The sequence below is a fragment of the Paramormyrops kingsleyae genome, chromosome 12 (genome assembly GCF_048594095.1).
Source record: "Paramormyrops kingsleyae isolate MSU_618 chromosome 12, PKINGS_0.4, whole genome shotgun sequence".
NCBI lineage: Eukaryota > Metazoa > Chordata > Actinopteri > Osteoglossiformes > Mormyridae > Paramormyrops > Paramormyrops kingsleyae.
This window is the reverse complement of record NC_132808.1, coordinates 3,266,409-3,338,497: the sequence shown is the minus strand read 5'-3', so window position 1 is coordinate 3,338,497 and position 72,089 is coordinate 3,266,409. Positions and strand designations below refer to the sequence as shown.

At 42.2% G+C, this 72,089-nt stretch overlaps 1 long non-coding RNA gene across 1 annotated transcript; it reads left to right on the top strand.

The window, feature by feature from the left end:
• Positions 1-24,762: 24,762 nt before the first annotated feature.
• Positions 24,763-55,343, top strand: LOC140593600 (uncharacterized). Its single transcript, XR_011994006.1, has 3 exons — positions 24,763-24,920; positions 26,851-26,938; positions 54,728-55,343. It is a non-coding gene; the product is annotated as an uncharacterized lncRNA (long non-coding RNA).
• The last annotated feature ends 16,746 nt before the right edge of the window (positions 55,344-72,089 follow it).

Here is a 72,089-nt window from a genome sequence, read left to right as displayed (position 1 = left end):
AACCAAGTGGCAGTCATAAATAAAAGAAAATACACGTGTATAAACATCCAAAGACAAGGAGGTTATTCGTCTGGGGAAAATAACATTTATTTATTGGTCACAAAACACCAATAAACCGAGCTCAAACATTGTGATGCCTTTCTGTCAATTATATTGAAGTTAGTTAGTGAGGTGCAGTTGCACCGACCGGCCACATGTAAAGAAGGGCGCTATTTTGGAAAGCCTGTGTGTTGCGAGACTGAGTAAGCACTCTCGCTATGATTTTCTTTGGTGTTTTCTCGGGGAGCTTCTGATCGGGTTTTCAGCAGAGGTGGGTGAGGGATCAGCTCATGTTCGTGTTAGGTGGACTTTGCGCGCCGATGCCTTGGGAAACTTTTGTCTTTTTACAAAAAATAAAATAATAAGGCATTTATAAATATCTTCTCTGAAATCAAGAAAGCAAGCCTTGAGGGGAGACCTTTTTATTTTTGTTCGCTGGCTGTCTAGTTGCACATAGTTACGTGTCGTGAGGACAGCACAGTAAAAAGACAACTACTCGGCGGGTACCAGCATAAAGAGCTACGTTAAAGCGACATGAGTTTACGCTCAGGAAGAAATTACCTCAAAGCATACGCTGCTGAACAGCAAGATGAAGCAACTAGTGGTGAACAACAAACAGATCTTACCACTCAACCAGCTATAATGCAGCAAGGGTCACAACCATTTGACACCAGTGGCCTGTACTACGAAGCGGGGTAACTGGCTTATCGGGGTAACTTTGCGAGTAACTTGATGACGTGTGGTGTAACTTCGCGATTAACCCGTACTACGAAAGGTGGGTAGGTTTTAGTCGAGACATGTTGCTATGGCAATTTACCCTAAGTCTCAAAACTGCTCCGAGCAGTTTTTGTTCTTGTTTAAGTCGAGGTTTCTGCGTAAGCCAGCCCTATATGAGCACCGCCCCTCCCACTACAATTTCTCCGAAAACAATGCCGGCGTACCTGGATGATCCATACCACATTGGCGCGCGAATCGTGAGGGGCTCTCTCTGTTAATATGTATGAAATGGAGCAATGGCATATAATATGCATTCAATGTATTCATTAATAACTGTTACAGAGAAAGTTATTCTGAAAACCCAAGGGGTGTGCATTGTTCCCTGTTGTCCACTGATCAAAGCACACTTCACTAGATGTGCCTGTCTTGTCTAGTTTTAAAGTTATTAACCCATTCATGTATTGTCGACTGCACAGTATACGGATACAAAAATTAATTAAAATTTGCATGTAAAGCAATCTGGGAAACAAAGGGGTGTGCAACAGTCGCCATGAGCCCAAAATACTAAACCACCATATATCATTACAGCTGAAAGGACCTATATTATATTAGTGATTAACATGATTTGGCACAAATCACAAAATGTTTTGAAGCAGAAAAATAATCGGTGGGCATCGATGTCTGTGTACTGGACATCACAATTCTGTCATTAAAAACGGCCACCTTACTTAATTCCGTAAAGATATTAAAGCCAGAAAACTGAATATCGAATATGAGGCTAACTTAACCGCGGTGACAGGTTCCAAGTCGTTTTCTCACTACACACATGCTTCTTTTTTTCGTTTTGTCCTGTTGTAAATCATTTAATTGTTTGTTAAACAGTGGCTCACCTTCTATTAAGTGTCATATTAACAGACACCTTTTATTATTAGCTGTAAAACATAGAAACACGCTATTAGTGGAGGCTAGACACAACAAATCTTTCATAATGAGTAGAAATATAAATACATAGCCCTACCACTTGACATGATGTTTCTATATTTCATCTTGACTTGCTGCGACGAACGCTTTCCACTACTATTGCATTTGAAATCGGATCAGTTATTGTTAACATTAGGTTTCATTATGAGTAACATATAGTAATGGAACTTCAGGGAGCATTATATTACTTAGCAGCATATAATAGGTGACTTCTGAATTGTGTCGCATCTGTTAGCCTCTGTACGTATTTATTAACAGTATTTCAATTCTTTTCAGAAAACACTACAATACATTGTCTAATACTCGGTCGTGGGATATTTTAGACCACGTTTTATGACCGTGAAAATGTACGTATGCATTTTCTTCGTCGTCAATACGTTGCCAACAAGCCTGCCTGCTTTTGTTACCTGCAGTGGTATTGGACTTTCTTTAAAGGGTTGATTTAAACTCCTCATAACGCTGCATAATTAGCATGCAGTCTTCCTCCGTGAAACATATGGAGATCGCGCTATGAGTCAAACGGTGCCTTGCCTTGCCGAATGTGCTCCATATATGTGAACGCGCACAAACTCCAATGCAGTTAACACCGATTTAACAAATCAACTTCTTAACTGGCTTCGTAGTACTGATTAGCCCCGATTGATTCAACCTGATTTTGTTAACCTCGCGTTCGCAAATTACCTCGGGGTTAAGTCTGATTTGGTTAAACCCCCTTCGTAGTACAGGCCACTGGTCACAAGTATCCAGAGCACCCACAAGGCGGTCTCAACGGTCATCCTCGTCATCAATAGCCTCTGCAGCCGCAAGGGCCTATGCTAAGGCTGAAGCAGCACGGGTTTGACTGGCCTACGCCGAAAAAGAGGCCGACATGATGAAACAGAGGGCTGAACTGGATGCTCACCTACATGTCCTCCAGTGCCGAAAAGCCATAGCTGCAGCTGAAGCAGAAGCCTCAGCTTATGAAGAAGCAGAGTTTCAGAGCGGGGAGCTCCGCAGAGAGCTTTGTGTGTAGGCTGAGTCCATCAGTACAGAGCAGCGTACTAATGAGTATGTTCAACAACAATGTGAGTCACTTTTCCCAGACACTCAAACAAACCCACCACCAGTAAACAGAAGGGTGAAACGGGAGCAAACAGGGAACACGCGTGTAATTGACACGTACCTGCCCAACCCTCCAAAGCACACCCTTAATATCAACAACTACATGTCCGAACCAAACAATGCACAAGATTTTACAAGATACCTCATCCGCAAAGAACTAGTGAGCACAGGTCTTTTGCAATTCGATGATAAACCTGAAAACTATTGGGCATGGAAAACCTCATTCATTAGTGCAATTAAAGACCTAAATTTGTCTCCCAGAGAGGAACTAGACTTGGTAACAAGATGGCTGGGACCAAAGTCATCCGAACAGGCTAAACGCATTCATGCAGCACACATCCTCAAGCCTGCTGCAGGTGCCAAGATGGTCTGGCAATGCCTTGAAGAATGCTATGGCTCACCTGAGGTCATTGAAGACACACTCTTCAAAAAGGTAGAGGACTTTCCTAAACTAACAAATAAAGACAATGTTAAGTTGCAAGAGCTTAGTGACATCTTAATGGAGTTACAGTGTGCTAAACAAGATAGTGCTCTCCCAGGACTTGCATACTTGGACACAGCTAGAGGAGTCAGACAAATAGTTGAGAAACTTCCCTTCAACCTACAGGAAAGGTGGACAACTGTGGGGACGCAGTATAAAGAGACTCATAATGTGTCATTTCCTCCCTTCTCAGTTTTCACGCAATTTGTCCAGCAGCAGGCGAAAATGAGGAACGACCCAAGCTTCGCTATATCCAGTTCTAACAGTCAAGTCTCCTCCCACGCAGGAAAACTGAGACTTTGTAGTCACAAACCTGCGGTGTCAGCATACAAAACATACACTACAGCAGAGCCAAATAGTCTTAATCCAAAGAAAATGGAGGAACCGGATCGCCAGTGCCCGATCCACAAAAAACCACACCCACTCAAAAGGTGTAAACTTTTTACAAACCTATTGAAGAAAGGTGGGCCTATTTGAAAGAGCATCACATCTGCTACAGATGCTGTGGGTCTCTCCGGCATGTAGGAAAGGACTGTAAATCAGAGGTTAGGTGTATAGAGTGCGAAAGCTCTAAACACTTATCAGCGATGCACCCTGGTCCTGCTCCCGCCCCAAAAAGCACTACACCAAGAAACAATGACAGTAAAGAGCAAACTGAGAGCTCAACTTCAGTTGTGTCAAAGTGCACAGAGGTATGTGGCCAAAGCGATATGCCACGCTCATGTTCTAAGATCAGTTTAGTCAAAGTATATCCTGCAGGTCAAAAGGAGAGAGCTATAAAAGTGTAATTGATGAACAGTCCAATAGGTCGCTGGCTAAGTCAGAGTTTTTTAGCCTTTTTTGAAGCCAAAGCTAGGCCCAGTCCATATACTTTAAAGACTTGCTCAGGAAAAACACAAACCTCAGGTAGGAGAGCTGTAAACTTCTTCCTCGAGTCCATGGATGGAAAAGTTGACATCCAGCTACCCCCTTTAATCGAATGTGACTCTGTTCCGGATGATAGAACAGAAATACCCTCTCCAGAGATTGCCCAGCATTACCCACATCTGCGGCCAGTCGCAGGCAACATCCCACCTGTTGACCACTGCGCCCCAATCCTTTTACTCCTGGGAAGGGACATCCCTAGGGTCCATAAGGTACGGGAGCAAATTAACGGACCTAATGATGCACCTTACGCCCAAAGGCTAGACCTGGGTTGGGTTATTGTGGGGGAGGTGTGTTTAGGAAAAGTGCACAGTCAGTCAGAAGTTAACGTCTACAAAACGCACACCTTTGATAATGGTCGTGCATCTTATTTTGAGCCTTGCCCAAACATAATTCACGTTAAAGAGAATTATGGGCTCTCTATTGACACTACCTGTGACACAGACAGTTTAGGACATTCTGTATTTGTTAGAAATGAATGTGACGATAAACAAGCTAGGTCTATAGACGACCAAGCGTTCCTAACAATAATGGATAATGAAGTTTATCAAAACCAAGAGAACAGCTGGGTAGCACCTTTGCCCTTTCGCTGTCCGCGAAGAAGGCTCCCGGACAACAGAGAGCAAGCCCTGAAACGCCTCTACTCTCTCCAGAAAACTTTAGAGAAGAAACCAAAGATGAAAGATCATTATATTCAATTCATGCAAAAAATGTTGGACAATAATCAAGCCGAGCCTGCCCCACCCCTGCCAGAAAATAAAGAACATTGGTATTTGCCCACATTTGGTGTATATCACCCAAAGAAGCCAGAACAAATACGGGTCGTGTTTGATTCAAGTGCAGAATATGACGGAATTTCTCTCAACAAAGTGCTTCTCAGTGGACCCGATTTGAACAACTCCCTGTTAGGAGTGCTGTTGCGTTTTCGTAAAGAGCCCATAGCCCTGACAGCTGACGTGCAGCAAATGTTTTACTGCTTTGTTGTGCGTGAAGACCACAGGGATTATCTGCGTTATCTGTGGTATGAGGAAAATGACATTACAAAAGGCATAGCGGAGTTTAGAATGAAAGTCCACGTGTTTGGAAACAGCCTGTCACCCGCTGTTGCCATTTACTGCATGAGACGGGCAGCACAACAGAGTGAACGAGAACATGGATTTGAGGCGAGACAGTCGCCACACCAGAGGAAGCAATTGACCTGCTGGCAAAAACGCAGAACATGTTAGCAGAGTCTAACCTACGCCTTCACAAAGTAGCATCAAATAGCAGTCAAGTTATGGAGGCCTTCCCTACTGAGGATCGTGCAAAGGACTTGAAAGATTTAGATCTAGGAGTAGACCCTCTCCCAGTTCAGAGGAGTTTAGGACTCTGTTGGAACTTACAGTCTGACAGCTTCACTTACCATGTATCCAGTGAGACCAAACCATTCACACGTAGGGGAGTATTGTCAACAGTCAATAGCCTGTATGATCCTCTAGGCTTTGTCGCTCCCATAACAATACAGGGCAAAGCGCTACTCAGAGAACTTTCATCTGACGAGCGAGATTGAGACACACCCTTACCTCCTGAAAAACATGACATGTGGGTCTCATGGAAAGACTCTTTGCAAGCCCTTTAAAACCTCCAAATACCAAGGTGCTATGTATGGCCCAGGTACGTTGAGCACCATGAAGGTGCGAGAATTATGCATTTTCTCTGATGCCTCCACTGTGGCTGTAGGGGCAGTAGCTTATCTGCATATAGTTGACAGTGAAGGACAATGCCATACCGGGTTTGTAATGGGGAAGTCTAAACTCGCACCCCGCCCTGCGCACACAGTACCATGTCTAGAACTCTGTGCTGCTGTGCTCGCGGTAGAAATGTTTGAGCTCATTAGAGACGAGCTGGACATTAAAGTAGACAATGTGATGTTTTACACAGACAGTAGAATTGTGTTGGGGTACATACACAACACTTCCAGACGATTCTACATGTATGTTGCCAACAGGGTTATACGTATTAGAGCCTCCACACACCCTAGTCAATGGCATTATGTACCAACGGAGCTAAATCCAGCCGACCAAGCTACTAGATTTATTCGAGCAGCTGACCTGCAAAACAGTGCCTGGTTCTCAGGTCCACCCTTTCTGTACTCTGACACACACGCAGAATCGCACACTGGTCCTTTCACACTCATTGAACCTGAAAAGGACAAAGAGTTACGGCCGGAAATAAAAGTATTGAAAACTGCAGTGTCAGAGCCACAGCTAGGCTGTGAGCGTTTCGAGAGATACTCAAACTAGATCAGACTGTGCAGAGTTATAGCCAGACTCATTCATGTCGTCATGTCCTTTAAACGAAAGACAAGTGGACGAAGAGGATGGAAAAGTTTCAGTGAGATTCCAAGCATCCAAGAACACAAGCCAAAGCAGTTATCATTCACGCTGTCCAACAAGACGTTTACAAAAGGACACTCAAAAACCTCAAAGAAGGAAAACCAACAAAAGCGAAATTTGACACACTCAGAAAGCTCAATCCTGTAGTAGACGAAGATGGCCTCTTGCGAGTCGGTGGGCGTCTCTCCTCCGCCACCCTCACAGAGAACGAAAGGCACCCTCTGATAATTCCGTCTACCAGTCACATTGCCACACTACTTGTAAGTTGCTTTCACGAACATGTGGCCCATCAAGGGAGACACATAACTGAAGGGGCTATTCGTGGTGCTGGATACTGGGTAGTTGGAGGTAAGCGTCTTGTATCCTCTATCATTCATAAGTGTGTCAAATGTCGCAAGTTGCGAGGTAAAATGCAGGTCCAGAAAATGGCAGACTTGCCCACAGACCGAGTCACCCCTGAACCACCCTTTACTACCGTAGGCCTAGATGTGTTCGGGCCATGGACAATTGTAACACGTCGTACAAGAGGTGGTAGTGCCCAGAGCAAACGCTGGGCTGTGCTGTTCACGTGCATGTCAACTAGAGTGCATATTGAACTGATAGAAACTGTCTACTGATAGTTTTATCAACGCATTGAGAAGGTTCTTCTCTATTCGAGGCCCAACCAAGCTTCTGCGCTCAGACAGAGGCACTAATTTTGTAGGAGCTTGTAAGGAGCTAGGCCTGGACTCACAAAACACAGCAGTAGGGAAGTACCTGCAAGAAAGAGGGTGTGTTTGGACATTCAACCCCCCCCATGCATCTCACATGGGAGGCTTGTGGGAGCGCCTCATAGGGGTTGCCAGGCGTATTCTAGACGCAATGTTGTCACAGACAGAACAAACACGTCTCACTCATGAAGTGTTAAGCACGTTTATGGCCGAGGTAATGGCAATTATTAATGCGAGGCCTCTTGTTCCGGTATCCACGGACCCGGACAATCCTGCATTGCTCACCCCAACAATGTTACTAACACAGAAGATGAGTGCTGTTTCTGCTCCAGTTGGGAACTTTTCATCAGAACAGTTGTTTGGAAAACAATGGAAACATGTTCAACACCTTGCTGATACTTTTTGGAAAAGGTGGACAGGGGAATATTTGTCCACCCTGCAAAGTCGGGCAAAATGGATTGAAACTAGACCTAATATCAAAGAAGGAGATGTAGTCCTGCTAAAGGACTCCCAAGCCAGCAGGAACAAATGGCCCATGGGACTTGTAGTAAGAACATTGCCCAGCCGCGACAAGAAGGTGCGCAAGGTGGAATTACGGACTGTACAAAATGGGATTGTTAAGGTGTTCCTTAGACCAGTTTCAGAGATTGTTGTTTTGTTGGCAGAGACCGAGTGAATAAGTGATCTAATGTGTTTGAATATGTTGTGTTTATGTTTGAAATGATATAATGTGATATCAAGCGGGGAGTGTGATGCCTTTCTGTCAATTATATTGAAGTTAGTTAGTGAGGTGCAGTTGCACCGACCGGCCACATGTAAAGAAGGGCGCTATTTTGGAAAGCCTGTGTGTTGCGAGACTGAGTAAGCACTCTCGCTATGATTTTCTTTGGTGTTTTCTCGGGGAGCTTCTGATCGGGTTTTCAGCAGAGGTGGGTGAGGGATCAGCTCATGTTCGTGTTAGGTGGACTTTACGCGCTGATGCCTTGGGAAATTTTTGTCTTTTTACAAAAAATTAAATAATAAAAAGGCATTTATAAATATCTTCTCTGAAATCAAGAAAGCAAGCCTTGAGGGGAGACCTTTTTATTTTTGTTCGCTGGCTGTCTAGTTGCACATAGTCACGTGTCGTGAGGACAGCACAAACGTATAACAAACGCAAATCTCCTGCTCTATTGGTTCACCTTGATAGGAAAAATCCACCCATTTTGCCCATTTTACCACAATCTGTCTCGGCTTCTATACTTTAATTGAGATATGTACATAGATGTTGATTATAAGACATTGAATCACTGTCCACGTACACGCATGCGTGTTTAGAATTCACTACGAGTCGTGAACGTTGTCACTACCGAAAATGTTACACCTACCGAAAATGTAACTTCCGCTACTATGCATGCGCACGCTTGCGACTTCTGGAAGGAGGCGTGCTATTTTTACGGCATCGCGTCACATTTCATCATCTGTTGATTTTTTATGAGAATTAATGTCGACAGCGAGAGGAAAGAGAAGATTTAACTGGATAATGATGGAGTCCTTCGACTTTAAAAGATTTTATTTCGCACAGGCCATTAATGCCCAATGTGCTTCAGAAGGAGCGACGTAAAATCCAGGGTATGGCCATCAATTTTACAGTCAAAGGTGACATTACTTTAATGTTACCATTATGTACTACTCCCAGTTCGATGTGCTGTGAAGTTACTTAAACTAAGCCTGCTTCTTTTCTCCTTAGTCATTTCTTTTCTTAATTGTATCAGTGTAATTACCACACACTCATGTCAGTTATGGTAGCTGTGTCTTGTGGTGCTAAATGAAGCAAATTATATTTGTTTCTGACAGACGACCGATTGTTTTATCTTGGGCCAAACCACACAACATAAACATTGTTTATGTTGCGCAAATAATAGTTCTAAACTATTATTTTGGTGTGATTTTTTTTTTTAGAAAATGCTGTACATATATATCACAGACCCTTGATAAGCAATATGGGTACACAAGATTTATATATACCCTGATTTTATTACGTGCATGCACGAAAATGCATCTATTCAGCAATACCATTGGGAAAAACCTTATGTAATATTACAGTCAGGCACTAAAAGCAACCCGCACACAGATGCAAATATTACAATCGGAAAAGCAATATGGTTTAACACTAGAAGCGCCGCACTGGTTTGACCTACTTAAAGCGCGGTTGGGCGGTCAAATGACCGCTAAGTCTTTAGACAGGGACACTGTTACTGACACATAATGATCGCTAGATGGCGCCTCTAGCACTAAGAAAATAATTTGGTTATAAGATCAGAGTGCGTTCGGCCAGTGAGTCATTCATTTCTATGTTGATAGTCTCCGAGTCAAATGAGAAAATAATCTGAAAAAGACTAGTTCCATAGTATTTGTTTTTAGTCTTTATATATTTTATGTCTTGGATAATGTGAAGGTTTGTCAGAACTTTCTTTTGTATTCAGATTCACCCACTTCAGAGAACTTTAAGGAAATTGGATGAAGAAATTTATTTAGGCATTATACTGAATAATCTATATGATCTATAATATATGAAGGCTTTGCACTCTATTTGACGTTATGAGAAAATTACATCGATTCCTTCGTTCGTTCATACTGACAATGTTAAAGCATTAACATTAAACATTAAAACATTAAAAGCGCGGAAAGCAAGAAAGTGGTGCGTGCGGCTGCTCGATGAGAACAGGATCAAAAATTTCAGCGTGTTGTGATTTATTGTGTTATTTGTGAGATTTTATTTATGTATTTTTGCAACAAGCACTGACTGAGATATTGACGTTAGTTCACGCATTCAAAAATATTCAGTAATTGCGTTGCTTGAGATATTTGCGTAATGAATTTCCTAATAAACAGTTGCTTGTGATTGATAACTGATTGTTTTCCATTGAAGACCTCAGAGAATATGTAAAACATAGTCATTCTTTTTTTGGTTTATACATTCATAAGGTTTTCGATTTTTTAAAACAGTTCATAAGCTAACATGTTTAGCAGTGCATGGGTAGTTGGTGCCCTCGCAGCATAGCGTCATAATCACGGACGCGGAAAGTACAATCAAGGCTCAACACCTCAACACTAGCCTTCCACCATCTATATTATGAGTCTTATCTGAAACTAATTCCACAATGTAAACAAAAAATGTAGGCGCACATTGTTAATGAATGAATATGCATTGCATTTTATAAAAACGATGTATGCTGCGATGGATTTTTGTAAACAAAGCCGTGTGGAAGTGTACGCTTTTACAGTAAACAGCGTAGGAATTTTATTTTAACCAAGTGAATCACAGCTCGAAAAACACAAAACCTCTTTTTGGTAAATCAACAGCTGTATGGAGTCTGTATTTACAGTAAATTCGTCAGAAAATAAATATCCTGTGTGTCGAGATGCAGTTACACCTTTACACAGCCTGCCCAAGCAGGGAGTGTTGTGCCTCCGCCTCGCCGTTTTGTGTTTCCATTTTGTCTGGAGAGACATTCGACCGACAGTCCAGAACAACAGCCTAGGTGTGATCCCAACCCCCTCCTAACAAGGCAGCAATCCAAGCATAAGTTTGGTGTGGAAAGCAGGAAAGTGGTGTGTGTGGCTGCTCAAGGAAAACGGGACCAAAAATTTCAGTAGGCTAACTACATTGCTTGTGACACTTGCGTGGTGAATTTACTAATAAACAGCTGTTTGTGAGCTGTTTGTGAACGTCCGATTGTTTCCCACTGAAGAAAGTGAAGACTGTAAAACAGTAATTTTTTTTTAGTTTATACTTCCTTAATATTTCCTTAATTAGAATTTTAAAACAGTACATAAGGTAACATTTTGGTTTCCCAGTGCATGCGCAGTTGGTGCCCTTGTGGCACTCATGGACGGGGAAAGTACAATCAAGGCTCGACACTTAGTCTGCCGAATAGCCGACGTGTAACACCTCCCAACCCCCACTCTGTGACACAGTCTATTGTTAATTTGAATGACTCAGGAATGCAGAAGTTCCCTTCAACGTAGCCTGATGTTTTACAAGTGGCTTTATCCTCTTTCAAAGGCTTACTTTTTATTTGGTTTACATTTCTGGCAGATGTCATAAGTTTTGTTCCCTGACTATCTGCCGACTTGATACAGTGGAGAAGTACTTTCTTGCAGCTTGATTTGCTGACTAACGCCAGTCAAGTTCCCTTCAAAATAGTAAATTTTGCTCAGGGAGGTGCATTCTTGGAGCATTTGCCACAGACAAATCTCTTACATTTCTGGCAGATGTAACAAGTTTTGTTCCCTGAACATCTGCCAATTTGACACTGTCTCCTTCTCGCAGACGGGGAAGGAGTTTCAGGAAAAGCATACATTTTCTTTGGTTTTGCCTGGTATATTGTTAGTGTGACTTTTCCAGCCTTCAGCACCTTGGTGGAAAATCTTTCAGACTGTGCCTGTGTACATGGGAGCATTTCTCGTCTGTTATTCAACAGCTTCGCCCATGCTGTCATTATCACCTGCCCATTATCACCTGCCAATTGCCCTCAAATGATGTTAGAAAATGTTAGTTAGATATTAGAAATGACTTAGAAAATGTTTTTGAATGCGTGAAACTAACATCAATATATTTCTGTCAGTGCTTGTTGCACATGCTCGAAAATCATAGTCGGAATTTTTTATCTGTCCACTTAAAAATGCGTAAAATAAATTAATTAATTTAAAAATAACATCTCACAAATAACACAATAAGTCACAACATGCTACTTTATTTTTTCTCTCTCTCCGAAGGCAGATTTTCTGAAGTGCGCGACAACAACATAAATAACTCTGATTGTTTAAGTCAGACACACTTATGGAAAATATCATTACAAACCTTATTGTGTCTTTTTCAAAATATACCCGCTCTCACCAAACACAAACGTCCGCTTTTATATGAAATAATTAAAATAATCAGCTTATACGTTTCTTGATTGCGTTCTACCGATCGACACGCCCTCAAGCGCGACTCGCAATTGATGTGCCAATAAGAAATAATTAATAGCTCTCTATTTATTAAACTGAAAGGAATTTGTGAATGATTTTAATACATTTATATAGCCAACACTTGTGCCACTTGTGTCTGTGTACCAAAGTATCCTGGCTATTGACCAATTTGTGATTTTTTACATTATTCTAGCATGTTTTAAAAATACGTTTTTACAAAATGTGTTGCTGAAATATACAGAAAAGTAAGAGCATGTCAGGGTATCCTCAAAAATGCATGCTGAAATCAGCCCTGTTTTCAATTTTGGTGCATACAGGAAAACGAATGATTGGATACTGAGCTTACCATAGTCTACACACAAACTATCAGAATAATATTAGTTATGTACATGGGCGTGAAACATAAATGTGTATATTAATTATCCACTTTTCAAAACGTTAGCATTTACCATTGCTTCTGTATAATATTGGCATGTCATGACGTGATCGTAGTAATCATTTGCACACACACACAAAACACGTGTATAGATGATAGATAGATTTTTATTTTTTTTTGGGTCGTAGCGGTCAAATGACCGGCGCTCGGCGCTTCTAGTGTTAAATGACACAATAAAGTGATGGCTGAACTACAAATATAAACATCAATGACCCATCTCAGAATACATGACCAATGAATGATGATACACGACGTCCACGCCCTGAATCACGCAATCACGGTCTGCCGCAAAATGTGAAAACATGCGCAGTATTGGTCCTGTGGAAGTGTACATTACGCATGCATAATAAAGAAGTGCCGGAAATTGTGGTTTCGTGGACACATGCGTGATGAATGTGCGCATGCGTAGTAGCGGAAGTTACATTTTCGGTAGGTGTAACATTTTCGGTAGTGACAAACGTACGTAGCGCAGTGCATCGAGCCGCAGTCGCAAACAGTACTGTTTGCTACCAGTCGTAAAATACTCCGTGTACGCATGCTTTAACTCTGAGCACATGCGCAGTCTAACGCTGGGAAAGACACACGCAGGTGCACATGTGCATTATGCATGAACCGGATCCAGTAGGGTGTACGGATCGTGTAGCGACAGTGCGTGTCACTACACAATCTGTACACCCTACAGGATCCGTAGTTCCGGATCCAGTTCATGCATAGTTTACATGTGCGCCTGCGTATGTCACCAGCGTTTAGGACCAGAAGCCCTATGTAAGGCATCCTCCCTATCTATGATAACGCATGCGTAAGAACGCGTTTACGCTAAAAGTTTAGTCTAGTTATTGTTGTTTCAGCTTTTGATCCCTATGGAACAAATGTGGGAAACGTGTTTCTCAGTAAGTCACAACAATAAAAGAATCTTTTTTTAATTTAACATTGTACACATAATACAGTTTTATAGCAACCAAGCAGCAGTCATAAATAAAAGAAAATATACATGTATAAAAATCCAAAGACAAGGAGGTTATTCGTCTGAGGAAAATAACATTTATTTATTGGTCACAAAACACCAATAAACCGAGCTCAAACGTATAACAAACGCAATTCTCCTGCTCTATTGGTTCACCTTGGTAGCAAGGTAAAATCCACCCATTTTGTCCATTTTACCGCAATCTGTCTCGGCTTCTAGACTTTAACTGAGATATGTATATAGATGTTGATTATACGACATTGTATGCGCAGTCTAACACTGGGAAAGACACACGCAGGCGCACATGTACATTATGCATGAACCGGATCCGGAAGCTACGGATCCAGTAGGGTGTACGGATCGTGTAGCGACACCGCGTTCATTTTTCTCTCGGAACTTGGAAATTCCTAGTTGAGTGACATCAAAAATCTCCCGTTCGAGCTACCCACATCTCGTAACAAACATGGCTGCCTCCATGAACACGTTGCTGTGTGTTGTTGCTTTATATTTTAGCAGATTTGGAGTGAGTGGAGTTTTCCGAGAGACAAACAAGAAACACGAACTAGTCAAACCACATTAAAACCATTATAAAATATTTTAGTACATTCATAGCGATATTCTTTTTTCAAGAGGCAAACAAACTACAAACAAACCAAAGACACTAACAAGTCTGGTAAAAAACTCATATTGCATGCCTAGATACTTCTTATGGTCATGATATGGTATTCTCTGAATCGAACACGTGCAATTATAATAATTATAACTATTAATACATTTAACAAAATAAACATTTTTAAAGATTTATAAAATAGAATTACTGTTGAGTGTGTAAGCCGCCATGTTGAAAATACGTCACAGGGGCAACTCGGACAACAAAATTTTGTCCGACATCAACGTCATAAAAGAGGCGTGTTTCCGACGGGAAGAGATGTTTTTCGTGACATTTTCATCCGAGTTCCGACTTGGAGAGAAATAATCGAACCGAAGAGTTATGTCAGAGTTCACGGTTCGACTTCTGATATTCAGATTGAGTTGTAGGTCAAACTGGTTTGTTCGACTTTCAAGAAATTTGAGTTCTAGTGAGTTCGAGAACTGAGGTACCACTGTAATTGATCAATTTAATAAAGATACCAAGCATACCATATAGGCCTAATAATGATTTTAAACAATGGGTAAGAATAGATCCTCGCTTCATACTCACTGAAAACCCAGTTTCCCTCAGTGTAACAAGTCATATAATTAATGAATGTTACATAAAATATACCTAAAATGTCCAAAAAAAAAAAAAAAAAGTTAAAACTCAGCCTTCAGTTATTAAATTCTAATGTGTGTTTATAATATAAACTTTTGGGAGTCAAAACAAGATAAACTACAAATGATCTGACCACTCCATGACGCTTCAGGATTACATTATGATACAAACATTTTATGTAATATATAAATGGTTCCATTTTACTTCTGAGCTGAACAGTTCTTGCATCAAACAGGATATGAAATTTCAGCTGATTGTGTAATCACTATGTTTAAGTCAATTTTTCAATCACAAATCACGGAGTAGCCTAAAACTAGTCTTGGCAGCACTGTAAAATAAAATGGATTAGCAGAGTGGTAAGGCTGCATCGACCAGGGGTTAGCTAGTTAGTGAATTTTCAAAACTCAATACGACATAGCATGTCGGGAGTGCTAGTATCAGACCTAACATAGATTACCAACAACCTTAGCATATTCAAGGGGGGCGGCACATTTTCTGTCAACAGGATCAGAAGTGCCAGTGTGGCTTTAAAGCGCGGTACACACTTAGAACGCGATTCATTGTGGTGTTTACGCATGATGTCAGTGTTTACATTTTGTTTTGTTGTCCTATGCACCATATCTTATGATTGAGTTGGTGTTGTCATACAGTTTGCATACCTGTCATAGACAAGATTATTAGATCTGTATGGCACAGTGTGATCGGTAATGATTTTATAAGATTGCTAAAATCACAAAGTGTGTACCAGGCATTACGTTTTAGAAGCGTGGTGTGGCACGCTGAAGGTAGGCATGTCTTCCCTGCCTTGTTTAATATGACTGTTTGCAGTTACAGTAAGCTGCACTTACCTCTAGATGTTTCCTTAGGTTGGACATGGACTGTTTAGATGTCGACAACATCTTTGCAGCCGGTAAACACGCACTGCATTGCACAGTTAAATTTGTGCCTTTTTCCGTAATGTATCGGAAATGTTTTTTATATTTCCAGCAATGGGATGCATTCCTTTCCTTGTCTGCCATTTCCTGTAACAGAAACTCAGACCGCTCAGACAAGTTAATTAGCAGAATTGGCGCTGCAAATGTAGACGCGACAGGATAACCAATCAGAAGCATCGAATAGTTTCAAACTTTCGGCTATGGAGTGAAATAGCAAAGGAGGATGTTTTGCATAAGAAAAACACGAAAAGCAATAAAAATACTGTTATTAAAGAAATTAGCAAGGTTTTGCATACAATCTTATGATGTAACTAAAATTGTAATCATTAATATTTCCATAAGTAACGGTAATTTAATTATACTGTTTTCTCTAATAACTAACGGATTACAATTTTTTTTGCAATTAAATTACGTAACGCCGTTACATGTAACTTGTTACTTCCCAACACTGTTTAGCAGATGTATTTGTGCAAGGCAACTTCACAAATGAGGATCAGACAGCATCCCTGGAGCAACTGGGGTAAAGGGCCTTCCAGATAGGACCCAACAGTGATTTGACTATTTGGCCAGCCACGGGTTTGAACCTGCAACTTTCCATGATCTCCTGAGCAACAGATACTTAGACGCATCAGTCATTCTCCTCACAGCACTTTTTCTAATAACATCATCATGTGAGTGAAGTTAGTCATAATTGCCCTTGATGATTCCAACATCCCCTTAATGACAAAGAAGCTCCCCTAGGACCTTTGCAAAGATAAATGCTTCGCACTGTTGGTAACGTGAAAGACTGCCACTGGCTCCATATTCAATACCCATTGCCATGTGTGGCTTTTTCTAACCATATAGACAAGAGACGCATACACAGGACTTGTGAGGAATGCATCTCTATGCCTTTCTATAATTTATTTTACTCCATAGCTTCAAGCATTCAGTCATTGTTTGTTTTGAAATTGTTGTTTTATTACCTTGAAAACTCTTCTGGGAGGTTTATGAGAATTGTTGCTTAGCAACAGGGGAAAGTGTGATCAACTAAAGGAATTTACTGATACAGGTTATTAAAAAAGTGAAAAAGTTGGAAAAAAAGGTCTCACAAAGGACCATAAATGTGTCACACATGGTTATGAGAACAATAGAATGAACAGGTAACTACCAAAAAAATTAACAAATGAGTAGTAGTAGGCCTACTGAAATTGGGAGATTACGAACAAATGCTATTCTTCTAGTAGATCTGGCAATTAACATTCAACATCTTCACAAAACATTATAGAATCCCAGGCCTAAGGGCCCCAGAAAGGAAGCCTGAGGTGACAGTGATAAGGAATAACTCCCCCAGAGAGTAGGAGAAACCTCAGGAGAAACGAGACTCAAGCAGGAAACCCATCATCTTCTGGCCAGCACAAGTTCACATAATTTAATGCAAGGTAAATTAAGGCAGATGGAGAGACAGCACAGGTCGGCAGGTGCATTATGTGGTTCCTTTGTATCTGGACCACTGAGTGATTTACTGAGTGGGAGGGGATGCAGAAAGTGCAGGAGCATATGCAGAACAGAGCAGCAGTAATACAATTAAGACTGTAGATTTGGTTTCGCAAAGAAAAAAATCAGACTTGAACCCCCTCCACAAATATACATGCTAGACCCACAACATTGGTACGGACATATTGCTACTGTCCATACCCAAACCTATGTCCTTGCCTGCAAGACAACACTGTAAGAATGATGAAGAAGCTCTTGCAGCAGTAATTATAACAATGAGGTAGATGTAGGTGTGAACACAGGCATGAGGAATCCCACCACATCACTGCATGCAAATCAAGAGTGACAGCACTGCCAGTACAGTTCATACTGAGTTAATGAGCCCCACCTAGCCGCAGTGGGTGGCTCTCAATGGCCATGTGTGGTTCAGCAGGTGCCGGTGATTGGAAGGTCACCAGTTCTAATCCCTAGTTTAGCAGAATTATGTCATTGTTGGGCCCTCTAGCTTGGTCCTTAACTCCCAATAGCTCCAGAGACTGATCCTGCTTTCTCAATTGTACATCTGTTTTATTTGCTGAACAAAATAAATGTAATGTAGAATACTTTTCAGGCAAGCATAACCTTTTCCACTCAGTGAACTAATAAATAACCTCCTCCTTAAGTGCAAAGCAAATAAGGGAGATTGTATGCACCTAAAAGATTGTCCTATGGGGCAGGGAAACTCAAAGCTTTATTAGTAACAGTAGCTTAAAATCAATACGAAATTTAACAAGAAACCAGTGTAATGATGACAAAACATGACTAATATGACCACATTTCCTGATTCTAGAACATTTACATATCATTTATTGATTTAGCTGATACTTTTGTCCAAATCGACATACAAGTGAAGAAAAAAAGTGACTGCATTCTGAAAAAAAAGTAAGGCTGTTAAAGGACCAAAAAATACATCAAGGAAGTAAAGCATTACAGTAGTCTAGCCTTGAACTCAAAGACATGGATGAGTTTTCCGTATCAACGGATAACATATGCCTAAACTGTACATACACTCAGGATTATTAGGAACACCTGTTCAATTTGCCATTAATGCAATTATCTAATCAACCAATCACATGGCAGTTGCTTCAATGCATTTAGGGGTGTGGTCCTGGTCAAGACAATCTCCTGAACTCCAAACTGAATGTCAGAATGGGAAAGAAAGGTGATTTAAGCAATTTTGAGCGTGGCATGGTTGTTGGTGCCAGACGGGCCGGTCTGAGTATTTCACAATCTGCTCAGTTACTGGGATTTTCACGCACTACCATTTCTACGGTTTACAAAGAATGGTGTGCAAAGGGAAAAACATCCAGTATGCGGCAGTCCTGTGGGTGAAAATGCCTTGTTGATGCTAGAGGTCAGAGGAGAATGGGCCGACTGATTCAAGAAGATAGAAGAGCAACTTTGACTGAAATAACCACTCGTTACAACCGAGGTATGCAGCAAAGCATTTGTGAAGCCACAACACGCACAACCTTGAGGCGGATGGGCTACAACAGCAGAAGACCCCACCGGGTACCACTCATCTCCACTACAAATAAGAAAAAGAGGCTACAATTTGCACGAGCTCACCAAAATTGGACAGTTGAAGACTGGAAAAATGTTGCCTGGTCTGATGAGTCTCGATTTCTGTTGAGACATTCAAATGGTAGAGTCAAAATTTGGCGTAAACAGAATGAGAACATGGATCCATCATGCCTTGTTACCACTGTGCAGGCTGGTGGTGGTGGTGTAATGGTGTGGGGGATGTTTTCTTGGCACACTTTAGGCCCCTTAGTGCCAATTCGGCATCGTTTAAATGCCACGGCCTACCTGAGCATTGTTTCTGACCATGTCCATCCCTTTATGACCACCATGTACCCATCCTCTGATGGCTACTTCCAGCAGGATAATGCACCATGTCACAAAGCTCGAATCATTTCAAATTGGTTTCTTGAACATGACAATGAGTTCACTGTACTAAAATGGCTCCCACAGTCACCAGGGGCCTCATGTATAAACGGTGCTTACGCATGAAAATGTTGCGCACGCCCGTTTCCACGCTCACGTCGAGATGTATAAAAACTAAACTTGGCGTACCGCCACGCACATTCTCACGGCAACCCCAGACAAGGCGTACGCAAGTTTCTGCTCGATTTGGCAAAATGGAGGCACCTACTGGCAAAAGAGTGCTACTGCAGTTTCACTGTGCCAGACTCGCATTCATGACGCGGTCTGCATGAAATACACCGAAATTATTTGGCCATCGGTCACCTGATCGTAATCAATCTGTGACAATAAAACGGTGCAGGGAAAGACAAAAAATATTCCAACCATGGCTGCTCTTGCATTGTTAGAGGACATTGCAAATGGAAGGGTCAGAATAGAGCTCGTATTCAGGGATCATATACTGATTTCCTGGCCCATGATGATGACTGGCTTCTAAGTCGATTCAGATTTCCAAGAGCAATCCTTTTGGAGCTGTGTGCTAAACTGGGGCCAGCATTACAAAAGCAGACGATGAGGAATTGCGCTATAGGCTACCTGTTCCTTTACAAGTTCTGTCCACTCGCGGGTTCTTAGCCACAGGTGCTTTTCAGCGAGAACTTGCGGACTGATCGGGTATTTCTCAGTCAACACTGAGCCGCGCCATGTCGGTGTTGTATGGGACAGCAAAATCTGCTTGTCACCCAGATACATGGGCGTAATTTCCAGGGGGGTCATGACCACAATAATCATGTTTCCCCTGTCATGGGTGGAGACTTCCACCCCCCCCCCCTCCTCAATGTTCCAGCCAAAGTTACGCCCTTGCCCAGATATATAAAATTTCCTTACACTGTGGTTGAACAGGCAAATATTAAAGTGCAATTTGCAGCGATGTCCAGTTTTCCCAACGTAGACGAAGCTATCGACTGCGCGCACATTGCTATTAAGTCACCTTCAGAGAACGAATTTGCTTATGTAAATAGAAAGCACTTTCCCTCTAGTAATGTACTCTATTAATGCATTGGGGGCACCTCTTGTACTGTTGTCTGTAAGAATAAACAAACAGAATAAACGAAAGTAACACCGCATCTGCGCCCTACGTGTTATTCATAAACATGCAAGTAATTCAAAGAAGTATGGTACAAGAAAAACTCACCCGCGATGACATCAGCGTCCCCCTCACCCGATAAAAGTGTGTCCCCAATCAACGCAGCAACTAGTTGCTCAAAGGTTGTGAGACCGGGAATTCCGCTACCTCCGCCTGTGCTGTTAAGACTCTTACGGTGAGCGGCCGCTCGTTTTTTCACGTCGATTTTAATGTCCGACCACTTCTTTTTAATTTCGGCCACCGTGCGAATTTTGGAACCAACACTTTTAACTGACTCCGCCACGCTGTGCCACTCCGTCAACTTTCGTTTATTGCTGATGCCACTTATACCACCAAATAATAACACTTTTCTTTTCTCGATTTCTGTTAACATGACCTCCACTTCGCACTCGCAGAAATACTTCTTTTTCCCTCGTGGTTTGTCCATTGTTGTTTAAGAAAAACATAGAACAAAGCATTTATACAGATTTACATATGCAAATATACATAAATATGGGCGGGTCGGGTGAGTGGCTGTGGGCTCGTTCATGTACGTAAAATTTCACGCTCATTGGGATTTATAAAGGGAATGTGCGTAGATCTGTGCTTACGCACAGTTTTATGCATCTGGATTTTTTCTTGCTTACGCACATTCCTAGTTTTGTCCGTACGCCATGTTTTAGTGTGAATTCTACGCACGTTGTTATACATGAGGCCCCAGATCTCAACCCAATAGAGCATCTTTGGGATGTGGTGGAACGGGACCTTCGTGCCCTGGATGTGCATCCCACAAATCTCCATCAACTGCAAGATGCTATCCTATCAATATGGGCCAACATTTCTAAAGAATGCTTTCAGCACCTTGTTGAATCAATGCCATGTAGAATTAAGGCAGTTCTGAAGGCGAAAGGGGGTCATACACCGTATTAGTATGGTGTTCCTAATAATCCTTTAGGTGAGTGTATAGCGTATGTATACCCTTGGCATACTCAAATTATCATTAACACAAAAAAACTAACTAGAATTTCTGCTTTTCTCTAAAAAGTTATTGATATCTTGTTAGATGGCTAGAAGAACACTGCTTCTACTGTAGGAGTGGAGGTAGTAGGGAGAGGAGTGACCTAAGTCAGGTCTGGGTTGAAGTATCAACATTGATCCCAGATGGGGTTATCTAAACAAATTGACAAATGGATATATTCCTTGAGATCCACAATCTACACTCACCTAAAGGATTATTAGGAACACCATACTAATACGGCGTTTGACCCCCTTTCGCCTTCAGAACTGCCTTAATTCTACGTGGCATTGATTCAACAAGGTGCTGAAAGCATTCTTTAGAAATGTTGGCCCATATTGATAGGATAGCATCTTGCAGTTGATGGAGATTTGTGGGATGCACATCCAGGGCACGAAGCTCCCGTTCAACCACATCCCAAAGATGCTCTATTGGGTTGAGATCTGGTGACTGTGGGGGCCATTTTAGTACAGTGAACTCATTGTCATGTTCAAGAAACCAATTTGAAATGATTCGAGCTTTGTGACATGGTGCATTATCCTGCTGGAAGTAGCCATCACAGGATGGGTACATGGTGGTCATAAAGGGATGGACATGGTCAGAAACAATGCTCAGGTAGGCCGTGGCATTTAAACAATGCCCAATTGGCACTAAGGGGCCTAAAGTGTGCCAAGAAAACATCCCCCACACCATTACACCACCACCACCAGCCTGCACAGTGGTAACAAGGCATGATGGATCCATGTTCTCATTCTATTTGTAGTGGAGATGAGTGGTACCCGGTGGGGTCTTCTGCTGTTGTAGCCCATCCGCCTCAAGGTTGTGCGTGTTGTGGTTTCACAAATGCTTTGCTGCATACCTCGGTTGTAACGAGTGGTTATTTCAGTCAAAGTTGCTCTTCTATCAGCTTTGCACACCATTCTTTGTAAACCCTAGAAATGGTTGTGCGTGAAAATCCCAGTAACTGAGCAGATTGTGAAATACTCAGACCGGCCCATTTGGCACCAACAACCATGCCACGCTCAAAATTGCTTAAATCACCTTTCTTTCCCATTCTGACATTCAGTTTGGAGTTCAGGAGATTGTCTTGACCAGGACCACACCCCTAAATGCATTGAAGCAACTGCCATGTGATTGGTTGATTAGATAATTGCATTAATGAGAAATTGAACAGGTGTTCCTAATAATCCTTTAGGTGAGTGCATATTTGTAACTCAGGGCTTATGTCTCAGCTGTGAGGAGGGCTGGTTCGTTCACAGAGTTCCAGCAGAAGATTGACTCACTTAGATTAAAAACGTAGCAGATTTGTAACATAACATGGTAACACTTTACTTAAGGTTTTTATGTTTTTAGTAATTTACAAACACACTCATAATGTATTATAATGCATTCATAAAGCGTTATAAACATGGCTATGAACATTTATATAAAGGCATAACACATTATACCCATGTCTATTATGTATTATGACGGCCTTATGAAGCTCTTATCTATAATGCACTATAGATGCCTTCATAATGCAGTACTAAGCATCCTTAATGCTTATACTCACCATTATAATGCATTATGAAGGTATATATAGTGCAATATAGATGAGGGCTTCATAAAACACTAATATGTTATGCCATTTGATAAATATTTATAGCCATGTTTATAAAGCATTATCAATGCATTCTTATTTGTTGTGAAAACATTTATAACTTGTCCAACATGCCAGGTCTTCTGTCCCTTGACCCCCAAGACCATAACCCCAACACTGTTGGAAATGGGGAACTAAGGGAATTTGGGCTGCTGACTGGATGGACAGCCCCAGTTTGAAGTGAAACAGAAGGCACAGAACTGGAGAACCCAAACCAGGAAGTTGAATGGACAAGAACACAAAACCATAGACAAGACGCCAGCTGCACAGCACAGCACACCAGCTATGGAATGATGGAAAGGGGATAGAAGTAAACCAGCAAACTATAGGCCAATCAGTTTAACTAGCATTACTGGAAAAATAATGGAAGCTATAATCCAAGTGAAAATGGTAGATTACCTGGATGCAAATAACATTCTGAGGGATAGCCAACATGGATTTAGGAGAGGTAGATCCTGTTTAACGAATCTACTTGAGTTCTTTGAGGAAGCTACAAGTGAAATTGATCACAAAAAGGCCTACGATGTGATCTACTTAGATTTCCAGAAGGCCTTTGATGTTGTCCCCCACAAACGGCTCTTGCTAAAGCTCAAAGCTGCAGGGATTTTACGAACTGTGGCAGCTTAGATCGAAAACTGGTTAACTGACAGGAAGCAGCGAGCAGTTATTAGAGGCACAATGTCACAGTGGGCCTGTGTTCATAGTGGGGTACCGCAGGGTTCAATTTTAGGACCACTATTGCTCCTAATTTATATTAATGATATTGACACCAATACATACAGTAAACTGGTTAAATTTGCAGCTGATAATGCCTATAAGCATACAAAAAGTAGCAATGTATAAAGCTATTTGTTCTGAAAATGTAAAATACTCACTAGATAAAATTAGTCAATGTCAACTCCATTCATAAAACACTTTTAAAACACTTACTGAAAAAAGTGCTGTTCAGCATATCCATCCATCCACTTTCTGTAACCACTTCTCCTATTCAGGGCCATGGGGTGTCTGGAGCTTATGGGCACAGATGTAGGCAGGGAACAACCCAGGATGGGGTGCCAGCCCATCACAGGGCACACTCATACCTATAGGTAATTTGGTACCTCCAATAAACTTCAGCATGTTTGTACTGCGGGGGGAAAGCCAGCGTACCTGGAGGAAACCCCACAAAAGGTGAGAGTCAACAGTGCTAACCACTGCACCACCCTGCCATCCCTGTACTGCACAGAAACTAATAGACACATTTCAATTATAGGTTTATTATAGTTAGAATAGTAAACAAAACAATAATAAAATAGACACAACTACAAGCAACAATCTAAAAATTCAGAACAAATTAAAAGCCAAGGAATAAAAATGTGTACTTAAAAGTCACTGTAAGTAGTAAGTAGCTGAAGTAGGTACAGTCCTATTGTGAAGAGGTAAGGTATTCCAAAGTTTAGGTGCTGCCACAGAAAAGACACAACCACCCCTTTTTTTGGTCTTGATCTTGGGACATTCAACAGCATCTGATCAGAAGACCTGAGTGACCTAGCTGGGATGCAAGGATGTAGGAAATCAGAGATAACTCGTGGTAATGACTAGGACTGTGTCCAACCGAATTTTATCAATTGAACCAGACTTGGCTGTTCAATATGTGTGCTGGCAGAGAATGATTCTTGCCAGCAGAGGGCGCTGTTATTTTTTTGTATATTTGGTTTGTGCACAATAGACAGGAAATAGGAACTGCATGCCACATGTTTAGCTTTAGCCATCAGAGGTAGAAGTCAGGTCTTTCTAGACTTAAGCTACAGTACGTCCATCCTTCTTTATTCTTCCTCAGAAAGCATTGCTTGTGAGTACTTTGATTATTAATATGTTCTAAAGGTATTATGGATGACAATTTGTGCGAAGTGTTTTAGTGAATTGTATTTAATAATGGTTTGTGTTGGTGATATGTCTGCATGGTGGCTATGTATATATATATTATTTTGGATGTATGTTCTTTACTATTCCTGCTACTTACGGTATTCATGGGAAAACATGAAGCTGTATTTGTGTAAATTATATTATTTGTGAAATATCATTTCAGTGTTTATTATCTAGTAATATTATGCTTGTATTAGCTGTGCGTGCCTTGTATTAGTGCAGGCTGCATGTTTAGTAACGTTTACATACAAACGTAATGTTTCTCTTCTGACAGAGAAAGTAAGTTATTTCTCTTTTTGCTTTTCTTTAGTTTCATTCTGTAGATATTTGAAGGGAACGTCACAATAAAAAGGACATAACACCTGTCACCTATCTACGAGTTTATCTGTCTGCTTAACTGTGGTCAGTTGGAGCAGTGAGGGCAGAACAATATGGATATTCCAAACTGCAGTCCTGGAGGGCCGCAGCCCTGTGTAGCTTAGTTCTTTTCCTGTTCAACCACGAATGATTCAGCTCAACAGCTATGTGGTAATTAGCAGAAGAAGTTGAATCAGGTGTGTTAAACAAGGGGAAACCCAAAAATGTGCAGGGCTCTGGCCCTCCAGGACTGCAGTTTGACACCTGTGATTTAAATAAAGCCACAGTGATTTCCTACATGAATCTATAGCTGTGAAAATCCTGCTGGCCTAGTGTTAAATTCACAGAGGGAAAATAGGAGGTAGATGAAATATAATTAATAGATTTCTGTTCACATTGACCCATTTTCTCCGCTAATGCTCCTCTAAATTTAAGGATTCATTATTTTAGGCTATTTGGTTTTTATAAACGTGTTTCTGGACTAAGCTATCTACAGGATGATAAGAAGTTGAAGAAGGCTTAGTGTTCTGCCACCCCAATGCGCCCTGCATGCGTTGACAGACAGATAACTCCTCTACCAATCTCCACGCTGAAGCAGATATTCTGTTTAATGGATGACTGGAAGTAGGGTAAAACTAAAAAGAACAAATTAAATGTAATTACATCGAAAGAAAAGGAATATTTCACATACTGTATAATTACCAGTGTACCATAAGAATGTATGCGATATAAGTCGCATATAAGCATATAAGTCTGCACTGATGCATATAAAATAAGCACTGTAACTGTAAATAAAGTATCTGAAAACTTTCACATTCCAAACTGTATACTAAATAAATAGCAACGTACTGCAACAAAATAACCAAATAACGATATGTAACCGTAACATAAGTAATATAAAATTTGTGTATAACCAATAAACGCGTGGTGACACACACGTGTATAAAGAATCAAAGTTTACACTTAACGCAAAATACTATCAAACATAGTTTAATTACTCTTAACATAACTCACATACCAACGATACTCCCGAAAGACAAGAACTGTAGCAGATGGCTTAAGGTGGGAGGAATCACGATAACAGCCTGCTCTCTTCCATGCAATAGACTAAAGCTGGTCCTATATTGATGACATCATCAGCAAGTTACCACTCTTAAAGAAGCCAGCACCCTTTTCTCTAATATCACAAATGACAACACACTCCCCGTCTGGTATCACAAGATACCACCTTTGCTGATAGACGAAGAGAAAAATAGACCAGTCTCTGAATTAGTCTGAAGGAATGAGCATTATCACTTCAGTTATAGGTCTGATGAACAATTTCGACTGTTCTTTATCCATAACCTTGATCTCCACCTTTCGTACCCTTCCATCTTCACTTGGGAACGCTCTGGAGATGCGCCCCAAAGGCCACTGGTTACGTTTGGACTGATGGTCTTTCATAAGAACTATGCTGCCCTCTGTAATGTCTTGCCTGCCCATTTGCCACTTCTTCCTAGGTTGCAACGTGGAGAGATATTGTTTTCGCCACCTGTCCCAGAAGGTGGACGCCAGATTTTGAACTTGTTTCCACTGCCCTTTGAAAAGGTTGGTATGATCAAATTCTCCAGGTGGACAAGGACAAAGACCGTATTTTTGAGTGAGTAATGTTGCGGGGGTGAGAATGAGAGGGTCCTCCGGGTCCATAGAAACCGGTACCAACGGTCTGTAATTTATTATCGCTGTCGCCTCCGCCATGAATGTTACAAGAACCTCGTGTGTGATTCTTGACGGTCCCAGCTGCAGCATCATTGAGTCCAAAATCTTGCGAGTCATCCCAATCATGCGCTACCATACTCCACCCATGTGGGAAGCGTGAGGAGGGTTAAAGATCCATGAACATCCTTGTTCTGCAAGAAACTTTGTGACCTTGCTTTCATCCAAGTTGGAGGGCATGGCCAGTTCTCTACACGCTCCTACGAAATTTGTCCCTCGATCCGAGCGTATCTGCTTTACTGGACCACGAATGGCAATGAGGCGTCTCAGGGCGTTTATGAAGCAGGATGCGTCCATAGACTCCATTATCTCGATATGGACAGCTCTGATGGTTAAACAGGTGAACAACACCGCCCATCGCTTGCTGTTCGCAAATCCTCCTCTAGTGCGGCGGGCAGAAATGGTCCAAGGACCAAATACATCGGTCCCTACGTAGGTAAACGGGGGCTCGGTGTTGATTCTGTCCATTGGCAGGTCGGCCATCTTCTGTGTTTCACTTCATCCACGCAGTTTCCGGCAAATCACACATCCAAAGATAAGGGAACATATACATCTTTTGGCTCCCACGATCCAAAAGCCTGCCAAACGAATGGCACCTTCCGTGAAGTGTCTCCCTTGATGTTGAGATTGCTCATGATAATGTCTCACTATCAAAACTGCAATGTGATGTCGTCATGGAATAACAATGGGATTGCTTTCTTCAAATCCAGTGTTCGCTCGAGACATACGACCGCCGACTCTCATAAGTCCGTTCTCATCTATGAGGGGATTCAGAGTAAAGAGGGGACTGTTCTTTGCGATATTCCTGCTCTCTTTGATGCATCTGAATTCCTCAGCGAAAACTTCCTGTTGCACAGCACGAATGATGGTACACTTGGCTCGGCCCAATTCTTCTACACTGTATGGTGTTGAACAACGATGCCATCCTTTGCAATCTTTTCCGTCTTTGACCAGGTCTCTTTTATAGGTCCATACGATGTGTATTAGGCAAGCGATAGCACGAAGGAGCTTCCTCCAATTCGAGAAACGCTGGAGCCGTTCTGAGCCTAGCTGCCTGTCCTTCATTAAGGTGACAAATGTTGAGACTTCAGGACGCACTTCGACATCTGACATAGGATCAACAAGATCAAATAGGCCTGAGGAGAGGTATGTTTGATTGGGGCATAACAAGAATGGAGGACCGGTAAGCCATGTTGTGTCTTTCAGACAGGCTGCAGGTACAGATCTCGTTGCATGGTCTGCTGGATTCTGCCCACTTGCTACATAATGCCATTGCTGAGGATGCGTGCTTTTCCTAATTCTTAGTACTCGGTTGTTAACAAAAACATGGAACCTATGCTTCTCGTTATGAATGTACCCAAGTACCACTTTGCTGTCTGAAAAGAAGTTCACACTGTTAAACTCAGAATCCATTTCAGACATTATAAGGTCAGCCATCTGCACAGCCAACACTGCACCACAGAGCTCAAGCCGTGGGATGGTTAGCTCTGGACGGGGAGCTAGCTTGGCTTTCCCCAAGATGAAGCTTATCTTGCAGCTCCCATCAGGATTTGAACTCCTCATATAAGCTACTGCAGCTATAGCTAATACAGAAGCATCTGAGAAGATGCAAAGCTCTCTCTGAGAAACTTCAGAAGAGAAATCTTTTGTATAATGTCTTGTGATCTGGAGATGATGAAGCTCTTGAAGAGAGACCTTCCATTGCTGCCAAGGTCCCATCTTCTCTGGAGGCAAAGGCGCATCCCAGTCGCGTGACTCAGTCGTGAGTTCCCTTATCAAAGCTTTACCACGGATGACAACTGGAGCTGCGAACCCAAAGGGGTCGTATAAACCGTTTACAGTTGAGAGGACTCCACGACGTGTGAATGGCTTTGTGTCACATGACAACTGAAACGTGAACGTGTCAGTAAGGAGATTCCAACTAACTCCAAGGGTACGTTGTACTGGCACTGCAACCTTGCCTAGGTCCATGTCTCTCAGCTCACTAGCTTGGTCATCCAAAGGAAACGCGTCCATAACCTCCTTACTGTTGGAAGCGATTTTGTGGAGCTTCAGGTTAGAACGTGCCAAAGCTGCTTGTGTCCTCTTGAGGAGATCAATTGCAGCTGCTGAAGATGGTAGTGATCTTAAACCATCATCCACGTAGAAATCCCTTTCTACGAACCTTCCAACATCTGTTCCAAACTCTGTCTCAGTCTCTCTTGCTGCTTGTCTAAGCCCGTAAATCGCAACAGCAGGAGAAGGACTGTTCCCAAAGATATGGACCTTCATCCTGTACTCGATAACGCTCTTTTCTGGGTCGTTATCTTCAAACCAGAAGAACCTGAGAAGGTCCCTGTCTTCTGGCTTGACAAGGAAGCAATGGAACATTTGCTGAATATCTGAAGTAAATGCTACCGCTTCCTTTCTAAAGCGCAAGAGCACCTCAAGAAGTCCGTTGGCCCTTCAGAAGTACATCGTTCAGTGAAACTCCATTGAATTGACAGCTTGAATCGAAAACCACTCGGATCTGTTCTGGCTTCTTCGGGTGATAAACCCCAAAGAGCGGCAAGTACCAATGCTCATCCTGCTGCTTAAGTGGTGGGGCAATCTCTGCGTGACCCTTTGCCAGTACCTTGCTCATGAACGCAAAGAAATGTTCTTTCATGATAGGTTTCTTGTCAAAAGACCGTAGTAGAGATTTGAAGCGATCTAGAACCTGCTTCTTGTTGTTTGGTAGGCGTCGCCTATGAGGTTTAAATGGAAGGGGCGCCACCCAGCTGTTTCTTTCATCTTTGTAGAAACCTTCCTTCATTATACGGAGGAAAGTCAGATCTTCAAAGGATGGGACAAGCTTCTCGTCGTCCTTTTGTTATTTTGAAGACGTCCCATTCTACGTGATGTTCGTCTTCCCATGCAGGCCTTGACGCAACAGCCATAGCTCGAAGACTAGAAACATCATCACAAACATTTTCTTTGATATGACAAGTGTTAGGACACGGCTTGAAAAGTGATTGGCGACCATTATCCAAGGTGTTGGCGAAGAGAACATTGACTCTATCAGGCTTGTGCAACTTGCCTAGACAGACGTTACCCACTACGACCCAACGAAGGTCTAACTTCAATGCGTAAGGGGCTTCACAGGGTCCGTTAATATGCTTTATCAGTTTATGTACCTTAATGATGTCTCTTCCCAACAGCATCATTATTGGAGCGTCTGGGTCCATTTCTGGGATCTGCCCTGCAATACCTTTCAGATGTGGTTGGTGAAGAGCAACTTGAGGTGTGGGTATCTCAGAGCGATCGTCTGGGATGTCATCACACTCTATTAAGGTGGGTAGAGAATGAATGACTTGACCATCGACTGACGCTACCTGAAACCCGTGTGCTCTCCTCCCTATCTTTTGGGAGACTCCAGCACAGGTTTTGAGGTAGTAGGAAGAACTGTCACAATCCACATAAAAAATTTCAAAGAATTTTGATCTCACCAAAGATCGATTACTTTGGTCATCGATAATGGCGTAAACCCTTATTGCCTTCTCCCTTTGGCCACTTGGAAACCCTGAAACAAGACAGATCTTGGAGCATGTTCTGCTGCTCGAATTGCTACCGCAAACTTCTGTACATTTGGTAGACACATCAACTTCGGAAGAGTCTCGCTTCTCCCCGCCATACTCTTTAGTGAGTGCTTGAGCCTTAGCAGGTCTATCCATGGGTTTTGGATGCCGGAGAGAATGGTGCGCTTCACTGCCACATTCAGTACATTTGACAAATTTTCCACAGTTCCTTGCAAAGTGAGTTGTTGATGACACGCATTTAAAGCAGATCCCATTCTATTTCAAAAACGCCTTTCGATCTTCAATGGATTTCTCTCTGAACCCATGACATTTGTTGAAAGGATGTGGTTTCTTATGTATAGGACAGAACTTTGTTAGGTCTATCTTGGGTCTTTGCGTTTCACCAGTCATTGACCTCTGAGGAGAGACGTCGGTCTTGTGAACTGAGATGGATGTTCTGTTCATGTACCTGGGATGTTCTAGCCTTAAATGATCGGCTTGAAGGGAAAGGGCAAAGCTAGGATCATTTCGCATTCTGGCTTGTTCCACAACGAAGTTGACAAGTACAGAAAATGGAGGAAAGGCAACTCTATGTTGTTGTTTGAAAGTATAGCCCCGTGTCATCCACTTATCTTGTAGATTGAAAGGCAGCTTTTGCACTATGCTGGCTATGCCACGAGCAGTATCCAAGCATGCAAGACCGAGAAGCACCCCCTCAGATTTTGCTACTAGAAGCTCCATCAGAAGATCTCCTAACTCTCTGAGTTTCTTCGTTTCTTTATTTGAAATCTTTGGGAAAGTCTCCAGTCTCTTGAGTAGTGAGCTTTCAACAACCTCAGGTGCACCATAACAATCGTCTAACCGTTCCCAGATCATCAAGAGACCTCTGTCGGGGTTCTTCACATGCACCGCTCTGCTGTGTTTCACTTGCTCCCTAGAATCTGTTCCTAACCACTTGACCAAGAGATCCATCTCCTCTTTAGCTGTGAGATTGAGATCTCCAGTAGCAGTAAAGAATGATGCTTTCCATGCTCTGTAATTTTCAGGACGGTCATCGAATTGTAGTAAACCTGTAGAAACAATTTCTCTTCTTGCCATAAATCTAACAAGGTCAGTTATATTCTGATTTGTATCGATGTTTGTATGTGGAATGGTTGTGTGAAATCGAACATGAGGTGGAGTTGGAACGCGTGCGTTGTTCTCGGGGTACCTATGTGTATTGGTAGCCATATGTCGTGACTGCTTGTTAGAATGCGAATGAACATGCGTTGGCAAGCGGCTGGGAACATCAGGTGGTCTCACATGAGCCAAGTAAGGATCTTGTTTGATCTTGACAGGAGGAGAGAAATTTGTACTCTGTGACAACCTATCAGGGTATGGAGCATATCTGTCAGCTTCCTCAGATTGTAAATTCTGGCTAAGTGTTTCATTGTTGAAGACGCTCTCTGAGATTTTCCAATGACCGAGGTCTTCACCTGAATCAGGTGCCTCTAACTCATATGGGAGCAGTTGTGGCATTCTCTCTTGAAGCGGTTCAGTTGGTGGGGGTGGTGGCCACCAATCTTCTGAAATGACGTGTGGATCGAGCTGTTTGTTAGATTGCAGTCTAGCTTGTTCTTGTATATAATCTTTAGTTCTTTGAGTAGTGACATGAGAAACTGAGGTGTGTTGGCTGCTGGATTTACGGCTTGATGCTTTGTCACTGTCTAACGCTGTCGACAGAACTTCGGCTTTAGCAACTGCCACGGCAGCTTCCCTTTCAATATCTAGCACTGCTAACTGTGCTTCTAAACATGCTCTCTCTGCGTCCAAATGTGCCCTTTGCATCTTTATCTGCATCTCCTTTTCTGCATATCTAGCTTTAGCTTTGGCTTCTTCAGCTTCAGCCAGGGCAATAGCAACAGCAGGAACAACAGCCGAGCCCCTTAAGTTTTTGGAGGGTGTTGACTGATTAGACCAAGTCACTAGACTGCTGTTAGTGGACTAGTAATCAACATCTTGCCTCTTGCACTCAATTAAATGAGCCTGCATGCAATATTTCTGTAAGTTACAGGTACCTGAAATTCAACAAGCTATGGACAATGCTAGAAATCCTGCTTTGTTATACAGGCCCCAGTTCTCCATTTAATTCAGGGTACTCCAGTTTAAATGGACTCTTTGTTCATTTACCTTTAGCCCAGACTACCTAAAATATGACAAGTTATCGACCGGTCACGTATTGTGTTTACATGTAGTCAGCCAGCAGCATGCCAGATAGACTGCTGCAGACATGCTTACTACAGACTGGAACAAATATGAATGATTTTAGGATTTACTAATGTTTTTGACCATTAAACTTTATTTACTTTACCTGTGAACAAATGTTACCAGATTTACTGTTAGCAGAACTAAATTTAGCAGAAGCTAATTTGTCCGCTAACAAGTTTCAAAACTAGCAGAAAAGCTAAACCGCCAAGACAAGAGTTAGATTTGTTAATTAGTGGATTAGTGGAACCTTGCCCACCACTGGTTATTTATAACTTAGTCAGATATTTTCTGGCAAGCTTACCTGAACCCACCCAACCCATGGGTTGACCAGTGCATCTAGATAATTGCTAATGTGGGTAATGGCAAGTGCCCTGCTAGAATATAAAAATATATTTATCATATCCCTTATTTATAATTCTTCATTGAAATCTCACTCCTTTTGTAAGTTTCTATTTTATCATGTTATTGTAATGCACACTGAGAGACAAAAAAAAGACAGTTCAGAATGTAAGGCCAGGACAGGAGAAATATGATCTTGCTTGCGTACAGGTTAAAAACCACACAGCAGCATTCTGAACCATCTGCAGGTGAGAGAGAGAGAGAGAGAGAGAGACTTTTTGACTTTTGCACCAGCCTTTATTAAGTCAGTCAACAACAGAGTAATTCCATCTCAAATCAACCAGTGGAAGAGAAATTTTCCACCATCACTTCTCAGATTTTGCTGATTTTTTCACCAATTGTTGGTATTGGCATGAGAACAAAATCCCCCAATTTTTTTGTCCCAACTCCCGCTCGTTAAAAAATGGCAGCCATCTGTATTTTTGGCCTCGACGCACTTCGAGATGTGCCACGCCCCTTTTTGAAATCCTCTTTTCCTTGATAACTCACTGGATATATGTCATATGGAGATGAAACTGGGTGTATTTATGTAATTTGTCATGTAGATTCAGATTCTGCAATTTGGCTATCTAATGTGGTTATGGAGATATTTCTGAAAAAACATTTTTTGGGGTACCCCTTTTCGACCCCCCAGAACCCAAGGTCTGCATGTACAGTTGAAACCAAAAGTTTACATACACTGTATAAAAAGATATATAACTTTTTTTTTCTTACTGTCTGATATTAAATCATACAAAACCCTTTCAGTTTTAGGCCCGTTCGGATTCCCAAAATAATTTCTATTTGCTAAATGTCAAAATAATGTGTGAGAGAATTTTTTAGAGATTTTTTTATTACTTTCTTCAAAGTCAAAAGTTTACATACAATTGCTTAGTATTTGGTAGAATTGCCTTTAAACTGAATGACTTGACGCAAACGCTTTGGGTACCCTTCCACAAGCTTCTCACAACAGTTTAATGGAATTTTGGCCCATTCCTCCTGGCAGAACTGGTGTAATTGAGTCAGGTTTGTAGGCCGCCTTGCTCTCACACGTCTTTTCAGCTCTGACCACAAATTTTCTATGGGATTAAGATCAGGGCTTTGTGATGGCCACTCCAAAACATTGACTTTGTTGCCCTTAAGCCACTCTGTAACCAATTTTGCAGTATGCTTAGGGTCATTGTCCATTTGGAAGACCCATTTGCGCCCAAGCTTTAACTTCCTGGCTGATGTCTTGAGATGCTGCTTCAATATTTCAACATACTGTTCTTTCTTCATGATGCCATCTATTTTGTGAAGTGCACCAGTCCCTCCTGCAGCAAAACACCCCCACAACATGATGCTGCCACCTCCGTACTTCACTGTTGGGATGGCATTATTTTGACATTTAGCAAATAGAAATTATTTTGGGAATCCGAACGGGCCTAAAACTGAAAGGGTTTTGTATGATTTAATGTCAGACAGTAAGAAAAAAAAAGTTGTATGTCTTTTTATACAGTGTATGTAAACTTTTGATTTCAACTGTATATATGTTACTCAAAAAAATATGGCTTACTTCACATCACCTCATCTTGAAAATAAATAAAAACCAGGGGTGTGTTATGCCCTGTTTTATAGAAATCACCTGTTTTATAAAAATAGAAATTTTAAAGAGATGACATGAGAACAGTGACAAGGACAAAGGGAAGAAAGCTTGTTCTGTACATACACCTGGGTCTGTGGGTCTGAATGTTTATTCAAAGGCTACTCAAAACAAAGTACATCAAAGAGACATGTTTATTTTGGATCTGACCAGCTTTTTACGCACATTAAAGTGTCTGGGTCAAAATTACCCGCAACATCATCTTTGTATACAAACTCTGCACAGACATTCCAGGACACATCAGAGTGTCCATATGTTACACACCATTTTATGACCCCAGATGAGGAAAAGTTAAAAAAGTTCATGAAGATAAAGGAAGGTAAAGGAAGGATAAACTATGTGCCTTCACCATCAAGCTACTTTTCTCTCACACTTTGAGTTCCTTCAGCGAGACAGATGCTGCAACCCATTTGATATTCACAAGAAGCGAGTAAAAGGTAAGCCTCTTCAGGATACCTCTCTAGTGCATGCAATTTACAGTAAAGTGGATGGAAACAATAGTTTTTTTTTAGAAACAATGTTTCTTTTCTTTTCCTCCTTTTTAATTTCCTTCAAATATTGTCAATAATTAACACACTGCTGAACTGCTGAAGTTGCACAGAAACTTCTCTCTGTAAAGGGACCATGCAGCAGACCTGAACATTTATCTTTTCAGGTACCCATTCACTGAAGACCCAACAGGCTGAACATTTAAAAGCACATTCTGGTAAATCTGTCATCCCTGGTGAGAGGGTATGCATTTCGTGCAAGAAAAGGCTTCAGGATCTGTTTAACCCTCCACAGCTTGAAGAAGAGCCAGAGGCCCCTGAACTACCTGACAGTGACAGAGATGACGCTTTCCCTGAACCAGAGACGCATGCAGCTGAATCACTCAACACCAGTTTTTCTGCCCTTGACTGTTCACCTCTAAAACTACATGAACTTAAAAATGCATCACGTAAAACTTATGGTAAACAAAAACTGCAACAGGTCTCAGACACGGTCACTGAAAAGCTATCAAACGTTCTGGAAATTCCAACCTCTGATTTGGTTTCAGATCATGACCATTCTAAAAACTGCAAAGCATGCAGTGATATTGAGGATATAGTGACAGGCCTCAAGGATAAAATTCGTGGAAGTACACGCAAAGAAAAGGTTAAATTGCTTACACTTACACCTGCAAGTTGGACGATTGATAAAACTGTCAAAGAGTTTGGTGTCACCCGATGTCTTGTGAAGACAGCTCGGGCTCTCAAGAAGAGCAAGGGTCTTCTTTCAGAACCTGAACAAAAGCAAGGTCATGGCTTGCCAGCTCATGTTGTTAAGTTGATCAAGGACTTTTACAGTGATGATGAATTTTCTCGACAATGCCCAGGGCAGAAGGACTTTGTAATTGTTCGTGATGAACTTGGCAAGAGGCATGTTCAGAAAAGGATGTTGTTAGTAAATCTTAAGGAACTATATATTGAGTTCAAAAAAGGCTTGGGGACATTAAGGTTGGGAAGTCCAAATTCTGCAGTCTAAGACCACCCTGGTGTGTAACTGTTGATTCACCAGGCATGCATTCAGTTTGTGTTTGTGAAATACACCAAAATATAAAACTGATGGTTGAAGCCTGTCTCTTCTGATTACAAAGACTTGATGGCAAAGCTTGTCTGTTCTTTGGATGCTCGTGACTGTATGTTGCACAGGTGTGAGCAGTGCCCCCCTAAATCAAAACTATCTGATTATCTTGATGGTATATTTGAAAATGCTGATTTGGACCCAGATGACACTGTTCAGTTCAAGCAGTGGAGTCATGAAAGCCATGGCATAATTTCTGACATGTCTTTGTCAGTGTCTGATTTCATTATGAGACTTTGTGAAAAATGTGACTCCTGCACAGCTCATCACTATACAGCCAAGGCCCAGGCTACTTATTTAAAATGACTGAAAGAGAAACTTCCCATTGGAGAGGAGGCTGTTATCCTCATGGATTTTGCCGAAAACTATTCTTTCATTTGTCAGGATGCTGTTCAAGGTTTTCATTGGGATACATCCCAGGTGACTCTGCATCCCTTCGTGGTTTACTATAGGGATGGTAGTGAAAACGATGGTTCACTAAGTTGCAAAAGTTTTTGTGTTGTCAGTAATGAAAGGGAACACAATGCTATTGTTGTTCACAAGTTTATTGAGGTTCTCATGAATCCACTGAAAGTTCTGCTACCAAATTTAAATCATGTGCATTACTTCTCAGATGGTGCAGCCAGCCAGTACAAGAATTATAAAAATTTTACAAATTTGGCTCACCATGTTGAAGACTTTGGCCTTAGTGCTGCCTGGAATTTTTTTGCTACCAGTCATGGGAAGAGTCCTTGTGACGGGATAGGTGGTACTGTTAAACGACTTGTTAGGTGTGCCCCTCTGCAAGCGCCAGTGCAGGATCAGATTTTGACTCCAGACAGGTTCTACGACTGGTGCAAGGATAACATTTCAGGAATTGAATTTGTATTTGTCAGCAGTGAAGCAATTGAAGACCATGGCCAAAAAATCTATGAGAGACTGGTGTCTGCAAAGACTATTCCAGGCACTCGTAGTCACCATAGATTTGTGCCGACCAAAGATGGATTCTTAATGTTCAGACTCTCTGCTGATAGAATGTCCACTATCATTCAAAAGGAACCATCAGTCCAAACAGTCACTTCATCTGAACTTAAACCTGGACAATATGCTGCAGTAGTCTATGATGACAAGTGGTACATTGTTTGTATTGACCAAAGATCTGATGAAAATCAGGACATTTTTGTCAGGTTTATGCATCGCGGGGCATTTGGGAACAATCTGTTTTGGCCAGAAAGCAAAGAAGAATGCTGGATTCCATTCATCCATATACTGACATTAGTTTCTGTTCCTGCTGTCTCAGGTGGAATGGGACGACAATACAGATTGCCAGCTGAGGATATCAAGAACGTTGAAGCATGCTTTGAAAACTTTCAGGCACAGATGACTAAAACCACTTAGTGGTCAAGCATTTGTGGAGGCATTTCCTAGCAAAATGACTTTGGTAGCTACAAAGTGCATGTCTTTCCTAGTTGATATTATTTGTGTCACTGCAACTTGACAGGTCTCCTACATGTACATGTACCCTTTTGGTCTTATTCTATGAACTCATTTTGTGGGCTTTGTTCATTCAGAATCAGATACCCAGGGTAATGAAACAAAAACTGTGATTGGTGATTTTTGCTACCAGACCCTTTAGTCTAAAATGTCCTTTCAGTGTAGAGAGATGAATAACTTCATTATGAGTCTTTGACTAGATATGCAGTACAAAAGAATTTGAGGTAACTTCCACTTTGAAAAGAGCAGATTTTATGAATATGCATTAAATATTCTACATATATTGCTGTTCATTTCTGTGTGTCAAATCATAAAGTGTGGCAAAACCTGGACAATAAATTTTTGATGATTTCTATGAAACACACCCCTGGTTTTTATTTATTTTCAAGATGAGGTGATGTGAAGTAACCCCTATTTTTTTGAGTAACATATATACATGCAGACCTTGGGTTCTGGGGGGTCGAAAAGGGGTACCCCCAAAAATGGTTTTTCAGAAATATCTCCATAATCACATTAGATAGCCAAATTGTGATTACAGAATCTGAATCTACATGGAAAATTACATGAATACACCCAGTTTCATCTCCATATGACATATAGCCAGTGAGTTATCAAGGAAAAGAGGATTTCAAAAAGGGGCGTGGCACGTCTCGTAGTGCGTCGAGGCCAAAAATAAGGATGCCTGCCATTTTTTAACGAGCGGGAGTTGGGACAAAAAAATTGGGGGATTTTGTTCTCATGCCAATACCAACAATTGGTGAAAAAATCAGCTAAATCTGTGATCATGTGGTGGAACCCACTGGTTGATTTGAGATGGAATCACCCAACAGAAAATACCCTACTGCAACTTCAAATCGCAAAATGGGTCATTATCACAAAATCAGACAAACGGAAAACAAAGTAAACAATCAACCACAAAAAAAACAAGAGAAAATAAGCAGGGCAACAAACAAAAAAAGGAATATGCGGCGGGCCAAGGAAATAATCGACACCTTGAAGATAATATTAAAACTTCAAGATTAAATCCCCATCCTGGGTCAAGTCACATAGAACCCCACCATAACCCCACACCTCCGAAAAAGTCACAAGGTTGTGAGTCACCCCGAAAAAAGCATGTTCAATTTTTATGCGGGCTGCCACCAAGCCCTTCATCATGAGAGAAGGATTCGTCGATCCTGCCTCCCTCATTCTGTTCCTCCGGGTCAGCCAGATACTCATCTTAGCCTGACCCAGTACGAAGTTCAGCAGACACGTCTCAGCCTTCTGGGAACTACAGTATTTTGGTCCATAAATGAAGAGCTGAACAGAAAAAACCTCCCCAAAACCGACACACCACTCCTCCAGGACCTCAAACAAATCATAAAGCCGATTGCGCCTCAGAAACAGATGCTCCATCGTTTCCTCTGCAGAACAAAAAGGGCAATCCCTCCCAACTGTGGAATCAATGTGTGACATGTGTCTGTTCGTAGCCACTGCTCCATGCACAATCCGCCACTGAAAATCCGCCGTGCGCTTCTCAATGGGGGGCTTGTACAGGGACCTCCAACGTCCTTGTGGGGAAGATCCAGGCCCCAACAAACCTGACCACCTGGAAGCCGCCAGTCCACTCAGCGCCCGAAAATGCAACACTTTAACACAGAAGTGTTAACACAGCTTGGTACAGAGCTTTCTTGGACAGATCCCTACGAGCCACCTGCTGAAGAGACACAAAAGAAAGCAGCAACCCCACCCCCTCCCGATGACCCTCTACAGCAGGAGAGACCCTGATCAGGGGAGAAAAAGAAAGGACCTGGACTCAAGCACCATCCTAGCTGCCTCTGGTAGCACACAAACAATGTCCTCCAGAGCTTTCCGAAGAAGTCGGCCAGACTGAACCCCAGTCACAGCCCGCAGGTCATCCAATGTCCTCCAGGAGCCACCGACCCTGAGGGACCCCAGCTTTGTCAGGCCTGCCCTCGTAAAACAGGCCTGCACAGTTGGAGATTTGAAGAGTCCAACCAGAAACATGGGATTATAGAAAAGAGGCTCTTCATCAGCAGCAAAATATTGCAGAACATCCCTAGTTACCTCAAAAACAGAAGACCATGCCCTCAAAACAAAACAAAATAGCCACCCCTGCACTCACATTTGTCCCATGACTCAAAATATAAGTCCCATCCCACAGAAAACCACAGTCCCACTCATTCCCTAAATCACTATGAGTTTCTTGCAAAAAAAATAACATCCACCTTTTTAAGTTTAATAAACTGCAGCAACATAGCCTTCTTACACCCATCCCGGCCTCCATTCAAATTCAAAGACCCCACCCTAATACACTCCATAAAAAATAGATAAAAGGAGAAAAGATCAGCAGAAAGGAGCAGATGAGATGGAAAAAAGAATCAGCAACCACACTCATTTCAACCCCACACGCGAAGCAGGGGCTTTCCCTTTCTGTATCCTGGTCAGAATCTTCTTAAGTCGAAACCTCTTCTTCTGACTCAACTCATCATATGTTGCAGTTTTCACCATTCTCACTATCGTAGCCTCAAATTTACTCACATCCGGAAAAAAAAATCAGACACATCAGAGGGCTTACCATACAGTAAGCATCATCCAAAAAATCATTAACCTCCTGAAGAGAATACACACTTGCATCGTCCCAACCCTGAGACGCAAAATCTGAAATGTCCGAAAAAGCATCATCGTCCATATCCTCTGCAGCATCTCCAGATCCGCCTTCAATAACAGAAGTATCAGTCACCTCACCCTGAACCCCATCTCTACCAACATTGTCAGCAACTCCACTGTCCTCCAGCACACACTCACGAGCCCCCTAAACTTCCTCAACACTATGCTGCACACTCTCACTACTTCGTGCAGCCACCACAAACTCATCACTATGACCATCCCCAACCCCCTCCTGCGCACAACCAGCCTCAACCTGTAGCACCCCCAGACTAGGCTCAGGTATATCCTCAACTGCAGGAGGCATAGGTACAGAGCTAGGCCCTGGTCTCTCAGCATTTCCAACCCTGTGCGGGCAGGCGAGTCGTTTATGCCCGATATCCCCACATTCAAAACACTTCATACTCCCCGTATTCGCATATAAGCATATAAGCTCTCCCCTCAACTAATACCCTAAAAGAAACATCCAAACTGGGCTCGGTTAAAAACATAAGCACCTGTCTCCTAAAACACACTACATGCCTTAGAGCAGGGTTCTTACAGTTTAAGGAGACAGACTTCATAGCGCCTGCGAACTTTCCAAAACGGGAAAGTTCACGCTCGATATCTACGTTCGGAATAAACGGCGGAACATTCGATATCGTAACTCTCGTCGCCGGTGCAACCAGTGGAAAAACCAGGAGAAGTCGGCCACTTACCCTGATTCCCTGCTCGATCAGGCGCTGAACAAAAGTTTCCTCAGTAACAAAAATAACCACTGCCTTGCTCATATGCGAAGCGGAAAAAACATTCTCATAACCAATCAATTCACTAACCCCTTCCAACACATCCTCCACAACTATCCCGGGATCAGGGCATGCACCTGACCCCGTGATGGAGTGAGAGAGACGGCAAACCCGCGGCAGGGGTGGAGGGCATCCCAACACCCGACCACAAAAACCATCAAAAACAAGCGACACTGACACAAACCAAACACAGTTTTTGTAAAAGCCGGTAAGAAAAGGAAAAAAACAAGCCGTATTACACAAGGGGGTAGCCTGAAACACTTAAGATTATGAAGGATTCCCTGCCCTGCCCTTTTGACCTTTCACAGACCACAGAAACATAAACTCTGATTTCAGCCAGGAAAAGGAGTGATCTCATCTGTATCATAGTCCATTCAATAGCAGAAATCATTCTCCTGGTGTAGAATCCTTTTTCCGTTCAATGATAGGGTATTCCCAAGTCAAATGAAAGAAAACTGCCTTTATTTTTTGTATTAGTTGGTTTCCTTAGGGTTTTGATGAAGTACAACATGTCAAACATGACAGGTCATTTCATCAGTGTCCAGTGTTTACAGTAAAATATTTTTAATGCAATTCAGTTCATTTTGTTTTATATGTCTGTCACTTTTTCACCACAGTTCAGTATGTGATAATCATAAAAGGTGGATGAGAGCATTAAAGTTGGTTAAACTTCAAAGAAAAAAACAGAATCCCTGTAGGGGGCTCAATCACTGAATTATTGCTTGGTAATATTTTTAGTTCGCTGCAGTCCCCACTATCTCCAGTGAGACAAAACAGTGAAAGCCGCAATTACTAGTTGTGGCTTAATCGCCAGACACTAGAGTGTTTGTGGCGATTAATGAGAAGGTGAATTGCAGTGCAAAATCCATGATGGTGACCTGATGCTGTGCTCTTTGATAAATGTACTTAATCAGTGAGGCTTCAGTACTATATCTGTATGAATGAGTGGGAATATTTGCAGTTATGCACACAATGCTTGCACATAGAGTGACTGGCATCTGAGTAAACTATACCTCCTTTGATGCAATTCCGACAATTTGGACTAAGAGACCCGAGTCATCAAATGGTACATCAAGACACACAAATCTGATACTGCTCCTCTCACACAGGGTGTCCTCCAGGGATCAGTTCTAGGCCCAACTCTTTTCACCATCTATATGCTTCCCTTAGGGCAAACTATACGTCACTATGGTCTCAGTTTCCATTGCTACGCTGATGACACTCAATTATACGTAAGTGCTGACACTAGTAAGTCCATGCAACCATCTTCACTAACTAACTGTCTCTGCGAAATCACACACTGGTTGACTCAAATTTTTTACAGCTTAACATTGATAAAACGGAAATTGTACTGGTGGGTACTAAATCACTTCTATCCACTCTAAGATTAAAAAAAATGTTAATGGAGTCTTAGTAAAACCATCAAGTACAGTTCATAACTTGTGCATAATTTTCGATCAGTTTCTCACCATTCAGTCACATGTTAGCTCTCTGGTACAGACTGCATTTTTACAACATCTCTCGCCTCCGTCCATCCTTCAGTGTTGTGGACACTAAAACACTAATCCATGCCTTCAACACTACCCGCCTTGACTACTTTAATGCATTGCTTTCTGGCCTCCCATCAAAACTTCTTAACAAACTACAATATGTTCAGAATTCTGCTGCTCGTTTGCTAACACATACGAGAAAATCCGCCCACATCACCCCGATTCTTCATGATTGGTTACCTGTCACTTACAGAATCAAATTTTAAATTTTACTAATTACCTACAAAGTTCTCCATGGACTTGCCCTTCACTATCTGTCTGACCTTCTTCCATACACTCCTGCTCACACACTAAGATCATCGGGCTCCAACCTTCTTACTGATCCTAAATTCAGATTATCCTCTGTGGGTGGCAGGGCATTCTGTGTGACAGCACCTACACTATGGAACACACTTCCTCACAGTCTGTGAGAGATACAGTTTCTTAACATTTCCAAGCTTCAGTTGACTCACATTCCATGAATGCTATAATGTAACTGCTACTATGTAACATTCCTGTTGTTATTCTGTTGTTACTGTTACTGTTGCGTGTGCATTGTTTTTTGTATCATTGTTTGCATTTTAAAGCATCCTTGAGTGTGAGAAACGTGCTGTATAAATAAAAATTATTATTATTATTCTTTTCTTACAACAGCAATATAATGCAAAGTAGTGTTACATGACAGAGGTGGCTTTTTCCAGGTTTGCAAGGCAAGGCTAAAGTCCAGAGTGAAGCCGGCATTATTAGTCTTCTGAATACCTCCTCATAATGAAAATCAATATGTTTCCTTATTCAATAAATCCCACATTTGGTGGAGAGTAATTTTGAGACAGCAGTTTAAATTACACCCAAATTAGAAAAGTAATTTACTCAGCAAGACATTTCAATACCTCTAATTATAGCAGATAATACGGTTGTGCACATCATTTAATCGATACACCCTGTGCTGATCCAGAATCTCTACTCTGCACAAGAAGGCCATCTGCAAATGCATGTAAGTTAACAGTGCATTTTCAATGGAAAATGCAGTGTCTCTGGTTAACAAAACTTATTTTATGTGCATTTATGCCTATATGACAAGAAATGATTGTGCATTTTAATCTTTATATGCTAATTTAAACTTCATTTCGCTGTGACAACAATCGATTGCTGGCTTTTAAATGTGAATGTGTACTTGCATGCCAGTTACGTACATGCATGATTATACTTTCCATTTTGACTGCAACCCATCACATGAGGTCAGGTGTGGTGTTTTAAGTTGCTGTTTTTCTAAATTAATATGATAACTTTCATCAGCTTTTACCCTCTCTAATTAATTGGCATCGGCCACTGAAAAACCCACATTGGCCAATCGTTAATATTAGTTGTGTAGGGAAATACTGCTGCTCTTGTGGCAGGATGCCTGTGTTGTAAGCAGTGGTTAGTATTAGTGGTGTAGGGTAATGTTGCTGCTCTTGGAACAGGAAAGCTGTGCTGTCAGCATTATCAATGGCAGTGGTTACTATTAGTGGTGCAGCATAATTCTGCTGTTAATTCTGCAGGACGCCTGTTTTGCAAGCAGTGGTTATTATTAGTGCTGTTGATTGGTTATGCAAATAGCCTGCCACTGAAACACAAAATACAACCGCCATCTTTTGAAACACATAGCGAATAGCGAGAAATGAAATAAAAAGCAGTAGAAACAAAAATATAAAAAAAGTAAAATGGAAGGATGGACAAATGAGGAAACACAGGCTTTAATTGCCATACGGTCGGATGAACAGATCCAGTGGGATTTGCATGGCACGACTCGAAATAAAAAAGTATTTGCCGTAAAAGCAAGCCACTTAGAAGAAATGTGGCACACGCGAAACACTGCCCAGGTAGCATTCCCATATGGGGCCCATATGGGAAAGACATGGGCCATCTGGGCTGGCCCAGCTCACATTTTACCCATGTGGGGCCCATATGGGCAGAATCTGGGCAAACCCATATGGGGCTGAACGATATGGGCCCCATATGGGCAGGATCTGGGCAAACCCATATGGGTGAAATGTGGGCTGAACGATATGGGCCCCTTATGGGCAGGATCTGGGCAACCCCATATGGGTGAAATGTGGGCTGAACGATATGGGCCCCTTATGGGCAGGATCTGGGCAACCCGATATGGGTTAAATGTGGGCTGAACGATGTGGGTCCCATATGGGCAGGATCTGGGCAAACCCATATGGGTGAAATGTGGGCTGAACGATATGGGTCCCATATGGGCAGGATCTGGGCAAACCCATATGGGTTAAATGTGGGCTGAACGATATGGGTCCCATATGGGCAGGATCTGGGCAAACCCATATGGGTTAAATGTGGGCTGAACGATATGGGTCCCATATGGGCAGGATCTGGGCAACCCCGTATGGGTTAAATGTGGGCTGAACGATATGGGTCCCATAGGGGCAGGATCTGGGCAACCCCATATGGGTGAAATGTGGGCTGAACGATATGGGCCCCATATGGGCAGGATCTGGGCAAACCCATATGGGTGAAATGTGGGCTGAACGATATGGGTCCCATATGGGCAGGATCTGGGCAAACCCATATGGGTTAAATGTGGGCTGAACGATATGGGTCCCATATGGGCAGGATCTGGGCAACCCCATATGGGTTAAATGTGGGCTGAACGATATGGGTCCCATATGGGCAGGATCTGGGCAAACCCATATGGGTGAAATGTGGCTGAACGCAATATGGGTAACACGTGATTTTGTCTAAAAAATTACTGCTGTTATAATTGTTCTGAACACGCATACAATTGCTTGATTCTTAATATTTAATTAAGTTTCTGAGTGGAAATTTGAAACCTCCAGAATTACACGAGAATTAACGTCCCAAATGTTGAGCTCCGGAATGCGATCTTGAAAAGTTCACACCAGGAATTGATTTATTTGTACCTAGTCTTGATAAGATTGTGGAGAATAAAGGTGGACAGAGTGGAAAATGAAAAATAAACATATGGTTCTGTACTGTGCTTTACTTTTTGGCTTTGTCCTTTACAGTAACTTTTTTGGAGTACTGAATACAGCAATTAATGTTATATATTAGTTATTCTGTTTTTGCAGTCATAAATGTACAGTATACAAATATTTTTGGTAGACGACCATACTCTTTTTACTAGTCTTGCAGTTTCTAACTTACATGCCAGCAACAGTTTTGACTTATATACAAATATTTGACTTGTATAGTGTTTTCAATTTTTTGCTGTAGTGTGTAATGACCATGTTCATTAGCGTTTATTTAACCGACTGGCTTGATGTGTGATCTGAAAGCAGTGTTTGCTTTTGAGCAAAGGTAATAGTTTTCAGAAGATTGTTTGATTTTGCAAGACGAGTGTAAGGTATTGTGAGTTCAGCTTGAATTTTAGGATTTGTGCTTATAGTGGTTTGAGAAAAAGAGAGGAGATTTTAGGAAATGTGTTTTAGCAATTCAGGAAAACTGTAAAATGTCAAGGCATGTCAGACGACTTTGAAAGTGGGTGATAGGCCTCAGACTTGATCCAGAGGGTTACAGTAAATACTTATTATTCTGTTTCTTTTATGGTCCTCTTTTTGTATCTGCTACTATGACAAAAAAAATCCCAGTCTATCTACCTAGTGCTGCTTCATTATTCCATCCTCTTTGTGCAATGTACAGTACTGTCAGCAAAACAGCATGATACTACCACCACCATGCTTGACCGTTGGTTCAGTGTTCTTAAGTTAGGAAAACAACCTCACCCTAACCCCTTCAAACATATCTCTTTTCATTGTGGCCAAGCAGAGATGACACATTTACACGTCATTGTCTCTGCCCCCCCAGCTCCCCCGTGAATGTGCAGTCACACGTCATTGTGACTGCTCCCCCATCCCCCATCCCCCGTCCCCCCCCCAGGGCGCATTTTAATATAGGCTACAGCTTTTGATAAGATCTGTGTTTTAGCTGATAATTACATCTAATGTTAAATCAATATTTTTATTTTTTTTGATAAACATCATAATAAAATAGGAGTGAATACATTTTAAAAATAACATACTTGAAGACCACATACATACAGATTCATCAAACAAGTCATCAAACAATCAGTCAGAAAACAGGCACCTTTTGAAAAGGCCTGGCGGGCTAGAGCTGTACTGCGCATGCGCGATACATTCCAACGGCTATTTCACCGGACGTCCACCCGAAAAACTCCACAGAAGTTGAAAACTTTCCTGGTGCGTTTTAGGTAAGTAATTTTACAGTTGATTGTTTGATTGAAAAATACATTATAAACAGAGAGTTATATCAATTTGCATGCATCTGAACGTTCTTATATTTTTAACTACAGTTTCCAACTCAAATGCTTTTTGAGCATGTATGCGCTTTATTTTAAATTTACAACATTGTTTAATGTATATGACCGCCATTGTGTGTGTGTGTTTGTGTGTATATATGTATTAAAACGCCGTCTAATCTATACTGTGATAGATGTTAAAGTATAAAGTACAATATTGTAGTCAGATCAGTTTAAAACATTTGTAACCATTTTTTCGTAACATCATGTAAAATGATGATTATTAAATTATAACTCAATTCAGCGGGAGAACAAATGTTATTTGCCAATGTAATCTAGTTCCTTTTTGATAATTATTTCAGAACGTCCTTTTTAAATGCACATGATGGACATATTGCATGTATCAAGCATTTTCCCAGCGCCTTGCTTTAGCGTCTCTCGTCCTTCACCTTAACGGGCCTGGGGGAGGGGTGTTTTAAAAGCCGAAACCTGTTTGCAAAGAAACACCATAGAGATGCGTAGAAGCATGGGCGTAAATTACGGGGGGGACTGAGGAAGAGGAAGGAGGGTTCAAATTTCCGTACATCACGGTAAATTAATTGGCAGTCTGGCAAAGTTTTAAATAAATTGAGAAGTGGTAATATATTTAACATTAGTTTTTTTCAGTTTTAAATTTGTTTATGCTCTGCTGCTCCCAGTACAATAAAAATGCAGATATTATTGTATTTTTAGGTTGGTAATTGTTAGGTTGGTGATTTTAAACTTGTACTCTGGGATTGACTGATATAGTAATTTGATTATTTTTAGATAAACAGATAAAATATCACTTACTGCCAAATGGAATGCACAAATTTAATTAGATTATTCCTCACTTTTTTCCAGGTGCTGTGTGGAAAAATTCAAAAACGAAAGAGGCTACAAAAGATGAGGTGAAAGGAAGCATTACCTCATTCCTCTACAAAAAGAGACGCAGACAAGAGGCAGAGCAGAAGAGTGGCCCTTCCAAACAGGGGAGAGTGGAATTGGTGGACTAAGAGGTTTTTTTAATTTGTAAAATAAATGTAAACTGGTTTTTTATTTAATTGTGATGTCAGTGTGTGATTTTCCTTAAATAAATATTGCATAAAACTGATTTTAGGCCTATCTGCTTCTTTACTTTTGGTTCAGCCACAGTTTAACTTATCAGTTTAAGACAAATCCCACATCCTTGCCCATATGGGCTGGCCCACATTGTGCCCAGGTGATGTGGCCCATGTGGGGCCCAGATAAATCCCACATCATTTGCCCATATGGGCTGGCCCACATTGTGCCCAGGTGATGTGGCCCATGTGGGGCCCAGATAAATCCCACATCTTTGCCCATATGGGCCCCAGATAAATCCCACATCTTTGCCCATATGGGCCACAGATAAATCCCACATCTTTGCCCATATGGGCCCCAAATAAATCCCACATCATTTGCCCATATGGGCCCCAGATAAATCCCACATCTTTGCCCATATGGGCCCCAGACAAATCCCACATCTTTGCCCATATGGGCCCCAGATAAATCCCACATCTTTGCCCATATGGGCCCCAAATAAATCCCACATCATTTGCCCATATGGGCCACAGATAAATCCCACATCTTTGCCCATATGGGCTGGCCCACATTGTGCCCAGGTAATTGGCCCATGTGGGGCCCAGCAATAACCCATACCGAACCCATTTGGGTTTTCTGGGCTGGCCCACATGGGGCCCATTTGATTCTTGGGTGCAGATTTTGATGGGGCCCATATGGGCCAACCCACATGGGCCCCATATTTTGGCCCACATTAAGCCCATATGGGGCCCATGTGGGAATGCTACCTGGGTGAATAATGCCGCTTGAAATTCAAAAAACTTAAGCAGGACTAGAGGAAAGTGAAGGATCACAATAACATGTCTGAATTCAGCAAAATACTGCGCCTAGCTTTGTGATGTTGTCAGTCAGGGGTGGTCACTGATGATGTCATTTGGCATCAGTACCAGTTTTTACGCCAGTGGAAAACCGACACAAAAGAAGTACCATACTTTTGGTACTTTATGGAAGTACTGAAAGTACGGTACCCGGTGGGGTGAAAAAGCGCCCTTAGTCTCAGTGGTTAGTATTAGTGGTGTAAGGTAATTCTGCTGCTCCTGGGGCAGAAAGACAGTGCTGTGGGTGTTATTACTCCCAGTAGTTAGTATTAGTGTGGTGTATGGTAATATTGTACTGTGACCATTGTTATTCCCAGTGGTGTATGGTAATTGTGCTGTTCTTGGGGTAGGAAAACAGTGTTGCAAGCATCATTACTCCCAGTAGTTAATATCTGTGTGGTGTAGGGAATGTTTTAATATGCGAGAATTCACAGTTGGGAATGTCCTTGTACTGTATAAATGGTAGTGCTACTCTTGAAACAGAAGACCTCTGCTCCTTGCCTCTTATTTTTTGTATTAGTAAACTCTATTAATGCTTATATTTGTCAAAATAACTGTTATCTTTAGAATTTGGCAGAATACTGTCAAATTTGTTATTTCTTTTTTAGAAAATATAATGGAGAACATTTGGATTGATGGTGCTAAAAAGACTAAAGGTTAGAGATCCTGAGGTCATCAAAGAAGTTGTTTTTGAGGAGGATTTTATGCAGTCCTATATCAAGAAGGTGGAAAAGAAAACTCACAGCTATTTTAAATCTCCTATGACTACTCACAAGAACTATTACTATTATGAAACAGAGATGAAGCAGAACAACTGGATATAACAAAGGGAAACCAACCAAAACGAGGGCTGTATGCAGGGCATACAGTTCCAAGAAAAAGTATGTGAACCCTTTGGAATTATATGGATTTGATTGATTGATTGATTTTATTGATTAGCATTCACATTCAAATATCTGAATGAATACAAAATAAAAATTACCACAAAGCAAAAACACAGGACAAAGCTAATCAAAAGGTATTGGCTGAAGCATATGCTTATTTCGCCAACCTTTTTAACAAAAACAAAATAATTACAAAACAGGTAATTACATCAAAGCAAAACAACCAAGGGTTTCAGTATTGTTCTCACTCTTTTCATTCTTGATTTATATATGTTTCTAATACTGTATTTTTAAACCTATTTTTAAACAAGGTAAATGAACTACACCTTTTAAAATTACTATCATAACTATTCCACAAGTTAACTCCTCTAACAGACACACATCTCTGCTTTATGTTTCACCTTATCTTATCTTTTTCAAAGACATCTGTTCCCCTTAGGTCATATTGACTCTCTCTGACTTTAAACAGCCTCTGAATACTGCGGCAAAGCAAGTTATTTTGTGCTTTATACATTATCTGTGCCATTTTATATTCAACTAAATCATAAAATTTCAGGGTATTCAAATTAATAAACAAAATATTAGTTGGTTCTATATAGTTTGATTGATTTATTATTCTTATAGCCCTTTTTTGCTTAAAAACTTAAAATTTATTTAACTTAAAAATAGGAAGAGTATTTGTTTTATATGCATTACCCCATATCTCTAGACAATAAGTCATATAAGGAAGCAGCAGAGTACGATAAAGTGTATATAATGATTTCTTATTCAGAACATACTTTGTTTTATAGAGAATAGCAATGATCTTTGACATTTTTTTTTAACATGATTTATATGAAATTTCCAGCTTAACTTATCATCAATTATCACTCCAAGAAATTTATTTTCATACACTCTTTTGATTTCAATTCCATCAACCCTGATTTCAGGTATGTTTTTCATTTGTCTAGTGCCAAAAATAATACATTGTGTTTTGTTTAAGTTTAGCGTTAACTTATTTATATCAAACTAGTTTTTTAATATATTTAACTCCTTTTCCACCGTAGTCAGAAGCTGTTTTAGGTTTTTACCTGAACAATACAGAGTAGTATCATCAGCAAACAATACACATTTTAACAAATTGGAAACACTACATATATCATTTATATATAATATGAATAACTTAGGGCCCAACACAGAGCCCTGAGGAACACCACAATTTCCCTTCATCTGATTAGATTTTACATTATTAATTTCGACATATTGATATCTATCATCCAGGTAACTTTGCATCCACTTGTAAACTATCCCTCTTATACCATATCTCTGTAGTTTATTCATTAATATTGAATGATCAATTGTATCAAACGCCTTTTTTAAGTCTATAAAAACACCAACAGTATATTCCTTATTATCTATTGCATTCGATATCCCTTCTACAAGTTCCATAACTGCCATTGATTTCTGCACAAATTGGTCATAAAATGTGATCTGATCAAAACAATAGAAAAACACAGTCTGCTTAAACTTGTCACGCCCCGCTCCATCCGCTCCTAGTGTGTGCCACGCCCCCTCATTATCCACGTGTGCTTTCCTGATTGTGCCCAGCTGTTGCCTGTTTCGTTTGCCTAGTCTTGTGTATTTAGTCCGTGTCTCAATCGGTGTACCCCAGATCGGTCACTGACGTGTGTTTGTTGTGCTTTCCCCAGTCCTGTCCTCCGAATAAACCCCTGTGTTATTCGACTTCCTGGTCAGCTTGTCTGCTTTCCTGCTCGCCTGCAGCACTGAACGTGACAGAATGACCGATCTCTGCGAAAGCACGAAGCAGCAGTCCGAGCACCACCGGCTCGGACTGCTGCAAACCTTCGTGTACTGGCGATCCCAGCCTGAGGTCCAGGAGGACCCGGTAGCCCTGGAGCTGGCTACCCGGGGCCGGGACCTGCTCCAGAAGGAGCGCCCACCGGGACAGGACTATCCGCTTACCAAAGCCCGGAAATGCCTCCGTCGGCTACAGCGCCGGCTCACCGAGCGAGGGGAGGAAAAGCAGGAGGAGACTCCATCGATCTACCTGGGAGCCTGCTCTCTCCTCCCAGCCTGGGATGACACCACCGCTACCAGCCTGGCCAGCTCCCAACCGGAGACGCCGCCTCCACTGGAGGCGTACTTCTACCGGCCGGAGCGTCTGGGCCTCGGAACTATCCGCGCTGTGCGGGACGGCATTCCCCAGGTCCCGAGAGCCCTTAAAGGGGCAGCATCAACGCGCTCGGCACCCCTCCTGCCGCCCGTGCCGAATCTACCGGCCGCACTGCCTGCTCCGAACCTGCCCGCGGCACTGACCGCCTGACCCGCCTGTCCAGCCTGACCCGCCTGTCCTGCCTGCAGTCCCTGCAGCTGCCACCACTCTGGCTGCGGCACCCGCCGCAACGCCCCCTGCTGGCCGCGTGATGGCGGCGCCCGCCGAGGCGCCCCCTACTGGCCGCGTGATGGCGGCGCCCCCTACTGGCCGCGTGATGGCGGCGCCCGCTGCGGCGCCCCCTGGTGACCAGGAACCAAGGGAGCCCACTGCAGCTCCGAATGGGGTGCCCTCCAAGGTGCCCCGTGCTGGCCATGTGACGGCGGTGGCCGTCCTGCCGGCATCTGAACTGCCTGTCTCGCCTGTCCTGCCGGCTCTTGACCTGCCTGTCTCGCCAGTCCTGCCTGACCCGCCTGTCTCACCTGACCCGCCTGTCCTGCCTGCTCTGCCTGCAGTCCCTGCGGCTGCCACCATTCTGGCTGCGGCACCCGCCGCGGCGCCCCCTGCTGGCCACGGGATGGCGGCGCCCCCTGCTGGCCGCGGGATGGCTCTTGACCTGCCTTTCTCGCCTGTCCTGCCGGATCTTGACCTGCCTGTCTCGCCTGTCCTGCCGGCACCTGAACTGCCGGTCTCGCCTGTCCTGCCGGCTCCTGAACTAAGAACATAAGAACATAAGAAATATACAAACGAGAGGAGGCCATTCGGCCCATCGAGCTCGCTTGGGGAGAACTTAACTAATAGCTCAGAGTTGTTAAAATCTTATCTAGCTCTGATTTAAAGGAACCCAAGGATTCAGCTTGCACTACGTTATCAGGAAGACTATTCCATACTCTGACTACACGCTGTGTAAAGAAGTGCTTCCTTAAATCCAGTTTGAAATGTTCTCCCGCTAATTTCCACCTATGGCCACGAGTTCTTGTATTTGAACTAATGCTGAAGTAACTATTCGGTTGAACAGCATCCAAACCTGTTAGAATCTTATAGACCTGGATCATGTCCCCCCTCAGTCTCCTTTGCTTGAGGCTGAACAGATTTAGCTCAAATAACCTTTCCTCGTATGACATTCCTCTAAGACCAGGAATCATTCTTGTGGCCCTACGCTGCACCTTTTCTATGGCCGCTATGTCCTTTTTAAGATATGGTGACCAAACCTGTACACAATATTGCCTGTCCTGCCGGCGCCTGAGCTGCGTGAGGTGGCCGCGGTTGCGCCCCCTGCTGGTCGCGTGCTGGCGGCGCCCGCCGAGGCGCCCCCTGCTGACCGGACGGCGGAGGCTCCCGCCGAGGCGCCCCCTGCTGACTGTATGCCCGAGGCGCCTACCCAGGCGACCCCTGCTGACCATGTGACGGTGACGCCCGCTGAGGCACCCTCTGCTGGTCGCACGCCTACAGCCGCCTCAGCTCTGCCCGCCGAGGCGCCCCCTGCTGGCCGCACGACTGACGTGCCTGCCGGGGCGCCCCCTGCTGGCCAAGTGACTGCGGCGCCCGCTGAGGCGCCCCCTGCTGGCCACCTGTCCACGGCCCTGTCCGAGGCCGCATCTCCCGTCCTGCCCACGGCCCTGTCCGAGGCCACCTCTCCCGTCAGGCCCGCGGCCCTGTCCGAGGCCACCTCTCCCGTCAGGCCCGCGGCCCTGCCTGAGGCCCTGACTCCCTCGCCCTTACCCCGGCAAGGCCAACGCCCCCCAGGACCCCGCCTGTCGGTGTCCCGTAAGGGACGGGGACATAGGCGTAGGGCCCGGGTCCCGCCCGCCCTGCCCCCTGGCTCGCCCGTTCTGCCCCTGGCGGTGGCTCGGTGGCTGCCTGCGGGTCCTCCGGCTCGGGGTCGGCAGTCCCCTCCGGGTCCCCCCCTGGATCCTCGGTGCCGGTCCTCGGTCCCGCCTCCGGGTCCTTGTCGGCCGCCTCCGGGCCCCCCTGCTCCGGCTGGGCGTCGGACGGCACCTTCCCCAGCTTCGGCTGCGCCTTCGCCTGCCACGGCTTCCCCCTCCTGCCTGCCTTCACTGGTGTTCCCTCCTGCTCCCTCCGTGTCCCCTCCGTCACTCCCTCTTCCCGTTCCCTTGGCCCCTGGGTGGTCCCCTCCTGCTCCCTCCTCCCTCTCCCCTGCGGCTCCTCCGGCCGCTGCCCGTCGCCCGCCTGGGCTCCCTCGTGCTCCCCTTGTTTCTCCTCCCTTTCCGTTTGTCCCGCCTGTCTCTGCTCCTCGTCCCTCTTTGTCTCCTTCGTTCACTCCTGGCCCTTTTATTCCGCCTTTCTCCCCTTCTGTGTCTCCCTTCCTTGTCTGCCTGTCTGCCTTCCCTGTTCTGTGTAGTGTCTTGTCCTTCTTCTCGTCCTTGTTCTTGTTCTGCGTCTCCGTTCTGTTCCCCGGTTTTGGTTGATGTCTTGCTTTTGTTTTTCAGGTCCTGTTCCCCGGTTTCGTCCCGTCCGTCGCCTCCTCTCGGGCGCGCCCGGTGTGTGCGCCTTTGGGGGGGGGGTTATGTCACGCCCCGCTCCGTCCGCTCCTAATGTGTGCCACGCCCCCTCATTATCCACGTGTGCTTTCCTGATTGTGCCCAGCTGTTGCCTGTTTCGTTTGCCTAGTCTTGTGTATTTAGTCCGTGTCTCAGTCGGTGTACCCCAGATCGGTCACTGACGTGTGTTTGTTGTGCTTTCCCCAGTCCTGTCCTCCGAATAAACCCCGAATAAACCCTGTAAATAAATGTTATTCGACTTCCTGGTCAGCTTGTCTGCTTTCCTGCTCGCCTGCAGCACTGAACGTGACAAAACTAATACCACACAAATAATTATGGGTGATAACTGTTTTGGACCACATATTTGGCTGTTTGTTTTCTGAAATTTGGAATGATTTTATTTTATGGTTTAAACATTCTGTCAGGACTATACCATACTTAGCTATGAGGAATGCATGTTTGCAAGCTCAGGGGTTGAAAATATTATAATTATGCGGTGTTTTTTGTATATATTTCTCCAGACGTTTTCCACCCTGTTAGGGACATGTACATGGTAATCACAGAGTTTAAAATAAATAATGTACAAGTCAAACAAAACTTTTCTGGGATACAATGTGTCCCTTTTGCTATGATAAAAGTTTCATTTTTGTAGCATTAACAGTTTTAATTTTATGAAGAGTACAATGTCAGAATATGGAATCTGTGCATTTTTTGTCCCCATTTTGTTGTCTTGTATGAGGAATTTTATTAATTAGAAATAAAAGTATATGTAGATGCATTATATGTACCTCGTTTAGTAAAACAATATACAAATAAACCAAACACATACTGTTGTGATTAGAATATTTTTTAAATCATTGCCTAACAGGGTGGAAAAGAAGTTTGTTACACCTAGTGTTTGTACAGTGTTTGTGAAAAACTATTAAAAAAAACTATAAAAAAAGACTCCCTTTGTGTCCCGTGTTCCCTTCTCCTAGCTCTGGTTGTCCTGTCCTTCCCAATCCATCCTTCCCTTTCACTTTGTTAGGCTCCAACCCTAGACTGGAGCGTAACAAAATTGGGGGCTCATCCTGTCCTTTTTTCCTTTTCGTGCTTGTCTGGCGGATTTTTTTTGTGGGGGGGGGAGGGTGTTGTGGTAGTTGCAATAATAGTGATGGCCCGGTTCGACCACGTTGCTTTTACCCTTTACCCCACACTTGAACAATTCGATGAGTGCCGTAAGGATGATCTGCTGCAAACTGCAGATTTCTTTAACCCCCTGGGGCCTGAGGCCTTTTTTCCACTTTCGAGGTAGTCTGACATGCCTTGACATTTTAAAATATTTCACCTATCTAAAAAACATTTATCCCAAAGTGATACATTTGCTTTTATTCAGCACAAACTCAGCACCAATAATCTGAGACCTCTTAGAATGTTATTATTCTATTTTTTGTTAAAATCAACTTTAAACATATACTTTTCAAAAACCTATTTTCAGACATGCTGAGAAATTGTAAAAAATCACATTATAGACACTTCTAGGTAAGACTTTTGAGCTCTGAAGCTTATAGACACAGGGGTTGGCTACACATAGGTGAAAGTGACATTCAGAAATTTTATATGGTTTGATTACTAAAGTGTTAGAACTTTGGAGTGACACTCTTTTTCTCAAAGTCAGTGGTCTTCACAATGAATATTGATGAGATAGGTATCCTCACACCTGTAGTAGTTTGCATACTGTCAATGGCCCATCAGTCTGGAATGTCACTGCACCCCACACCCATCACTTTGGAAAGGCAGTTTGAAACGCAAGAAAAGTAGCAACAATAAAATCCCTTTCACAGTTAATTGATAGATGGAATGAAAAATGAAAAACTGTGACTATATAAATATAGAAAGCGATAAATATGATGCAGTGACTATTATTGACGCTCTGGGGACAAGGGCATCATCGACCGCGTATCTTTCTCGTGTATTTCAGTTTATATCTCGCTGAAATCATTATGTAGAATCATGAAAAAAACACTGACTAAATCCGTTATCTGTCTTCTTTTCAAAACTTCCATTGTCAGAAGTATTAAAGTTTTTAAAATTAGGTTAAATAGGCAAAAAAGCAAATCGTGTCACCTTTCTTTGTTTTACTTGCGTCGGGAGCGTGTAGGACCGCTCTCAGCGGAAGATCGCTATTCACGTTCTAAATATACTGCGTTTGAATCGGCGACCACGTGATTGCAGGCACACAGGCTTAGCCCACTGAGCTATGAACACAGGTATGAGCTTCGCTGCTGAAAGTGGCAACACTGGCGCAAAGCTTCAGCGGCAGAGACGTATCCGTGTGCTATATTGTAGCCGATCAGTGTAAACACTACCCAGACATGTGCTCTTGTTTATTTCGGTCACAATGGGCGTATTCACATATTTCTTCACCCAATACTAACTGTCGGATTATCATGTTATTATCATGCGAATAGCGCAATTTGCAAGTGGGTGGGTGATCAGAGCCGCTTCGAGAGGCAGACGCTTAGGTCAGTCACTCTTGCTCTTTCTATTTGTATCACGAAGCTGTAAAAATATATTTAGTCTCTACCTATATATATTTGAAAAGTAGACCATCCAAAGTTTCTGAGGGTATTTTTAAAATGTGTATACGACAAAAACTCGCGGAGTTATTTAAACGGTCTCGCGAGAATTCTGTCAGATCCCGTCGGCGGGATCGCCGACCCCAGGGGGTTAATGTTTTGATTCCCACTGAGGCTTCCAAGCGGGTTGTTAAACAAATCCTGCTCGACGAATTGATTCGGCAAGGAATTCTGCCTGAGTTGGTTAGGTCTCGAAGTGTTGCTGCCACCCCGGTTCGGTTGTCTGCTGCAGCGGAGGCCAGCAGCGACGATCTAGGGGTTGGACACCGCATGGATCTTGGAGATCCCCGCTCAACCAGGGAGGACCTATTGCTTACGATTAAGCTAAGGGAGCTCGAACTCGAGATCAAGAGACAGGAATACCAGGCTCAGCTACTCCGTGTCCAGGCAGTGGAGATTGAGGCTGACAAAGAGCTGGAGTTACGGCGGTTGAGCATGGGTGACCAAAAACCGGTGCCTCTTCTGCGTAAGGTACCCACACCAGGTACGATTCCACCAGCAGCCCGCCCCGCCCGAGACCAGGCCGATGCCCTAGACGCTCCTAGGCCCAGTCCCCGGTCTCCCTTGAGTTCGCCTGTCTCCCCGGAAATTGGTAAGTTGAGCTTTGATGTTAGCCGACACATCGGTCTTGTGCCTGTGTTTCGGGAAAATGAGGTAGACGCCTACTTTTCCATTTTTGAACGCATTGCCATGACACATTGAAGACTCACTTGGGTAATTGTTATTTATTCACCTTGATGTGTGCTGCAACTCGCTGCCCGGAAGCTATCCGTAGTCTTCGGACTCCTGTGATTGTGAAGAGCCTAATTAAATTCTTCACCACGTTCCGGCTTCCTAAGTATGTACAGTCGGATCAAGGTTCCAATTTCACGTCCAAAATATTCGCCCAGGTGATTCGTGAATTGGGGGTCCGTCACTCCGTATCCAGTGCCTACCACCCAGAGAGTCAGGGGGCGCTGGAGAGGTTCCATCAAACCTTTAAAAATATGCTGCGTACGTTCTGTCTGGATGCAGGAAAGGAATGGGATGAGGGGGTACCTCTCCTCCTTTTTGCTATTCGTGATACTGTGCAGGAATCAACCGGGTTTAGTCCGGCTGAATTAGTGTTTGGCCATGCTGTGCGAGGCCCTCTAAAAGTGTTACAGGAACAATGGATGTCTCCCTGTGTATTCCCCCCTTCCCAAAATGTGTGTAAATATGTTAGCGCTCTCCGTGATCGCATGTCGGCAGTCATGGAATTAGCTAAGAGGTCTCTGGGCGCCTCACAGGATAGGATGAAGAAACGGTTTGATAAGTCAGCACAACCCCAATCGTTTCAAGCTGGTGATCAGGTACTCATCCTTCTGCCGCTGCCAGGTTCCACCCTTCGCGCCCGTTTTTCTGGTCCTTATGTGATCCAGGAAAAGCTTAGTCCTACAAATTATGTGTTGGCAACCCCAAACCATAGAAGAAAGACTCGCGTGGGTCATGTGAACATGTTAAAACCCTACCTCGATCGTTCGGTACCTCACCCCTCGCTCGTTTCTGCTCAGCCGCCCGCTCCTGTTGGCATTGCATCTGTCACCAATTATTCGCCAGAGACTGATGACTTACATCTCGGTAGGAATTGTTTACCCTGTGCTCGCCTTCCTAACTCCGAGGCCCTGCAGAACCTTTCGACCCGTCTCCAACATCTGCCCCAGTCTGCCCAAGCCGACCTGTCATCCCTTGTGAGTCGTTTCCAGTCCCTATTTTCGTACACTCCATCGCACACCCCTGCTGCTGAGCACGACATAGATGTTGGTGCTCACCCTCCCATTAAGCAGCACCTGTATCGGGTTAACCCTCAGAAATGGTCTCAACTAGCTCGCGAAAACGCTTATCTGTTAGACACGGAACCTCTTTTTCTCTACACATAGTGTTGTGTGGGTCTTCCAAACAACTCAACTTTGGTTTCATCTGTCCACAGAATATTTTGCAAGTAGTGCTGTGGAACATCCAGGTGCTCTTTTGCAAACTTCAAACGTGCAGCAATGTTTTTTTGGACAGCAGTGGCTTCCTCCATGGTGTCCTCCCATGAACTCCATTCTTGTCTAGTAGATTCACCAACAGGGATGTTAGCATGTGCCAGAGATTTTTGTAAGTCTTTAGCTGACACTCTAGGATTCTTCTTCACCTCATTGAGTATTCTGCGCTGTGCTCTTGCAGTCATCTTTACAGGACAGCTACTCCTAGGGAGAGTAGCAACAGTGCTGAACTTTCTCCGTGGACTGATGAACATCAAGGCTTTTGGAGATACTTTTATAACCCTTTCCAGCTTTATGCAAGTCAACAATTCTTAATCGTGGGTCAATGCCTCTTGAGAAAAGCAAACTCAAAAACTGGTGTGTGTTTTTGATAGGGCAGGCCAGCTTTCACCAACACCTCCAATCTCATCTCATTGATTGGACTCCAGGTTGTCTGACTGCAATTAGCGCTTGGAGATGTCATTAACCTAGCAGTTCACATACTTTTTCCACCTGCACTGTTAATGTTTACATGGTGAGTTCAATAAAAACATGAAAACATATAATTATTTAAGAACATAAGAACTATACAAACCAGAGGAGGCCATTCGGCCCATCGAGCTCGCTTGGGGAGAACTTAACTAATAGCTCAGAGTTGTTAAAATCTTATCTAGCTCTGATTTAAAGGAACCCAAGGATTCAGCTTGCACTATGTTATCAGGAAGACTATTCCATACTCTGACTACACGCTGTGTAAAGAAGTGCTTCCTTAAATCCAGTTTGAAATGTTCTCCCGCTAATTTCCACCTATGGCCACGAGTTCTTGTATTTGAACTAATGCTGAAGTAACTATTCGGTAGAACAGCATCCAAACCTGTTAGAATCTTATAGACCTGGATCATGTCCCCCCTCAGTCTCTTTTGCTTGAGGCTGAACAGATTTAGCTCAACTAACCTTTCCTCATATGACATTCCTCTAAGACCAGGAATCATTCTTGTGGCCCTACGCTGCACCTTTTCTAAGGCCGCAATGTCCTTTTTAAGATATGGTGACCAAACCTGCACACAATATTCTAGGTGAGGTCTCACCAAGGAATTGTATAATCTTAGCATTACCTCCCTTGACTTAAACTCCACACACCAGGAGATATACCCCAACATCCTATTGGCCTTTTTTATTGCTTCCCCGCACTGGCGAGAATGAGACATGGAAGCATCAACATACACACCAAGGTCTTTCTCATAATCAGCTACCTTTATTTCAGTAGGTCCCATAAAATACCTGTACTTTATATTTCTGCTCCCTACATGGAGTACCTTACATTTGTCTATGTTAAATTTCATCTGCCAGGTACTGGCCCAGTCACTAATTAAATCAAGATACCGCTGTAGCTGCTGAGCCACTAGTTCAGCTTTGAGTTTAAGTAAGAGCTTCTTGTGGGGGACAACATCAAAAGCCTTTTTGTGTGGTAGTAGTTAAAGCAGACTGTGTTTGTCTATTGTTGTGACTTAGAGGAAGATCAGATCACATTTTATGACCAATTTGTGCAGAAATCCATATAATTCCAAAGGGTTAACATACTTTTTCTTGCAACTGTATGTGTCTTTCAGTATAGTCAAGCATGCTGGATTTACAGATGCTGTTGTGCACAAAATAATGAAACACAATGGACATGACATCAACGTTCAAGACGAGGGTGTAAAAAACCATGTTGACCCAGAACTACTGCTTTCATTGACATGTGGCTTGAGCAAGGGCTATCAATCTCAGAAATGCTTTTGAAGAGTGTCAACTGGGGAGAATACAATGGACATATGCCTAGGGTTGCAAAGGGCTGGAAAATTTCTGGAAATTTTCCTGAAACTTTCCGTTCCATGGGAAGTTAAGCTGGGGAATTTTGGAAATATTCCACATTAGAAACTTTCCATGGGAATTAACGGGAAAGTATGGGAATTAACAAGAATATTCCTAGAATTTTGCAACCCTACATATGCCATCGTCGACACTACGATACACAAGAAGATATAATGAAAAGGATCATCAATGTCGTAATTTTTCCTGATGTGAAAGACTGTATCAATGTGGACATACTATGCACATCAGAGCTAAAGGAGAACATTTGCTTTATCAACCATTAATTTATAACCAACCGTTGATAATTGTAGTACAGACTCCCCGGCAAAAAAACTACTTGCAGAATATCCACATCTCATGATGTTCATGAATGCCACCTACAATAGCATGACCTCATATGGCTATGCATTTTATGCACAACTTTTGTGTAACAGGATTGGAAGAGGAGTTCCATTTGCATACTTCATTATTAGTCAAGAACTGCTCTTGAGATTTTGCTAAAGTGGGCCATATCCCAGAAAATAGAATTTTCCTGACTTCTTAAAAATGTTTGGTGAAATGTGTGACACTGTTAAAATTGTAAAATGGGAGCCCTTTAGTCCTCCATCAAGCAAAAAACCCTTAAAATTATGATTTTCATACATGTATTCACTTTTATTTCTGTGCAGGTCAGTGATGATTGACAGACCTCAAAGAGCTCAATCAGGTAAGACAGCTTTTTCTGTTACCAAAAGTCCTTGTTTGCTGGTTTTATGCATTGCAGGTAGATTTCAGAATAGTTGAGATAATTTATATCATTTTAAAATGGCTTCTGAAGATATTCTATATTACCATGTAAGTGATTATTGCTAACAATTCACAGATCCCTTACAGACTGCTTCCACGGCTCGCTTGCCCCGCAAGCACGACAAGTCATCTATTCTAAAATGTCAGTTAAAATATTACAGAAAATATGCAACTTTTCTTTCAACATGCAGGGTGTGCATAGGTGGTGGGAGGAAACATGGTAATTCAAGCAATGTTGGTAATGAAGGTATGTTTAACACATCTATACTCTAAAAACAATATTTTTCCACATTATTTAGTCACAGCTTTGTCAAGACAAAGCCTCTTACATAGATTCTTTCTCTCCTCACAAGTTCTTCTAGATTGTTCATTTAAAGTGTTTCTGTGATTTTCAGGAAGAGGAGTTTGAGAACACTTCTGCCACAAAGTGCAAAGAGCTGGATTTCTACCTTGTATATACACTCACCTAAAGGAGATTCGAGCTTTGAGAGGTCAGAGGAGAATGGGCTGACTGATTCAAGCTGATAGAAGAGCAACTTTGACTGAAATATCCAGTCGTTACAACCGAGGTATGCAGCAAAGCATTTGTGAAGCCACAACACGCACAACCTTGAGACGAATGGGCTACAACACAGGGGTGATAGCGTTCCGGCACCACGCTGGATTTCCGGCGTACTGTGGCTGCGAAAAAAAAAAAAATCAGGTTCGCAGATATTGATCTGTCATTTCTCTAGATCTGAGATGCGCAGGTCAGAGAGTAGTTTTAACGCTGAACGACTCAAACAATACACATACTAGCCGATGAGCCAATCAGAAGTAGGGAAGGGGCGGGCCTTGTGTCTTTGTAAAATAGATTGATACAGGTTAAGGCAATGCTCCATGCGCGAAGGTGTTTTTAGCTCCCATACTGTACAATGCGCTATATGCACGCTCACTTCCGCATTCTGACTAAGACTGCTGCTTCACTTCCGGTGCACGCTATTTCGCGATTACAGAATAGCTCCGTCAGACGTGAAACCTAAGGAAAATGTTATATTCGCGGTGCGGGAAAATGCTGATTCCGCTACTGAGCTATAAGTGAATTGCCTTCCTATTTCATGGTCCGAGATTGTTTCAGAAAGGTCCTATCATCAATAGAACCGGCGAGCTCCTTTTAAACACCAGCTGCAATTAATATACTTCAGCGTATCATACCTTTGGTTTTTGTTAATAGGCAATAGCATTAGTATACCGCTAACCCATCAAAACAACAATGAGACAGTCAGTAATTCTCACAGCAGCGGAGTCGGTGACCTCCAAAAAAGCCGTAAAACCCACAATACAATCGTGTTTATGTCATATGTTTTTTGTGCTTATTAAATGTAAGTGTTTCCAAAGATCAACCCCACAACAGTAATAAAATAAAAGTTTTGCTTTAACATAAATACTAAAACAATAGATCGCTTTAATCGCTATTACAGTTGGGTGTAGGCACGCGGTCTTATTTGGAAAACATACAAAAAGAGACCAATATAGGGCCGGTTTCCCGAACAAGGATTAAGACTAGTTTTGGACTAAATTGCCGTTTCAATGGAGATTCAGCATTGTAACTCAAAGCTAGTCTAGGCTTAATTAGGTTTAATCCTTGACTGGGAAACTGGCCATTAATGTTTAATCATTAGTTTTGTATTTGTCCGGTCCACAGGGTTAATTTTGGGGATGTTAAAGTGATAGATCTTGATAAAGCCTGATGAACAACCAAGGGAATTATTTTTACAGTGAAAATAAATGGTTTTATACTGTATGTTCCTGAGTAATCGATAAAATCAGTTTCCGTGTATATGCAAGACATAAATCTGTAATAGTGCAAAATATGTCCAGTTGATATGTCCAGTATGATCATCTGGCAATAGGTCTGTGTGGTCAGACACTGTGCAATAAACAGAATTTTTAGGAACATGGCAAATGTTCACATTGCAGCATGGAAGCAGGCTCACTGTCACAACGCTGACCGGGGAAACAGAGGCGAGGAGACGTAGGATCGGGGAAATGTGGGGTTTAATGAGCAAAAGGAACACACAGGAGCAGTAAAGCAGAATGACAATACAATGACCGGACTGGAGAAACAAACGGAAAAGCGGACTAAATACAATGGACTAATGACAAGTTTGACAACAATCAGGAACAGCTGGTAAACACGGGGAATCCACACAGGGTTAACGAGGGGGCGTGGCACACGGAAGGAGCGGACGGTCGGGGCATGACACTCACTGGTACTGTGAAATTCTCCCGCCGGATAGCAACAATCCATTCGCCTAGTTTCCTCATTGGAGGGAAATGTGTGAAAGCTAAGTACTTTGTTGTACTTATTGGATGCCTGACACAAAGACACACAACAGTGTTCAAATGTTGTGCTATCGGTTCGCTGAAATTTAAACGTTTATTTTGAAATTAAATTTGTTAAAGAAAAATGAATGTGTGTCCTTTTCATGTCCTTTAGTTAATCAATTCCTGTGTACTTTGGAGTACTATTATTGCCACTTACTGAACTGTCTTGGTATGGCTGTAGCATCTGTAGCATTTACTTCCAGTGCTTGTACTAAGATGGGCTAATTATGTCAATCTAGGCACTGAACATATTGAGAAGAAAATGCTGTGTTTTCTTGAATAATACTGGGGGCATAATGCAAATATGAAAATATCTAAAAAGAGCCACTTGACAATAATGAAGGGTTATACATAGGCTGTTTATATATTTGGGCCCAGGGGCCAACAAGTTATGTGTTAAAAGTGTGTTGCATACATAGTACCCCCACCCCTACTGACCTCGGGGGCAAGGAAAAAAAGTTCAGGCTCAGGAATTTTTTCCACTATCAGCCCTGTACAACAGCAGAAGACCCCACCGGGTACCACTCATCTCCACTACAAATAGGAAAAAGAGGCTACAATTTGCATGAGCTCACCAAAATTGGACAGTTGAAGACTGGAAAAATGTTGCCTGGTCTGATGAGTCTCGATTTCTGTTGAGGCATTCAAATGGTAGAGTCAGAATTTGGCGTAAACGGAATGAGAACATGGATCCATCATGCCTTGTTACCACTGTGCAGGCTGGTGGTGGTGGTGTAATGGTGTGGGGGATGTTTTTCTTGGCACACTTTAGGCGCCTTAGTGCCAATTGGGCATCGTTTAAATGCCACGGCCTACCTGAGCATTGTTTCTGACCATGTCCATCCCTTTATGACCACCATGTACCCATCCTCTGATGGCTACTTCCAGCAGGATAATGCACCATGTCACAAAGCTTGAATCTCCTTTAGGTGAGTGTATATACAAGGTAGAAATCCAGCTCTTTGCACTTTGTGGCAGAAGTGTTCTCAAACTCCTCTTCCTGAAAATCACAGAAACACTTTAAATGAACAATCTAGAAGAACTTGTGAGGAGAGAAAGAATCTATGTAAGAGGCTTTGTCTTGACAAAGCTGTGACTAAATAATGTGGAAAAATATTGTTTTTAGAGTATAGATGTGTTAAACATACCTTCATTACCAACATGACAATGAGTTCACTGTACTAAAATGGCCCCCACAGTCACCAGATCTCAACCCAATAGAGCATCTTTGGGATGTGGTGGAACGGGAGCTTCGTGCCCTGGATGTGCATCCCACAAATCTCCATAAACTGCAAGATGCTATCCTATCAATATGGGCCAACATTTCTAAAGAATGCTTTCAGCACCTTGTTGAATCAATACCACGTAGAATTAAGGCAGTTCTGAAGGTGAAAGGGGGTCAAACACCGTATTAGTATGGTGTTCCTAATAATCCTTTAGGTGAGTGTATATATATTCTAAATCTAACAAGTGTAAAAGTCAATGATTTTGCAAAACTGAATGGCAGGGTAAGCACATCTGCATGGTTATTAATGTACATCCCCCCAACCTCAAAAAACTCTCTTTTGAAGGACCCATTATTGAATACAACATGTTGGTTTATTACATATTGTTGGGTGTATAGAAGATTGGACTTCTGATAAATTCCACCACACTTCCATTATAATAAATGCACAGATTGAACTCCACGACATTTAAATTGCAAAATCTGCAACTTTTAATGAGTTCACCTTCACAAACAAACTCATCAAATTAAGTCAAATGAATCTCAAAGCAATCAAATTCCTGTTGCCTGATTTTTCAGATAGGATTTCCTCATATAAAACAGAAATCACTGGCATTTTTGGCTATTATTTGTACTTATATATAATGTCAAATGGAAACAAGAACTGCCATGACATTAAGCTTGAATTTAAATTGCAAAATTTGCAACTTTTTAGGAGTTCAACTTGACGAACTCACCAAATTAAATCAAGTGAATCTAAAAGCAAATAAATTCCTGTTGACAGAGTTTTAAAACAGGTACCTTTCTAAATCACTGGCATTTCTGCACTTTACAGCAAAACAATATAATGCCAAATGGAGACAAGAACTGCCATACCAGAGAATTTGTAAACTTCAACACTATTTACGTTGCATTTCCCTTTTGTAGGCCGTGATGCGGTTATAAACGTAGAATTTCAGGTTCTGCCAGTTCCTTTGCTTAAGAGCTTCTGGTTCAGCTCTTATACACCTCTCACAATCACTCTTTGCTGGTACAATACCAGATATGATTATATTAAAATTATATTAAAGCTACTTGAAGTTGAGTTGCTTCTATATTATGAGTAATACTGGAAGTTATCCAGTCATTCATATTAAATTGCTCCAGCACCCTGTGAACAACCAGTTGATATAAGGGCTAGTTATTACTAATGTTTAATTTATTAGAACAGTTACTGTTACCTGTCCCACTTCATGCAGCTTGTAGAGTCTAGCAACAACAAACTAGCCCCACCAAATGGTACAGATGGATTTCTGAGAATTGTGATCTTGAGACAGAGCAGAACAATGTAGAGCTGCTGGGGGCAACAACAGTTTGGCAGCAAAGCATTTAATTAAAGCAATTTGGCTGCTACAACATTTGGCCATATCTAGTTTAATTCATACATTGACAGTACATCTGCAAATACATACAAAAGAGTAAAGAGTTCACCTTTGGATGAAGGCCTCACAGTACTGACTACCGAAGGTGTTGTATCATCTAATGGTAGTGGTTTATGTCTCTTGGACGGTGGTGGTGGCATTTTACTGCTGATGGTTCTATGGAAAATAATCAACATTTAGAGCAGATGCTGGAGGTGGATGCAAATGCAATAAAACAATTATTTTATTAAATAAGAAAAATCCTAAATGTACAGCGAAATCATAGTCAGTAAACAGGCAGAGGAGGGCAAAACTCAAGAAACCAGAACTATGATTAAAATCAGAGTGACAGGCTTGGTATCATTATGTACAAGATGCTAAGCATATACACCAATCAGGCATAACATTATGACCACTGACAAGTGAAGTGAACAACACTGATTATCTCTGCATCATGGCACCTTTTAGTAGATGGGATATATTAGGCAGCAAGAGAACATTTTGTCCTCAAAGTTGATGTGTTAGAAGTAGGAAAAATGGGCAAGCTTAAGGATCAAAACAAGTTTGACAAGGGCCAATTTGTGATGGCTAGACGACTGGGTCAGAGCATCTCCAAAACTGCAACTCTTGTGGGGTGTTCCCGATCTGCAGTGGTCAGTATCTATCAAAAGTAGTCCAATGATTGACTTCTGATATTGGCAATGAATTACGATAAGTACATAATGAATTATGTTGGATTTTTATTTTTTTTTAATCATTGTCGCTTTCAAGTCCCAATTATTACGTCCATATGCCCCTGGCATTAGTTAGCTAAATAACAAATGAAAGAATGCTGATACCATTCTATGCATTGGGACTTCAATTAAAGCAAGAAAGTAAGTTTACTCTAATAAACTAAACTTACTGACTTAAACTAGTGACAATACATACCATCTATAATTGATGAACCTGCCTGACATTCCTCCTGGAAGTCTTCCTCATCACTCTTCAGAACTTTTTCTGTGGAAGTCATACAAAGTATAGCTTAACAATGTGATTAAACAAAAAGAATAGATAGCAAATAGAAAAATAAGCAAAAAAGTCAAATAAAATAACATACCATCTGGATCTATCTGAATTTCATCTAAGTTCTTGCCATGAAACTCAGCTAATCTTCCTTGCTCGAGTGCCATTAGAACTTTGCTGATCTTTGCAAGTTGCAGGGTCTTTTCATGGAGTCGATAGAACTCACGATGAATTCTAATGTCATGTCCAAGAAAGGTGGCCAGCTGGTCCATCTCTGTGTCTGTCATGTTCAGCACAGTTGAAAGGGTTGCAGCATGCTTTCGCAGTCTGGTAGATGTCAGTGATTCAGGACACTTTGCACCACAAACCTTTGCAAATCCACGGATGCATTCAGAACCTCGGAAATGTGTCATAGCTTCTGGTCTCGCAAACATATAATTGTTGTCTTTTAGAACCCCACAGGCTCCTCTCTGCTTAGCAAGGAGTTCTAATGCACACAGCATTTTTGGAGTCAATAGAATTGGAACTGGGTGACCACGTTTCCCCCGGGTGACAATCCGTGTAAAGTGTCTGTAAAGTTTTCTCTCCACTTCAGACAGAGCCCAGTCCACATCCTGATGTGGATCAGAGGTGTCTCGATAAAAATGCAGATAAGGGCATGCTTGCCACCTCTCCTTCCCTGCACCGGTTAAAGAGAATGATCTGGGTCATACACACCTTTGTAAGCTCAATCCAGGCTTTTACAGAGGGATTTTCATTGAGTGATTTGTACCAGTTCTCCTGCATTTCATTGAGATATGCATGCATTTTTTGGACATCTTCAGTAAAGGGCATGAGAGTGGGCACATTCCACTTCGCTTCACTGATGTTCCTCAGTGCTGTAGCTGAGATCATCTCATTCCACTTTTGCTGATGGACATCTAGAAACTTACTGGCATTCTCAACAAGCTCTTTGTTGTTTGAGATTAAACCCTGAGCTTTTAAAAGTCTGCTTACTTTAACCAAGGCATTACCAAGTTTGTTTGCCAGTGATGGAATTAAGAACTTGTTTGTTTCACTGTCATACCCACATGTAAACTTGACAGCTTTGACAGTCTCCATGTAGTTCTTTGGATTTATGAAATCTTCCAGTTTTTTTAAGGTGGTCACTGTTGGCATTGTAAATCAGCCTTCCGATTTCTCTCATCTCTCTCGCACATACTGTTGATTCTTACGTGATGGTCCACCTTTGTTTAACAAGTGCTGTCCAAGAGAAATAATGACTTGGTCATTTTTGACTATATCTGTGACTGGGTCAGGATTCATGCCACCGATTACTCCCCACAGTTGTTTATTTATGTGTGAAGGCACAGGCCCTGTGTATGTACATATGGAATGAACACGGTTCTTTCCTGGTTTGGGAGTGACTGATCCAGGTTTAAGATTACAATTATACATATGTCGCCATAGGACCTTCCCTGTAAAAAGACCTTGACAATATGCACAGTGCATGAAGTCCTTTCCCTGCACTTCTTTACGTGGTCGCTTAAATGGCACTAGTTCCCCCTTTCCTGACTCCATTACAGCAGCATTGTGAGCATAATTTTCTCTGTTGCGAATATAATCTAGCTGTTTTTTCCTCTCCTTGGAACCCTTTGGAAAGCTTAGAGCTTTAGCCACATCAGGTTTATTTTCATGTGCACTTTCTAGATGCCTTGCAATCTTAGAATAAGGTTGAGAACAATAAAAGCAATAGTGTTTCTTGTTGTAAATTCTATTCCCTCCTGTTTTTTTTAATGCCTTAACAACTATGATGTCATTTACGTTCTGACTTGAAGAGGGTTCTTCTTCTGCTCCAGTGGCTTCAGATGCAAGGTTGTGCCCATCAAAAGTCATTTTGTCTGGCGTTGTTGAGTCACAGACAGGGGAACTCACTGAACCAGAGACATCAGGCAAATCAAGAGACTGATGCTTGGTCCTTAGGTTTTGTTTATAGCCATATTCACTTCCACTGTCACTTTCAAAAGTGGTATCTGGAACATATTCATTGCCACTCCCCGATGTGGAATCATACAGTTCATCAGAATTGTCATGAACAGTGTCTTTCATCTAAAAATAAAACAAAATAATTAAGAATATGTACAGCTGTAATAATTAATGATTAAATTGTATTAGTAAATTGTCAGAAATAAATTCAACTATTTTGATAATTAATCAATCATTGATTCAGTTAAATTTTGCAGGTTTTGTAAGTGTGATAACATTTCTTTTCATTATTTACACTGTTTTATAACCTGAATATATTTGGATTTTGGACAGCTGATTTAACAAAGACATCTGATGACATCTTGGGTTCAAAGAAAAAGTGATGCACATATTTCACTTCTCTCTGGTATTTTATAGACCAAATAATTAATCAATTAAGAATATAATCCAGTGAATAATTGATACTGAAAATAATTGTTGATTAAAACAAAATCCCAGTTCAGTAAACATTTATTTATTTTTTGCCACTTAATTGAGAACTTACTATGATACTTTTAGTCCATCTCAGTCTTGGTACAAAAACCTGGCAATCTGTAAATACAAGCAACCATATAAACAACATTTGAAATAGTATTCGCAGTTACAAAGTACCCCCTAGGAATCTGTGGGGGAAAAAAACGGTCATCCGGGAACACAATATTTGACAATATTATTAGTGGAATTAAAAATAAAAACAAATTCTGGAAAATAGCTTTTCTAAAAATGCAATTTAAGAAAATTCACTTCAGAATTCACTTCACTATCAGAAATTGACTGTAAATTGTTATAATGGCCAAAATGTGTTGGTTGACCAACTTGATTGCATTTTGTAAATATAAACAAATTATGAATTTGTTGCCTGCAACACACACAAAAAAAGATTGGCAAAGATGGGTCATGTTTCAACACTTTGTGAAAGACTTCATGGGGGAATAATCAAAAAGTACATTTCTCAAAACTAGATAACACAATACACAGCTCCTAGACAATTGTATGCTTCCAACATTGTTTGAGGAAGAACCATATATTGGTGTGATTTTCAAGTGTCGACAAACTTTTGTTCATATACTGTATGTTTTCCAGCCCAGTCCAGCTCTGTCAGTGTTCACACATCTTGAGTAAAACATGCTTTGTGGGGACATTCCACACACAGTGTTACTGTTCCTTATGGGGACCAGTTCTGTCCAATTTATCACAGACATTTTCTAGTCATTCACCGACTGAAGGTGTGTTGTGGGGACGTCGTGAGTGTCCAGAATACAGTACTAATTACCGAAGATAAAGATCCCAGCGAAGGCTAAAATCTGCCCTAAAGTACAGAAACATGGAGAGAGACACTTGTAGGATCACACATGCACATATCACAGGGCCTAAATTCCAGGTGGCCTGAGACAAGGCCGAGCCTGGTACGAGAGGCACCAAAGGGGGGTTACACACATAAACACACACACACAGATAACAAGGGAGGCCAGTACTCCAACTTTTATTGCCCTTGACTTGGCACACAACCCCCCTCCACATACACTCTGCCTTACATCTCTCACCCAACAGACGAACACCCTAAAGGAAATTTCATTTAAGTTTGGCTTTTGTATACCCTGTATATTGATTTACTCACGACTACTAGTCTCAATATACAGATACGTTATGTTTGTATGTGTCCTTAGACAATCTTAGTGTTTTGTGTGCCACCCTTATAACCATGTTCACGGAGTATCACCTATTTCACCCCTTTGCACTTGAACACATATAAATTTAAATAAATAGATAGGTATAGCTATCATTGTATGTATGTTCTCATGGTATACCAGAAGAATCTGGAAAGTGAGTGTAACCAATGTGTCCTAACTTTTAGAGAGTCTTCTTTGTTAAAACCCCCCCTTCTCTTCCAACATTGCTTTGCGGTCCTTATCTGATCTTGGTGGACCGTTACAAAGTTTCTTTGTTCTACCATGCTATATTAAAAAGAACCGAATTAAGGTGTACATTATCCATTTTGGAGAAGATTAATTAGAATAAGCCACAACAACCAAGATATGTTGTGTCCAGATGTGCAACTTATATTGA